The 72,089-nt window shown below is 41.9% G+C and overlaps 1 protein-coding gene across 1 annotated transcript; it reads left to right on the plus strand.

The window, feature by feature from the left end:
- The first annotated feature begins 482 nt into the window (after positions 1 to 482).
- On the plus strand, positions 483 to 31,752 carry mrpl39 (mitochondrial ribosomal protein L39). The gene is made up of 10 exons (XM_072585743.1): positions 483 to 727; positions 11,478 to 11,684; positions 13,774 to 13,913; positions 16,981 to 17,080; positions 18,396 to 18,463; positions 24,482 to 24,594; positions 25,210 to 25,275; positions 28,022 to 28,175; positions 30,597 to 30,644; positions 30,785 to 31,752. The coding sequence occupies exons 1-10, from the start codon at positions 685 to 687 to the stop codon at positions 30,833 to 30,835; spliced, it is 990 nt and encodes a 329-aa protein (XP_072441844.1). The 5' UTR covers positions 483 to 684; the 3' UTR covers positions 30,836 to 31,752.
- Positions 31,753 to 72,089: the final 40,337 nt, after the last annotated feature.

Consider the following 72,089-nt stretch of genomic DNA (forward strand, 5'->3'; position numbering starts at 1 on the left):
TCAGTGTAGACTTGATGGGCTAAATGGCCTTTTTCTGCACAGTAGGGTTTCCATGATTCTACAAGGTTAAAAATCACACACCAGGTCTTTATCTGACAGCACAAACTTTTGCAGCGCTGCTCCTTCTTCACTAGCTACCTGACAAAGGAGCAGTGCACTGAAAGCTTGTACTTTCAAAAAAACCTGTTGGACTACAACCTGGTGTTGTTTGATTTTTAACGTTGTCCATCACCAGCGTCTCCACATCATGATTCTATGAGGGTCACTGGACTCGAAACCTTAGCTCTACTTTCTCTCCACACACCTGCTGAGCTTTCCCAGCAGCTTCTGTTTTAATGCTCCCTTCCCATTTCAGTTGCACTGGAACCTGGGCAATGGCAATCCCTCAAGGGGTCAATTAGCCCCGCCCACTCAGCGCAGAACTTGCACAATGGGCGGGCACTCCTACGTCATACGCAAGGCTGCGTGTCCATGACGTTCGAACGTCGTGCCGACGGTACGTCCTTGTGGCGGGGGCAGTAACGGGTGCAGCGGCGGGTTGAGATATCGAGTGACAGCGGCGACTGGCCTGGGAATTGAGCGCTCTTGTGTACTTCGATACGATCGATAATTGGTCACCTTGTTCATTTTACTGGGACTGGCCGGTCGCGGATAATTGTCGTTGCTTTCGCCAACTTGGTCACCATGTCCGTTGGCCGCGTCCGACGGGTTTTGGCTCCGTGTGCTCGTAAGTATCTGACATTTGGTTCCGGCTCCTGTTCTACTGTCCTACTTCTGAAAATATTTGTAATTTTATTGTGTTGCATGGGTAAATTCCAACTAGTAACTTGCATTAAGAGGTTTAATATACTGTGCAACACAATCTACAATGTGACGGGCTTTTATATTGCAACCGAAAATATTTTTTAAAAAACTTGCCATTTTCCTTCTGAGTTAAGAATCACACAACACTTGGTTGATGCTGGGAAAGTACAGGTCAGGCAGCATCCCAGGAGCAGGAGATTGGACATTTCGGCCATATGCCCTTCATCAGGAATGAGTTTGTGGGTCGGGGGACTGAGACAAGTGGGAGGGAGGTGATGGGGCGGGGGAGGTGGAGGGGGGAAGGTAGCTGGGAATGTGATAGGTTGATGAAGGTGGTTGAGAAGGTCATAGGTGGGAGGAGCAGATGGTTGGAAAGGTGATGGACAGGTCAGGAGGGCAGTGCCGAGTTGGAGGCTTGGGACAGCAGGTTTATTTGGAAGTAATAACTTTCAAAATGCTGCTCCTTCATCAGGTAACTAGTGGCGCAGTTTCATAAGACACAGAATTTATAGCAAAAGATCACAGTGTCATGCAATTAAAATGATATATCAAACAAACCTATATTGCTGTCAAGGCTTTCACCTTTAAGAATGGGTTGCAGGTTTTGCTTAATTAATATGTACAAATCAACTTCTTGAAAGTCACATTCTTGAGATAACTTAAGGTATTATAAAAAAGCGACATCTCAGCTCAGACAATGTATTAAAAGTATGAGGTTACAATCTGCCTGTATCTCAGTCTTGAGTCAGACCGGTTCTGTTTCTAAAGTAGGAATTTATAAAATGTTACATCGATTGACTACCTGCAGGTTGTATGTTTTTTGAGCAAAAATAGAATGTATTACAAATACAATTCTGCAAATGCAAATTCATCCCATAGAATTATGTATGTGTGTATGTGCATGAGGAATAGAGAGTGTATGTGTGTTTGCATTGTATGTGCTAGGTAGAGTGTGTGCATGAGTGTGATGGAGTATAAGCCTGTGCGTGGGTGAAAGTGTGGGGGGTGTATGATGCTGTGATATTTTGCAATAAAATATGTCTTTTGATTCTGCCCCACTAGCCCCACCTGATAGAGGAGCAGCCGTCTTAAAAACTAGTACTTCCAAATAAACCAATTGGATGAAAACTTGGAGTTGTGATTTTTAGCTTTGTCCGCCTTAGTCCAACACCAGCACCTCCATATCATTGTCCTACTAGACCATAGGGCTGCTCCCTCTCTTTCCCCCAGGTTGAGAAGGAGAGTCCTTCATGGTCACCTTAGCAACTGCAGGAATCGAACCCATGCTGTTGGGAACACTCTGAATTGTAATCCAGCTAATGAGCAACAGCACCTGTGGCGTTGGGGGTTTGTGGGGGTGGGTATGGTTATCTTGTGGCAGAGGGGTGGGCAGTGAGTCAGGAGGTGAGTTACTTGCTGCTGGATTCTGACACCCTGACTTGCTTTCAGAGCCACAGCATTTAAACGGTTAGCCCAATTCAGTTTTTGGTCAATGGTAGTTCTGCTTCACTGACTACTTTTTATTTTTATGTTTTGGTTTGCATGTACATGGGAATTTTGAAAAGGAGTAGAGTTGAAGCTATATGTCAAAACTGTCAAGGTTACTGAGCTAATTGACCCCTAATGAAAATACATAAGACAAAAAAGTCTAAAATTAAGTGCTGCAGATGCTGGAAATCTGAAGTAAAAGAGATTTAGCAGGTCTGGCACCATCGGTGAAGAGAAATACAGTTATTGTTTCAAGTTTGGTAAATTTGGTAAACTTTATAAATTTGTAGGAGAAAAGACTGATTAATTGATAAGTCTTTGAAGATGATGTGTTGCTATGGAGGAAACAATAGGGAACTTTGTTTCCAAGTTACAAGGTATTTCAATAAAGGTTTGAAGCTTAATAATATTTCTTTCTTCGGGGAATGGATTACTCACCTGTTACAAGCTTGACTGATCTTATGGAAAATAAAGAATAAGAAAGCATGGGAAGGGTTACAGCATGAAGACCACTGGCAACCTGTGGTCTGTGGAAGGCAGAATGGGATAACCATAGTGGGACATTCTTACACCAATTAGCAGAGTAAGGTTAAGGCTGAAAGGTCACTATGGCGAGATGAAATAACACAAGTAATAAAGCAAGTTTCTCTGTTAAGTGTTTATTATGACAGGATTGGGACCATAAATATTTGGGACGTGACATTAAAACATCTAATTAATAGTTAGTAGAGTTAGCTTGGGACAGGAGACTATTGTAATAGATGGAATAGCTAAATATCTATCGTGACAGGTTAGTCTGCAATGGAAGATCATTGTAGAAAAGTTAGCAATAAATATCTAACCGTGACATTAGAATAACATTAAGTAGAATGTACAACTAAAGAGATAATGGGAACTAACATCACTGGTTTATTGTGTAGCTAGAGTGAGGGACTTTGATTAATGTAGTTGGATATGCTGATAAGGTAACAGAAACATGAAAAAAAATTAAAATCCACAGACCCTGAGGTTTGTGGGCATTTCAGAATCTGCTTTCTCAGTGTCACAGTTTTTTGCTTGCAAATAAAAGACCTACTTATTGAGAAACTCTATGTATCCTAGTGATTCTCTATATTTTCTCCACCACAATCTTTAAACTGGGTTTTAGTGTCATAATGAATATGCTCAGAACTGTTCACCGATTACTTCTGGAAAGCAGAATCACATTGTTGACTTCTTGCTTTGCCTTTTACAAGCGTGGGCTGTTTGAGTGCAGTGTGTACTGTCAATTCTGGCAGCCAATTATTGCGATTTATGGCCTGCTACTAGCATACATTATCACCAGTGTTGAAGTTCATATACAATTTTTCTCCATTGTTCCCCATTTGAAAGATGCTACTGCCCACCCAAAAAGATTTTCCATTTATCTCTCAATTGAACAATATCATCTATGAATCAGTTTCCATTTCAAACTTCACCAGTCTCTGAATATAATTTGCTGAACTGAAATGTTATCATAGTAAACTTTCTTTGTACTTACCCATGGCCTGAGAAGTGTCCTAAGGTGTAGTGCCCAGAATTGTACCCAATACTCTAGTGAGTACAAGAGCTTTGTAAAATTTTTAGCACAATTTCTTTGTATTTATATTCATTGTTTGTATTTATATAAATTGTCTTAATTGCCTATCAACCTGCTCTGTCACTACTAAAGTTTCATTAATGTGTATAATCAGGTCCTTCTGCCCTTCCACCTCCCTCAAAATTGTGTCACTTAGATGATATCTGTTTTGTAACCTCATCCACAGCTACACATTTCTGAGATTTCTGAGTTCCTTTAATTCTCGTGTCCTGTGCGTTCTTGATTTTAATGGCTCCATCATTGACAGCTACCTCACTCCAAATTTCTTTAATTCCCTCACTCAGTCTCACTACTTCTCCTTTTAAGATGCGACATAACTTTTATCAAGGAGATAGATTTTTTTTTTCTTGTCACCTATCCAAATGTCTGCTTGTTTCACTTAGTGTTTATAATGTTTCTGTGAAATAACATGGGATAGTTTGCTCTGCCAGTACGTCTCATTGCAGTGTTGCTTCTCCATGTTTAACCCTGAAAGTGCATCACTTCAATTTTATCTCAATTAAGTTGATCTGCCCATGTTTGCCCATTTTACCAGTGTCTCTCACTTGATATCTAGTACTATTCCCCTCACTGTTTACAATACACTCAAATTTTGTACTATTGGTAAATTTTGAATTGTGCTCCCTGTATCCATGGCTGTATCCATTTTATAGTACAAGAGAAGCTGTGGCCATAATACAGGACTCTGGAGCACTCTGTTTTTTGCATTTGTAAGAAAACTGTCTATCCTTGTCAAATCTCTGTCTCATATCCCTTTGTCAGTTAGATAGTCAAGTATATATCCTCCCTTCAAAACCATGTGCTTCAGTTTCCCAAATATGCCTTATCTGTGATACATAATGTGGAGACTTTAGTTCAGTGACATTACCACTATACTATTAATCTAGAGACCCAGGCTAATGCATGAACTGCAGAAGTTCAAGAAGGTCCTTCCCCACCACCTATTCATGGGCAATTAGAAATGAGCCATAAATGCTAGCCTAGCCAGCGATGTGTACATTCTATGAATAAATACAGAAAACATCATTGAATGCTTTTCAAAGTCCATATGTAAAACATCTAGCTTCATTAACTCTCTGAATTCGCTGAACAATCGGGTTCATCAAACATATTTGCCTTTCACAAATCTAGCTGCCTCTTATTAACTGATATGCCTCCGAGTGAGATTAATTTTGTACTTGACATTGGTCTTTGGTGGTTTACCTATTGCTCAGGTTAAACTGACTGGCTGAAGTATCCTGATTAGTAGTTGAGATTGTGGTGCTGGAAAAGCATAGCAGGTCAGGCAGCATCCGAGGGGCAGGAGAATCAACATTTCAGGCAAAAGCCCTTCATCACACTCTCCATTCTCATCTCCAGCATCTGTAGTCCCCACTTTCTCCTGTCCTGATTAATACCCCTCTCCTTTTATTTAAAAAGCAGTATAACCTTTGTAACCCTCCAATTCTCTGACACCATTCTTGTAACAATTGTGTACTGAAAGATTGTGCTAAGAGGATCTATGACCTTCACCCCATCTTCCCTTAGCAACCTTGGATGTACAGAAGATTCCCGACTTGTGAACATCTGACTTAATGTATGCTCATACTTTTGAACACAATGCCGAACATTGTTTAACAATTTAAAGCTCGACATAAATATTTTCTTTACTTACAGATGGCTACTTTCTGTTGTCCCACATTATGCACCGACTTGCAAACAAATCGACTTGAAGTGGACTCCAGAACAGAACCCATTCACAACCTGGGGACTGCTTGTACCCTGTTTAGACAGGGTGATTTACTAAGTTTAAATTTTGCAAGTTAGGATTAAAAACAGGGAAAATGGTATTACCTAATCTCTGCTTCCCTCCTTTCTGCAATTATATGCTTTTTCTTTAAGTTTGACACTTTCTTTAACTCTTCTCTTTGGAATTTTTCATGCTTGTTAAACTATATCAATTCAACGTGTTCTGAAATATTTCCTTAAATATGTTGGATGGAGTATAAAGGAAGAAGTAATTGGAGCTTGTCAGAAAAGTCAGGAGATAATCATTGATAATGATGATCATTATATAATAATCTATCTATAGAATAGAAAAATCAGATGTGTAAGTGTATTTTAAGAGTTCATAGAATATTTTCGGGTAGTTTTTTAGAACAAAGAGTAGGCTATAATCTCACTGGACCCTTGCTGATTTATCTCTTATGCTCATCTGACAGTTCACTTTATTTACTTGTTTTAATGCTCTTAAGAGTGTTGTTATTTAAGTTTAAAATACTAATCTTGGACCCTCTTGCCTCCTCCCTCAAACTGAAAGCAAAATTCAATCATATTATGATCACTGTGACCTATGGGCATTTCACAATGAGGTCATTAATTAATCCTATTTCATTACAAAACCAGGTCGCGTATTGCCTGTTGTCTGGATTGCTCCAGAATATGCTGCTGTAAGAAACTTCTATGAACTTCTCTTCCAGGCTCTTTTCCTGTCTGTATGCAGTTTAAAATGCCCCATTTTATTGTCGTACCTTTCTGGTATTATTTCATATTTCTTTCTTCAAACTCCAGCCTTTTCTGTGGTTGTTATTGGAGGATCTATACAGCACTCCCACAAGGAACTTTTTGCCTTTATCATCTCTCATCTCAATCAAACCACTTTTGTATTTTGATTTTCTAAACCCAATACCTCCCTTCCACATTTCCTAACTACTTATTCTTCCGAAATGCCCAATAATCTTCCATATTCATGTTACAATCTATGTTGTCCTGAGCCATCTCTGCAATGGTTATCAGATCATATTTATTTCTATTTGCATTACTGGGATTGCTATAGTGTTAAGGGTTTAGATGGAGAGGAATTTAAGTGTGTACAAGAAAATTTTCTGATTCAGTATGTGGATGTACCCACTACAGAAGGTGCAAAATTTGACCTACTCTTGGGAAATAAGGCAGGGCAGGTGACTGAGGTGTCAGTGGAGGAGCACTTTGGGGCCAGTGACCATAATTCTATTAGTTTTAAAATAGTGATGGAAAAGGATAGACCAGATCTAAAAGTTGAAGTTCTAAATTGGAGAAAGGCCAATTTTGATGGTATTCAGCAAGAACTTTCAAAAGCTGATTGGGGGTAGATGTTTGCAGGTAAAGGAATGTCTGGAAAACGGGAAGCCTTCAGAAATGAGATAACGTGAGTCCAGAGAAAGTATATTCCTGTCAGGGTGAAAGGAAAGGCTGGTAGGTATAGGGAATTTTGCATGACTAAAAAAATTAAGGGTTTGGTTAAGAAAAAGAAGGAAGTATATGTCAGGTATAGATAAGATAGATCGAGTGAATTCTTAGAGTATAAAGGAAGTAGGAGTATACTTAAGAGGGAAATCAGGAGGGCAAAAGGGGGCATGAGATAGCTTTGGCAAAATAGAGTTAATGAGAATCCAAAGACGTTAAGGACATAACGGTTACTAGGGAGAGAATAGATCAGCAAGGCAGTCTTTGTGTGGAGCCGCAGGAAATGGGGGAGATATTAAATGAGTATTTTGCATCAGGGTGTACTGTGGAAAAGGATATGGAAGATATGGAATGTAGGGAAATAGATGGTGACATCTTGAAAAATGTCCATAATACATAGGAGAAAGTGCTGGATGTCTTGAAATGCATAAAAGTGGATAAATCCCCAGAACCTGATCAGGTGTACCCTCAAACTCTGTGGGAAGCTAGAGAAGTGATTGCTGGGCCTCTTGCTGAGATATTTTATATCATTGATAGTCACAGGTGAGGTGCTGGCAGACTGGAGGTTGGCTAATGTGGTGCCACTGTTTAAGAAGGGTGGTAAGGATGAGCCAGGGAACTATAGACCAGTGAGCCTGACATTGGTGGTGGACAAGTTGTTGGAGGGGATCCTGAGGGACAGAATGTACATATATTTGGAAAGGCAAGGACTGATTAGGGATAATCAACATGATTTTGTGCGTGGAAAATCATGTCTCACAAACTTGATTGAGTTTTTTGAAGAAGTAACAAAGAGGATTGATGAGGGCAGAGTGGTAGATGTGATCTAGATGGACTTCAGTAAGGCATTCGACAAGGCTCCCCATGGGAGACTGGTTAGCAAGGTTAAATCCCATGGAATACAGGGAGAAGTAACCATTTGGATACAAAAAACTGGTTCAAAGGTAGAAGACAGAGGGTGGTGGTGGTGGTGGAAGGTTGTTTTTCAAACTGGAGGCCTGTGACCAGTGGATGCCACAAGGATCAGTGTGGGTCCACTACGTTTTGTCATTTACATAAATGATTTGGATGAGAGCATAAGAGGTATGGTTAGTAGGTTTGCAGATGACACCAACATTGGAGGTGTAGTGGACAGCGAAAAAGGTTACCTCAGATTACAAAGGGATCTTGATCAATAGGCTGAGAAGTGGCAGATGAGTTTAATTCAGATACATACGAGGTACTACACTTTGGGAAAGCAAATCTTAGCAGGATTCATACACTGAACGGTAAGGTCCGAGGGACTGTTGCTGAACAAAGAGACCTTGGAGTGCAGGTTTATAGCTCCTTGAAAGTGGAGTCGCAGGTAGATAGGATAGTGAAGAAGGCATTTGGTATGCTTTCCTTTATTGGTCAGAGTATCGAATACAGGAGTTGGAAGGTCATGTTGCGACTGAACAGGACATTGGTTAAGCCACTTTTGGAATATTGTGTGCAATTCTGGTCTCCTTCTTATCGGATGGATGTTGTGAAATGTGAAAGGGTTCAGAAAAGATTTAAAAGGATGTTGCCATAGTTGGAGGAATTGAGCTATAGGGAGAGGTTGAACAGGCTGGGGCTGTTTTCTCTGGAGCATCGGAGGCTGAGGGGTGACCTTTATAGAGGGTTTTAAAATCATGGGGGGCATGGATAGGGTAAATAGACAAAGTCTTTTCCCTGGGGTGGGGGAGTCCAGAACTAGAGGGCATAGGTTTAGGGTGAGAGGGGAAAGAATTAAAAGAGACCTAAGGGGCAACTTTTTCACACACAGAGGGTGATAAGGGTATGGAATGAGCTGCCAGAGGCAGTGGTGGTGGCTAGTATGATTGCAACATTTAAAAGGCATTTGGATGGGTATATGAATAGGAAGGGTTTGGAGGGATATGGGCCAGGTGGGAGTAGATTGGGTTGGGTTATCTGGTCAGCATGGGCGAGGTGGACCGAAGGGTCTGTTTCCGTGCTGTACATCTGTATGACTCTATGTCTCTTCATGTCCTCTCTTATGAAGACAGGTACACCTCAAGTTCTTTAATTTGTGTCCGCTGGGGACCCATTTCTCAAAGGAAGTATACAAATAGGGAGAAATTATCTCCCCTCAATATCTGTTGCTCCAAAGAGGACTATCCTAACTTATTTAAGGAGGGAAGCAATTTAGAGAAGGTTTGCTTGACTGACACCTGGGATAGGGATGTTCTCATATGAGGATAACTCCGGCTTATCCTGTATCACTGAGAATTAGAAGAATAAGAACTGATCTTGTTGAGACATATAAGACCCTCAGGACTTGACAGGATGCATGCTGAAAGGATGTTTCTCCTTCAGGCATAAAGTAAAACTTGGGAGTTTAAAAATCAGGTGGACATGAGGAGACATTTTTTCTCTTGAAAAGTCTCGAGTCTGAAACTCTGCTTCTCTGTAAAGTTGGAGTCGTTGCACATGTTTCAAGTAGAAATAAATGAGTCTTTGAACAGCGAGAGAGCCAGATGTTATAGGAAGTAGGTGGGAATGTGGAGCTGAGGCTGTAATCTGATTGGCCATGACATCCTGGAATGATTGAGCTGATTGGAATGGTTCTTCACCTTTTGTTTCCCTTGTCATTGCATCTTCTTGGTATGTTGTTGCTGCAGGGCATTAAGGTCTGATAGGTTTACATTAGCAACTTCCAAATTAACTGTCAATGAGTAGGTTTTTATTGGAAATATAGAAGTAGGTTTAGAGTGAGAGTTGATTGTTTAAACTTACACTCCTCTACACTGCTTCAATGTGTTCAAATAAAGCCCACTTTTTAGCCACAGTGATCAACAAAGGAATTCAGATGCTTGAACTCTAATGAAGCAATAACAAATACCAAATGGAGAATAATGTTAAAAGGACTGAATTAAAGGCAGTCAATAGGACTGCACATAGAATTGACCAAAAGGTTGATTATTTGAATGCAAACATTGAGTTAAATTGTTATTAGAGAGAGAGTAAGAATAAATGGATCATTCTCTAGATGGTAGGCTGCTACAACTGGGGTAATTTAAGCCTCAGTGCTAGGTCTACAATTATTTGCCATCTATATGAATGATTTGGACACACCGTGTTAATGGGCTAGACGTGGCTAATGGAATAAAATGTAAGTATGTGTGAAGTTATTTGGTAGAGCAAAAACAGATTGAATTTTATTTTAAATGATGAGAGGTTGGGAAGGATGGATGTCCAGTAGGATCTGGTTGTCCTTTGCCATGGGTCACTAAAAACGAGTGTGCAGGGAGCAGCAAGCAATTAGAAAGGTGAGTGAAAACTGGCGTTCATTTCAAAGGGATTCAAACACAGGAGTAAAAATGATCTTATTGCTTTTGTGCGGAACCTTGGATTTCCATGTAAAGGTTTGGCCTTCCTTATGTAACAAAGGATATACTTGCCATTTGAAGGGAGTGCAATGGAGGTTCTCCGAACTAATTCTTGAGATGGCAACATTGTTTTCTGAGGAAATTGTGTTTATATTCTCTTCATTGTTTTGAAGAAGGACAGGTGTTTTTTAAACTTAGAAAGTTCTTACAGGGCAAGACCGATTCCTGGCTAGGGGACAAAATCTCCAAATAAAGCCATTTAAGACTGAAATGAGGAGGGATTTCTTAAGAGTGGTGAATCTTTGGAATTCTAGATCACAGAAGGCTGTAGAAGTTCAATCATTGACCAGGTTCAAGTCAGAAATCAGATTTCTAGAGATGAATGACATCAAGGGATATGGAGATCATGTGGAGAAATTGTTTTGAAGAGATGATCTGACATGATCTAGAATGGTGAGGCAGGTTTGATGGGGTGATCAGTCTGCACCTGTGCCTGCATTCTTATGTTCTGCCCAAATTTTACCCAATGCTGTTGTTATAAAAGTCATAGTCATAGAGATGTACAGCATGGAAACAGATGCTTCGGTACAACTCGTCTATGCCAACCAGATATCCCAACCCAATCTAGTCTACGTTCTCATTTATCTCATTGGAACAATGTGGAGAAACTTTGTGGGCTGACCCATGACAATAATAGGGTGCCACACGATCCTGAAGCGTTTAAATAGCTAGCTAATGAGAATCTGGCAGGACATGTTCAAACCAAAGGGCACAGTTTTAAGATAATTGCCTGAAGAACCAGGAGGGAGTTGGCTGAAATCCACTGCCTGGAAGGGAAGTGGCAGCAGGTCCATAGTAAGATTCAAAAGGCAATTGGCAAGAGGAAGAACTTGTGGGGAGAAGAATGAAAGTGTGGAACTCCATTGGGTAGTTCTTTTTATAGACCATAGTGGATTGAATGCTGTCTTTCTGTGCTGTAAGCATTTATGTTTGTGTTGTCCCTCGTACAGGATTCCTTTCGACAGCTGCAGATTCGTGCCTGGCGAGCACAGAGCTGCTTCAGAAGCGCAGCCAGCTATTTGACAAGGAGAAAGACAGACAGCGAGCCCTGATCCCAAGGATTGAGAAAATTGAAGTTAAACATGTGGGGACACCTGATCCTGGAACAGTCTTCATCATGAACAAGGGCCTTTCCACTCCTTACAACTGTGCCATGCGTAAGTAAAAGTTTGGTTAGTTAGAAAACAGTTTAGGTTTTGAGAGTTTCAATCACTGGGTTGTTCCAGGTAGCAGATAGGGAGAAGCAAAGCCATGATGGTATTTAAGTGAGAGAACAAAAACTTTTTGCTTAAAGGCATGGAGATGGAGTGATAGATCAAAGCAACGTTCATTGTAGGTCAGCTATGAGCCCTGTGATGGGTGAGCTAGACATGTTGTGGTCAGCAATAGAACAGAGTTTTAGCTGTGCTGAAGATTATGATAGCCTGAAGTTGAGAGGCTGCTCAGGAAAACATTGGGATTGTTATGGCTGAAGATGCATTTGGTATGACTGCAATAGGGGGAGATTTTCTCTTCATTCGTATTGACTGTGATGTTGCTCGGGCTTGTTGGTGCAAAATTGAAGGCTGCATGGAGAAGGGAGGGAAACCTACATCGGCTCCTGGTCCAACAAAAACTCAAAATGAACATTTTCCTTCTTGTTTTTTCATGATACTGACCCCAAAATCGAAGAAGCTTTATTAAATTAAAACAAATGCATCAACCCACTTCGTAGCCACTTCATTTGAAGACCCAAGGATGACGCTCATGAGGAGCTGGTCACTTGTCAGTATATAGTGCTACAGTTGCTCAGTGTCACTTCGCTGGTGATTGATTTTCCTGAGTTCCTCCCTCTCTACCAGGTTCTGATTTATTTATGCTTGTGAGATATTATTTATATTCTCTGTAATCAAGACAGATGCAAAAAAAAACTGGCTTAATTCAGTTCCCATTTCCTTTCTTTCTATTATTAATTCTCCAGACTTACTTTCTATCGGACCAGTACTTTCTCCTCTTAAATTATTTATTGAAACCCGTACTATGTATTTTTCTACTTGTAGCTGGCTTTTTCTAGCTTTCAGAGAAAATCATACTCTGATTTTTTTTCCCCTCTTTATTTATTTTTTGGTCATTCTTGCTTTTTTTATATTCTACTCAATCTTCTGAGATGCTTCCTGTCTTTATCCAATTTTGTTTAGTTTGATAACTATCTTCTAACATGTCTAGTTAACCAATGGTGGTGGGTCTGTCCGTTAGAGTTTTCTTAGTCATTGGAATGTACATATTCCATGTATTAATGGAATGTACTATTCCTTAAATACTTGCCACTGCATCCCTGGCAGTATCTGCAGAGAGAAATCAGTGTCAGTGTTTTGGCACCGGTTCTGAGGAAAGATCATGGGACCTGAAACATTAACTCTGATTTCAGCTGCTGCCAGACCTGCTGAGCTTTTCTAGCAATTTCTGTTTTTGTAAAACAATATTTCTTTATTTATACGCCCATGCTAATGTTCAAGGGCTCTGAAAACCCATCTCACAAACGAATTTGTTCCTTTATCATTTTCTCATTTCTACCCAAACTATTTCCACATTTCGATTTTCTGAACTTGGGTTATTCCTGCCAATTGCATGAATACCTTCATTAACTAAGAGTTGGAGATGCAGGTGTTGGACTGGGGTGTACAAAGTTAAAAATCACATGACACCAGGTTATAGTCCAACAGGTTTAATTGGAAGCACTAGCTTTCAGAGCGCTGCTCACAACCACCTGATGAAGGAGCAGCGCTCTGAAAGCTAGTGCTTCCAATTAAACCTGTTGGACTATAACCTGGTGTTGTGATTTTTAACTTCACTAACTAACCGAGCTACCCATCCATGTTTACCTACTTTCCTATCATTCCAGTTTTCCTCTACCATTCATGTTTAGGGTCCAAGCTATGTCATCCGGCAGCTGTATCTCAAATGGCGACAAATCTTTCTCATTAATTTGTTTTTGCACTTGTCAGTTCTTTTTTTTTTAATGCTACATGCATTCAGATACAGAGCCTTCAATTTTATCCTTTTTGCTTTTTATTTGTAAATATATCTTCATTGGCACAGCATTGACATTTTACTCTGGTTAGGCTCCTGTGTAGTGACTTGGGAATTTTCACCATGCCGAGGAAGCTGTATAAATCCAAGCAATTGTTGGTGTTTGTGAAATGAATCTGACATTTAGAACTGTGAGTTGCTTCATTCTGTAATCTCTCTTCTTGTCTGTCTGCACAGATATGAGTGAATGGTGTGTAAAGCGTTCTATACTTGCACTAGTGGATGGGGAAGTCTGGGATATGTATAAACCCCTCACCAAATCCTGTGACATTCAATTCCTGACTTTCAAGGATGAGAACCCAGAAGAAGTTAATAAGGTAAAGTTTCCATAATGTGGTTCCATTGGTGTGGACAGTGATTTGATTGAGTTATTATTGTCACATGCACCTAGTTTGTTTTGCATGCATTAAAGGCCAAGATGACAACCGGTGAGTGAGGGCCATAGAAAAGAAACACAATTCTCTACAGACTCATTTTAATCACACTCTTCAACCCAGGAAACAGCCAATTTTGAAATGCTTACTGGTATCTCACGTCAAATTAGCTAGCTTAGCAGGCAGGAATTGAAACTAAGATCATTCTGGTTTGATTCCCTATTTATGATTGCATTTCTAAATGTTGAAGACATTAGGGAATGTTTAATTTTGGTGAATCAGTTGCTGGGAGAAGATGTTGCCACAAAACCAATTTAGGAGAAAGTGAGGACTGCAGATGCTGGAGTATCAGAGCTGAAAACTGTGTTGCTGGAAAAGCGCAGCAGGTCAGGCAGCATCAAAGGAGCAGGAGAATCAACGTTTCGGGCATACTCCCTTCTTCATTCCCGAAACGCGATTCTCCTGCTCCTTTGGTGCTGCCTGACCTGCTGCGCTTTTCCAGCAACACATTTTTCAGCCCACAAAACCAATTTATTCAACTGTAATTGCACGATATGCTTTGACAGGTGATGATTCTGAAGATGATACTTGTTTGGCACTCTCAACCCCACCTCTTTCCATAACGGAACTGTTCTAACATGTTTTTTTCTGATTAAAAGAGGGAAGCAGAAACTGTGGCTGATATATTTCTCACACATTGCTGTTAATTCATCATGACAGACAGACCTCACTGCAACCACCACCAGAAACAAGATTGGAACTACTAGCACAGCTCAAGATGTAGTTTACCCAAGTTGGGAAAGACATCTACAGTTTGTTTTTCACAGTTCAAGTGAACACATCATGAAAAATTCATACATTTGCTAAACTTTGGAATATATGTTATATCCTTGAACTTGACTTTTTCACTACGTTTTCCCCTTGTATTGTCACTTTTATATTGCAGTTAATCACACACCCAGTGCCCGTTCTTAAGTTTGACAGCTCTTTTACAATCGAACATGTAGAAAAGCAGTTTCTGTTTGTTTCTTGCCCATTTCCTTTCCTTCCTGTGCTGCACTGTTACATTTATGTGAACACAATAGAATGGTAATTACGGATGGGAACTTTCCTCTTGAGCTCTGAATGTGGCATCACCTTCCTGCAAGCTCACTCTGTTGGCTTTTTATGCGGTCCTCTGTTTTCAAGATGCTGAAATTGTGGAATTGTCCTCACACTTTCTGTCTTCTAAAACTTACCTGATTCTCCCTGTGGCTTCATTCTCTTTTTAACCTTTGTCATATTCTGCATTGTTCCAGCTGCATCTATCTCTACACTAACAACTTGCTCCCATTTTGTTTTAGTTTCCTCTTGGTCAGTTGCCACAGTTTTCGTTTTTCTATTTCTGCATGGAGCAATCAAGAATTATGAGCTTACAAACAAAGTGGAAGAGGGAAATCTGTAATGGACAGGAAGGCAAAGGCTGTTCCCATTTACAGTTTGTTTTAGAGAACTTGAGTTGTGAGAATGAAAAATAGTCCAGCTGTTTAGCTGCTGCCTTGTTTACTCTGTAATGCCAAAGATTCCGATATCCTGGAGTTTTCTGTTGCTGTTATTTTCAAGTTGCTTTTCATCAGCCGGTGTCTGAGGTTGAGGAATAGAGAGAGACTTTTAGTTCTTGTTCACAAATCCATTTTTCCAAGCCTCCCCACTGCTCAGAAACAGCTGTAGATAATGATTCATTTGTATATTCCTGAGTCTGTTCTTTGTTTTCACAAGCTAAATGCTGCATTGACAGTCTTTCATCTCGACTTCCAGAAAGATACCAGTCAACCGAGAGATTTGAGTTTTACTGCTCTTTTTATAACAATGTTGATTTCACCTCAGACAATCCTTCCATGCTGATAGGTTCATGAACTTGGTGTGACCTTGTCAGATGATTGCAGCAATCATTTTGGAAGGATGTGAGGAAGAGGGTGGGGGTGCGGGAAAGGCTTATGTTGTGAATAAATTCTTGACTTGTTGATTTTGATTCCATACTTGTCCTGTTCAGATCACTTTATGCTCCATGAACGCCTGTGATATTAAAGTTAAATGATGTAAGTTGAATCTTGATTGTCCACTTTCACAATGACTGCAACTGCCTGAAGAGTGTTGTAGTTGAGAGTGGAGGTGACAAAGGAACATATGAGGGTTTCATCACTTGGTTGACTGCAATGGGAATTGAGGTAGCTGCTGTTATGGTTGATGATGACCCACTCCACCATAAGAAGTATACCATGGTTGGCAACTCAGCTGGAGTTGGGTTTGGAATGACCAGTGAGGTTGCTGGAGATGGGGCTGAGGGTGATCATTTATGGCAAAGGCATGAAGTTAGTGCAGGGAGTGTTGGAGATGGTGAGGAAATTTGCTAGTATTGGTCATTCTAACATTTAACTGGAGGGAACTGCAAGCTTTCTCTGTGTAGGTTTGAGCTTTTCGTCAAAATATCCCAATTTAAAAAGAAACTCTGATCATAACCATTTATAAAAACTCAAAGAAAACCCCTTCGCTCTTCGCCAGTTCAATGAAGCAGAGATGATTCCCAGTGCCCTTTCTAAAAACTTGAGGGAAATATATTATTAACTTTTTACCCCACTCCCTTGTTTGGGGCAACCTTTCGATTACAGAGAGACAGGTTTTAAAAGAAAATTTGTATTGTATTTGTATCACTGCAATATCACACTTATGGTATTTATATTGTGGCATATACAAAAGCAGCTCTGTGTTTACAACTCCCAGAAGGAACTATAAGTTGAACATCTTGTAATATTTTGTTGCTGTTTTGCTGGGAACTGAGACCAAGTAGCAAAAAGAAGTTGTCACCAACTGGATTAGTATAAAAGTGGAGCTGAAGTGTTCTACAAGAATCTGAAGACTCTAGTTTACTTTGGGGGTAGAATGAAGGTGTTATCTAAGCCTCCCTCCCACTAATCTGAGTTCTGTGGTGCTTGCGGTGTGATTTGGTTTGTCTGCATCCTTTTTTAAACAGGCTTATTGGCGATCATGTGCAATGATCATGGGGTACGTCCTTCAAACAGCGTTTAAGGAAGAGTACATTGTTGAACTGATTACAACACCAGAAATACCAGGTATTCAATGTTGTTTTTATGGAACCTGACTTGAATATTGTTTTATTTCCTGGGTCTCAGCCTGATTTTAATACAGCTGTCAATTTACCCATCCTCTTGGCTGCCAGGGAGGATTGAGCATGTGGGATTTGCTGCCACCCGGGTTACTTCAAGAGAGTAGTGTAGACACGTTTCAGTTTGAGAAACAGGTGATGGGGAAAGAGTAGGAGGATGTGAAAAGGGTGGAGGGGACAGCTCGTGTTGGAAATAAACTCCAAACTAGTTGAGTTGAATGGCCCGTATCTCTGCTATACATCCTTTATGGCACATTGGAGTGGTGATGTGCTGTCTGATATGACACCAGGTGTGGGCATGCAGGCAGCAGTGAGGAATCTGTTTTGAAGCAATTCAGCAATGGGAGGGTATAGCCTTCTGGAGTGTCCTTTGTACACTGGGACACCATCCCCAGCTATGGTGATGTCTTCGCTTCTGCACTCTCTTCCTCCACCACCATCACCTCTGCAGCCCAGACTTTCACCATCCTTCAAGGTCTTTAAAATCTGTCCCTTGCCCCCATTACAGCCCTTTTGGGGCCTATGTGATCAAACAAACAAGAAGCTGGTATAGGCCATTCAGCTCCGCAAGCCTGCTTCACCATTTGGTAAGACCATGGCTGATCTGATTGCAACCATCAAATATCCTTTTCCTGCCTGCTGTAAAAGCCCTGCCTGAATTTGTCTGGCTGAGGGATCCAGCCATGTTCTTCCCAGGGCTGTGCTCGCAGTCCCAACAGGGCCCACTATTGATTCCTGGTGCTGCTAGAGCTGCTGGCCAATCCATTCAGCCACCATTCCCTCAGGACTGTGATACAGTGTCTGCCTTGCTCTTTGTGATCAAGCTCTGGAGTGCAGCTTAAACACAGAGACTTGCGATTTGGAGGTGAGTATGTAGTGAAGGGGCCAACAGTTGACACATGTGCAACGCAATGGAAAAGTCAATAACCATTCTGTGTTGGTGATTCATTCGGGACAGAAAGAGCAGTCATTATTGTTCTTCTTGGAAAATGTCAAGAAGCATCGACTGCTTTTGGGGTAACATGACTTTAGATGTGTCATTTTAGTCTGTCCTCCTTCCTGTTGGGGACTCTCCTAACCTTTACACAGAACATTTCTTGAGTATTCACTGATTTCATAATGATTGAGTCACCAACATGAATGTAATATCTCTTAAGCTGCTAAGGGGTCAAGGAGCTGATAATGATACTTGGCTTTTCCTCAATAATAATGTGCTTTCGAATTTGCGATTATTGCTGTGTAAAATGTATTTTCTGTCGCAGTGATTTCTGGAGCTTTCTGTTATGATGTCAAATTGGATGGACGATTAGATGACTGGATACCCTCGGCGGTAAGTGTGCTGAGAATGATTCATCCCTCTTTCTTGAAGTTTCCAAGCAGCTATTCTCTGATTTAATTTTGTACAGTGTCCCTTCCCCACCCCACTTTCCATTTGACCTCTGCACCACAGGATGTAATGAATTTCTAATGTTTGTATCCAAACCAAGGGGAACATTATCCCTGGGTGTTGTCACCTTAAGTTTGAATTTAGATGGCTGCCAATTTTCCTTTGCTATTCTTCATAGTATACCAGATTGAGTGTGTAATCTTCCTGATTTTGTAACTCATTTGCACATGCTATTATTCTGCAGCAAAGGTTGAGTGTGTCTAAGCCTTTCCTTTTTAAGGCTGAAAATAAGATAAACGAAGGGTCAGTTAGTGGTTAATTTCTGTTTTATATAAGAACAAGGCTAAGATCAGCTAGAAGCATATAACCATTGGTGAGGAAAGATTGTGGATTGCTGGGTTGTGCTGAACTTTGAATTATTTCTGTAACGTCATCCAACTCCATAATCCTTTGAGATATTTATCCTCTTCCCAGTCTTATCTCTTGCATATCCCAACTTTATATTCCCCACTATTGATGGCTGTGTCTTCGGCTTCGTAAGATCTTTTGATTTGAATTCCCTTCATAAATCTCTCTACCCGTCCCTCTTTCTTCTAAGGTACCTCCTTGACCAGGCTGTTACCTGACCATCATCTTCTGTTGCTTGTAGTCGCAATTTTATTGTTAATATTCCTATGACATGACTATGCTTTACAAGGTTAAAGCTGCTATACGAATGCAAGTAGTTGTTCTTGTTCAAAGCAATGTAACCATTGCTGTGAAATGGTGGGTCTTTGTGAAAACACAGTAATGAAATATATATGCCATTTAAAGCCAGTCACCTGCCAACTGAATGTACCAACTGAGTGAGTCTAGTAGGGAACAGATTTAAGTATCTAATCCAGAGTTGAGTTGGAAAAGTACAATATATTGATCATCTAGGAATAAAATAATCATCACAGCTACAAACAGGCAGCTGAGCACAATCTGACATTTGAGCTGTGATGTTTCTGACCTATTCCCTGCACACGTAGGGATAGTTCATTCTGAGGTGCACTGTGGGTGCAAATCTTATTTCCCCTGGAGTAAAAGAATTTGATCTGCTCTTAATTTAGTCGACTAAAGATTTCTGTGTCCCCAAGACGTGAATGTCACTTTCCAAATACCTATGCTGGTAAGACAAGGAAAATGTAGGCCATTTTTCAAATCCTGGGAGCCTTCTCTCTTCCTGATTTCAGTCACAATTAAATTCTTCATCTCCTCCAGTGTGCCAGGTCATTCCTTCAGCTGACTGTGGAAAAGACAGTTTCAGGATCTGCACTTGTGACCTGTGTCTTGCAGGGCAGCAGTGTTTAGAGCATACTTCTGTATGCTCTAGACACTTGGATAACCTGCGAGAAATACCACTCGCAGTGTCTCAGAAGATCCATCAAATCTGGTAACAAGGAAGGTGGTCCTCTCTCAAGCCAATGTGCATGGTGTTGAGGTGCAACTTGCTCAGAGCCGGCCATGTTATCTGTATGCCTGACACCAGACTCTGAAAGTAATTGTTCTATTTGGAACTTGGTTATGGCAGGAAACCTCCAGAAGAACAACAGAAATAGAACATAGAACATAGAAGAATACAGCGCAGTACAGGCCCTTCAGCCCTCGATGTTGCGCCGATCAAAGCCCACCTAACCTACACTAACCCACTATCCTCCATATACCTATCCAATGCCCGCTTAAATACCCATAAAGAGGGAGAGTCCACTACTGCTACTGGCAGGGCATTCCATGAACTTGTTTTGGGGATGTCCTTAAAGAGCCATGAAGTGGTCAAACATTCCCTCCAGCCCATAGGACTCATACGTTTGTGACTGACCAAGACCTAGAAGGTTAATTTGACAAGGTACTGAACTAATTGAGAAACAACATTGCCTCAAATTTTCCATTGTATGATATCAATAGAGTGAGTGTACAAAGCTGACTGGTTCTCAGAGTACTTACTGCCTTGCCTGTGGCAGAGGGATGCAGTTTGAACTTTAGGCCTATTATCCACCTATTGAACTAGAAGTGAAGCAGGCCATCCTCAATCCTGAGGGATAGCCTATAAAGGAAAAGAAGGCACAATTCCTATTTTACAACATCACAAATAGGTGAACAGAGCGTTGAGGTTGCTGACTCTTACCAGGAATGGTTTTTGCAAGCAGTGTAAAAGGATGCAGTGTTTTCCCAGATGTTGTGTAATGTTCTGTCCACAAGATGTCACCCTTATTGCAGCCTTGCTCACAAGCTGCTGAGAATCTCCAGACACTGCTGTGAGAATGATCAGGAGCTGCTTCATTGCAGTACTTGAAATTCATTGCCTGGAGGTAGAGAAGAGAATCTGCTCACAGTGAGCTGTAAACCTAATGTTAATGCCTTTATTTCAAACGGTCATCTTGGCTAAAGCCAGAGAGGAGACCTTTGAAACATATGGAAAACTCTGCCCACGTCTAGAGAAACTTGTAAAGATTGAAGATCTAAGGCAACTGCTTTATCCCAAGGATTTTACAAGTAGCTTTATCCTGGAGTATTTATCCCTCTGTTTCGTCTAAGTTTTGATTCTTGGATGGAGTATAAAATCATAGGATCCCTACTGTGCAAAAAGAAGTCACTCAGCCCATGGAGTCTGCAGTGACCCTTTGAAAAGCATCTCACCCTGACTGAGAGTTTCGTACCACTGCAGTATAGTTTCTGCCTCCTTTTACATAGAACAATACAGCACAGAACAGGCCCTTCGGCCCTCGGTGTTGCGCCGACTTGTGAACTATTCTCAGCTCGTCCCCTACACTATCCCATCATCATCCATGTGCTTATCTAAGGATTGTTTAAATCTCCCTAATGTGGCTGAGTTGACTACATTAGCAGGTAGGCATTCCACGCCCTCACCACTCTCTGTGTAAAGAACCTGCCTCTGATATCTGTCTTAACTATAAATCGAGGGGTGATAGATTTATGCCCCTTCGTACAAGCTGAAGTTATCATCCTAGGAAAAACACTTTCACTGTCTCCCCTATCTAATCTTTTGATCATCTTATATGTCTCTATCAAGTCCTCTCTTAGCCGCCGCCTTTCCAATGAGAACAGACCCAAGTCTCTTAGCCTTTCCTCACAATACCTTCCCTCCAGACCAGGCAACATCCTGGTAAATCTCCTCTGCACCTTTTCCAATGCTTCCACATCCTTCCTGAAATATGGTGACCAGAACTATACACAATACTCCAAGTGTGGCCACACTAGCTTTTTGTATTGTTGCAGTATGATATTGTGGCTCTGGAACTCAATCCCTCTATGAATGAAACCTTACACACCGTATGCCTTCTTAATAACACTATCCACCTGGGTGGCAACTTTCAGGGATTTATGTACATGGACTCCAAGAACCCTCTGCACATCCACACTACCAAGAATCTTTCCATTCACCCAGTACTCTACCTTCCTGTTAGTCTTCCCAAAGTGCATCACCTTACATTTAGCTGCATTGAACTCCATTTTCCACCTCTCAGCCCAATTCTGCAGTTTATCCAAGTCTCCCTGCAACCTGTAACATTCTTCCACACTGTCCACTACTCCACCGACTTTAGTATCATCTACAAATTTACTAATCCATACACCTATGCCTGCGTCGAAGTCATTTATAAACATGACAAACAGCAGTGGTCCCAAAACAGATTCTTGTGGCACATACTAGTAACCGGACTCCAGGCTGAATATTTTCCATCAACCACCACTTGCTGTTGTCTTTCAGAAAGCCAGTTTCTAATCCAAATTTCTAAATCGCCCTCCATTCCATGCCTCTGCATTTTCTCCATCAGCCTTCCAGTCCTTCAGGTAGAAGGCCATCTAGTCCTCTCGCACAGCAGGCACCGTGACCTGGAGAGATCCCAGTTAAATCCATCCCTCTGCCACCTGCCTGCAATGACTGCACTTGCTGCACCCTCCCCTAAAAGACCCAGGGGCATTGAGGTCAACTCTATGGACCGAACTGCCAGCCCAAGAGTGACCAGACATAAAAAAAGAGGGCAAGATGCAGATCTTTTTTTTTCATTGTATGATGACTATGGGATCTTTTATATCCATCTGAAGCGCCAGACAGAACTTTCAATTGACATCTCATCACAATAATGCTTCCTTCTAGAGAACAGCACTTGCTCAATTTTTACCCTCCAACAATGCAGCACATCCTCAGTACTGACCCTCTGACAATGTGGCCATCTGTCTCTGTACTAACCCTCTGGCACTGCAGTGTTCTCTGAGCAACATTTGTATAACCGATGTGGTGGGTATTTTGTGGAAGAACTAGTGGAGAAATGTAAAATGTCTTCACAAAGCAGGTTATTGTGACACATGAAAGTTTGGTGGAAACACTCAATAGAAATGTTCAGAAAGCATATGAGGATTGATTTTTGCAGAGAATTAATTTGAAGGGAACTAACTTGCATAATTACAGACCGAAAGAAAGTGGTTTCAGTTAGCTCACTCATTTTACGGGCGGCACGGTGGTTAGCACTGCTGCCTCACAGCGCCAGAGATCCAGGTTCAATTCCCGCCTCAGGCAACTGTGTGGAGTTTGCACATTCTCCCTGTGTCTGCGTGGGTTTCTTCCGGGTGCTCCGGTTTCCTCCCACAGTCCAAACATGTGCAGGTCAGGTGAATTGGCCATGCTAAATTGCCCATAGTGTTAGGTGAAGGGGTCACTGTAGGGGAATGGGTCTGGGTGGGTTGCTCTTCGGAGGGATGGTGTGGACTTGTTGGGCCGAAGGGCGTGTTACCACATTGTATGTTATCTAAATCCATCAAAAAGCTGGCACAGGCACTATGGACCGAATGCACCGCCTTTGTAAAATTAGAGCAAGTGAAGGTCTGGAGATGGAGTGTTAACACACTTGGCATTTGAAATCTGGATTTTTCTTCCTCCAAAAGGCTGTGGATGTCGGGACTGGAATTGGAGTTTTCAAGACTGACAGATTCTGGTTTGGTCAGAGTATTAAGGAACAAGGAGTTGGGAGTATGCATCAACCCATGATCAGGCCTGATGGGCTGAGTGGCCCATTCCAATTCTGATGTTCCTTTTTTTTTAATTTCAGTTAGAGTAGGTAGTGAGAGTATAAAGGAGATGAGACCCAAAGGTTACAGTTACTTTTGTTTCAAAGATCATCGCCCAGTCAATTACTTTTAAATCTAGCAGACATTCATGCAAAGTACTGATCCACCTGCTCTCGTATTACCAAGTGGCCATTTACATTATGAGTGGTGCCAGAAGTGACCACCTTCTCTGTTTTGATGACAGGGAATAGTAAACAATTTTGTGTAGGGGCCTCTAGTCTAAAAAGGTTACTCGCTCTGAATTTCCCCCAAACTTGACACTTTTTTTTTTCCTTGAGACTATAGTCCACTATAGAGTTTCCTTTCAAAGAGATGTTTTGTTAAATATTGTAATATAAATTTTTCTAAATTTTTTTTGCATATTCATTCCATTTCCAAAGACACTGACTCCCCCGTTAATGCTGAGTTCTATAATGGAGTGTGTAAAAGTCTAAAAATAGAAGTTTCTCAGATTCTTTAACAGTGAAAAGTGTGACACCATACCTAATCAAACGGTTTGCCAGAGAACAGCTAAATACAGTACAGATCAGCAACGGGTACTGAGGCCGCCTTGTGAAGTTGGCTCGGTGCTTATGGGGAACTTGCCATTTTCTATTTTTTATGTGTGCCACTACATGTTTACCCTTTTATATGATAGAGGGTTTGTCCAAAGAAAGGATAGGTAAATTCAGACACAGTGGTCTGTGTGACAGACTTCCCTGGTTCTTTGATTGTTTTGTAACAGATGTGCACTGTCTTTGAATGCAGATCCAGCAGCCATCTCCACGGGTGGTTTGGGGAAGGATTTATTTACATACATTAGCCTTGTTCCCATCGTCTCCTCATCTTGTGTTTCTGTCTTCTCTATTCCAGGAGAACTTGCGTTCCCTCACCAAACAGGCTCATGTGCTTATTCATAAAGACTTACCCTTTGAATTATTGGAAGTGGCACCCAAGGTTGCAATGGAAATATTTCGGGAGAGCAAGTAAGCACGTGGGATACTTGAGTAGCTGCTTCTGCTTAGCTGTGACTCATTCAGGCAGCTGCAATTTATCTTACAAGACAATCGACACACTGCAGTCCTTGTATTTCTGGAGTTGCTGTTTAGCACAGGCTCCTTTTCCTTCTCTGCTTTCCTTTGTGGCACCCTGTTTTATTTCCTACTCTGAATCTGGCTGTTACAGTTCCACAGGTTCCACCAACCTTCGAGTACCTTGCCACAGCGACCATTCTTTTTGTGTGAACCATGGACAGGGAATGCCGGTGCAATATTCAACCATTGCGTTCAGCATCATAGATTTCCCCCTGACACAGACTCATCACACTTTCCATCAGAAGGCACAGATCAGGATTGGAAACCATGGCTGACTTTCTATCTTCACTTCTTTGTCATATGGGTTCATAGTAGCACAGCCCCTATCACTGTGGATGCGGAAAGCTAAAGTTATTTGGGAATTGAACCAGGGCGTATAGACAATGTATGACCTCATGGATATGTTTGTGTAATCTGACAATCCACATGATTACTATAGGTGTGACTGCGTGTATTACAATTGGCAATAGTGATTAGAGTGCATAACATGCCTTATTTTCTTGACAGATACAAGTTGGCTGCAATTGAGGAGCAGGCTTCTCTCAATCCCAACAAACTCGTAAAGTTGTACAGGTAAGAACTGCTTTAGTTATTCTGTGACACTGATTAGTTCAGTGCAATGATAAATCTGTTTCATTGTAAATGTGGAATAGATAGTAAATGGGGACAGCAATGTATTATCCTCACAATCTCATTAAAGAACAAAGAAAATTACTGCAGTTACAGGCCCTTTGGCCCTCCAAGCCTGTGCCAATCCAGGTCCTCTATCTAAACCTGTCGCTTATTTTCTAAGGATCTATATCCCACTCTGCCCATTCATGTATCTGTCTAGATACATCTTAAATGAGGCTATTGTGCCCACCTATACCACCTTCATTAGCAACGTGTTCCAGGCACCCACCATCCTCTGCATAAAGAACTTTCCACACATATCGCCACTAAACTTTTCCCTTCTTACCTTAAACTGGTGACCCTGAGTATTTGAGTCCCCCACTCTGGAAAAAGCTCCTTGCTATCTACCCTGACTTACCTCTGATGGTTTTGTAGAACACAATCAGATCTCCCTCAACCTCTGTCTTTGTAATGAAAATAACCCTAATCTCCTCAACCTCTCTTCATAGCTCGCACCCTCTATACCAGGCAACATCCCCGCGAACCTCCTCTGCACCCTCTCCAAAGCATCCACATCCTTTTGGTTTTGTGGCGACCAGAACTGTATATGGTATTCCAAATGTGGCCAAACCAAAGTCCTATACAACTGTAACATAACCTGCCAACTCTTGTACTCTTGCCGTATGCCTCCTTACCCACACTATTGACCTGTGTTGCCACCTTCAGGGTACAATGGACCTGAACGTCCAGATCTCTTTGTACATCAGTTTTCCCTGAGCTCTTCCATTTACCATATAGTTTGCTCTTAAATTGGATCTTCCAAAATGCAACACCTCACATTTGTCCAGATTGAACCCCATTTGCCAAAAAAACCCAAAATTGTGTGCTTTAATGAAGAGCACAGCAACACAGGGGGGAAAAAAGTACAATGAATTGTGTGGCCTCATGATCCTGCTGTTATTTAGTAAGATCATAGCTAATCTATCTGACTTGATCCTCATTTTCCTGCATTCTCTTAGCATTCAAAATTCTAATAACCTCACCCTGATCTCAATAACTGAGCATCTGGAGTCTTCTGGGCAGAGAACACCAAAGATTCATAATCTCTGTGTGTCAAAGTTTGCTATTTTTGGTCTTGAAATGCTGACCCTTGTCCTGTGATAATGATCTCTTGTCCTAGACTAAGCAGGGGAAATGACCTCCTGTGTATGGATGTGATTAAATCAGTTCTCTGCCCAACTCCCCAATCAGTCTATATTCTGCTGCATTGTGTAGGTGAACAGGAACAATTGTTTTGCAGAGGATCCTGCTGAATCTTGAAGAGTAATCTGTTGAGGGATCTTCCCTTCTGAACTTGGATGTTGGGTCTTTTATATCTGTGATCAGTTAGGATGAAGCACTGGTGGTGGGAGCAACTTGAACTGATTTAATTGCATGCATACACAGAGGTCATTTCCCCTGGTTGGAGAGTCTAGGACAAGATCATTATCACAGGACAAGGGTAAGCATTTCAGGACCAAAAATAGCAAACTTTGACACACAGAGATTATGAATCTTTGGTGTTCTCTGCCCAGAAGACTCCAGATGCTCAGTTATTGAGATCAGGGTGAGGTTATTAGAATTTTGAATGCTAAGAGAATGCAGGAATATGAGGATCAAGTCAGATAGATCTTACTAAATTACAGCAGAATCATGGGGCCACACAATTCATTATGCTTTTTCCCCCTATGTTGCCGTGCTCTTAATTAAAGCACACAATTTTGTTTTTTTTTCCTGAGGAAGAAAATATGCAAAAGCTTCTGGTAGTTACATTGGCTGCAGCAACCCAAATCCTATTTCATCAGCATCTAATGTGAGTTGAAAGAGTTTTCTGACACTGATTACTGACAGACCTATTATTCTTATGATACAAGTGTTGCTACCAATTGTTATTCATTCCTTGTTATCCTGACATTATGGTGAAATATCACTTCAGCTGTTGTAGTCGTGTGGTAAATGAGGAAGTTGCCTGTGAAGATGCAATGCTGAATTGTTGCAGTGCATCCAATAGATGGTACACACTGCAGTCATATCCCAAAAAAGAGGAGAGTGGAGATTTAAGTTAGAGGATGGGCTGTCTGTCAGTCTCCTTTCTCTGCAGTGTTGTTTAGCTTCTTGAGTATTGGTGCATGTGTAATCAATTTAAGCAAGTGGACTTGAGTTGTGATTCCCTTTCTTTTGAACTCCATTATCAAGTATTATAGTTGTTTAGCATTTAATTTTGGGCTACAGCAAATCCTGAATTGCTGCTGTTATTTGTAAAGTCTGAACTGTTGAATTGGATGTTGCAGTGCAGTGTGACCATTAGGATTTCAGTAAACTGTATCGCGAGGTGTGATCTTTTTCCTCTTATTTTCACATAACCTTGGACTGAAAAACTATTAGCAGAATAATTTAAGACACTCATAACCTGTGTGAAGATTTGAACTAATTAGTCTAGAGTGTAAGATTGTAAATTTCTGATGTAACATATTGAACATATAACCCAACAATAAATAGCTTTAATTTTAAAGCTCTTTTCTGTCTGATATATTGGCTATGCATGAAATAAGCTTGATAATACCATTGCAGTGCATGTTGACTGGCATAAGTCTTGCTAACTGTTTGAGTGTGAACAAACAATTCACAGTACAAGTGTAAGTTTCTCAATCTCTGCCTGTCTCTACAGGATCGGTGATTTTGTAGATGTCAGCAATGGGCCACACATTTCCAGGACCAGTGTCTGTTTGCAGTATGAGATTACTGCTGCCCATAACCTGAGAACATCCCAGTCCGGATTGGTGCGGAGATTCCAGGGGATCTCTCTGCCCATTCATCTGAAGGTACACTGACACAAACATGGTTAAGATGTTTGAATAACGCTTAATAATAGCTTAATTTATCTGGGACACCCAAACTTTATTTAACATCTGTACAATTTGTCCTGGTTGCAGTGGTTTTGTTTGACAGTCTGTGTTAGTATTATCTAATGTAAATTAGTAGGTGCCAGTCTTGCTGACTTGTTTGCTGCTGATCTACTTTCCCAAGACAACGGGGGATGCATCCAAAGGCCAGGGAAGCAGGTAAAATCAAAATAATAGCTGAACTGCAGAATGGTGGAGTGGCAGTGACTGTGAATGCTGATCACTGTGTCAGGTGCTTTCTTCATTGGAGAATGAATGGGGACAGTTTAGTTTCCTGGACTATAGCTTAGAAGTGACAATAGCAAAGGGCAAGGAGCACGCCACTTCTCTGCAACAGCAAGTGAAAAGTTATGTTGACAGTAAACTTGATTTCAGATTGCATTGATTCATCATAAATGAATAACCCCCTGGTTATTATGTTCCAATGGTATTTACTGATAAAGATGAAAGTGTTAGCTCTTTGCTGATTTAATCTTTCATTGTAGATATTGCACTCTGCCTATCTGATCAATAAAAAACAGAACTGATTACAAACTAAATGAAAGCTTCATAAATACACAAGCATGAATGGGCTAATGACCTTTTCATCAAGTTACATAATGTAACAACCTAACTATTCAATGCTAACTTTCAAAGGAGAATTGGATCAATACTTGAAAGAAAGCAAAAGGGCTATAAGGAAAGAGGAATGGAGTGGAACTAATTAGATAGCTTTTCCAAAGAGCTGTTAAAGGTAAGATGGGTAGAATGACCTCTCGTGCTGTGAGAGTCTATAAGCCATGCAGCTTCCTTACTGAGGCTTTTATTTTCTCATTTGTTCCTGGGCTGTGGGCATCGCCAACTAGGCCAACATTCCTTGCCTATCCCTAACAAGCCTGAAGAAGGTGAGCTGCTGCCTTCAATTGTAGCAGTCCTTGGAGTGTAATGACACTCATTGTGTTGTCAGAAGGAAGTGCCAGGCTTTTGATGCAGTAACAGTGAAGGGATGGCATATTGTCGCAAATCCAGATGATCTCCACCTTGGAAGGGAACTTTTAGGGGGTGTTCCATTACTTACTCAGCATTCTGCAGATTTGATTGGCGTGCCCTCCTCTTGATGAAGTTGTGCTGACTCAGCCTTAATTTACCATGCACTTCCAAGTACTTCGCAATCTCCTCCTTTATTAATGACTGTACAATTTTGCCAGTGACCAAGGTCAGGCCAACTGGCCTATAATTTCTTATCTAATGAGTCCCTCCCTCCTTCAGTAGGAGTTCTACATTAGCTATTTTCCAATCTTCTTGGGGTCCTCTCCAGTCCCCCTCCCTGACCCCAATACCTCTACAATCTCCTCAGCTGTCTCTTTCAGAACTCTAGGGTGTACAGTACTCGGTCCAGGTGACTTATCTACCTTCAGACTCTTCAGCTTCTCCAGCACCTTCTCCTTAGTGATGGCCATGTCACTCACTCCTACCTCTGACTGTTGTGAAGTTCTGGTATGCTGCTGGTGTTCTCCCACTGAAAAGACTGATGCAAACTACCTATTCTGTTCTTGGACTATTTATTTGTTTCCCATTACTACTTCTGCAGCCTCATTTTCTAATAGTCTAATGTCCACTCTTCCCTCTCTCTTATCTTTTATATATGTCAAAAAAACTCTTTTACAATCTTCTTTATTTTACTAGTTAGCTTTCCTTTTTCTTTCTCTCTCTCTCTCTCTCTCTCTCTCTCTCTCTCTCTCTCTCTCTCTCTCTCTCTCTCTCTCTCTCTCTCTCTCTCTCTCTCTCTCTCTCTCTCTCTCTCTCACACACTCTCTCTCTTCCTCCCTTTCTTCCTCCCTTCCTCCCTCCCCCCACCCCCCAAACACATCCTCTGCTTCCCATTACTCTTCAGCACATTCTATGTTTTTTCTTTTGCTTTTATGCTGTCCCTGACTTCCCTTGTCAGTCATAGTTGACTCATCCTCCTCTTAGTATTATTATTCTTCCTTGGGATGAATTTTTGTTGTGCCTCTTGAATTGCCTCCAGAAACTCCAGCCATTCCTGTTCCACCATCTTTCTTGCTAGGCTCCCCTTCCAAACAACTCTGGCCAGCTCCTCCCTCATGTCTTTGTAGTTACCTTTTACTCAATTGTAATACCGTTACATCTGATTCCAGCTGGTCCCTCCCATACTGCAGGGTGGATTCTATCATATTATGGTTGCTGACTCCTAGGGATTCCTTCTCATTGTGACACAGTATGAAGAGTTAAAATTGGAGGATGCCTACTTAACAATGATTAAATCAGTTCCCATTTATTTTTACTACTCCAGTTTCTTGCAACATAATAATCCAGTCTTTATTCCTAATCTCCTTGTAGGTCCTTTTCTCCGTGTGGGATAGATTAAGGCAGAGATCCCAGAAGCTGGTGAGTCGGAGAGGTTTTGTTTAATTTTGTTGTATTTTCAAGTTTGCGTAATTGATTTTGGTGAAGCTGGTTTGTTTTGTGTCCAACAGCGATGCTACTTAATATGTTACTCATTTCCCCACTTCTTTTGTGTTTTGCAGATTACAAAAGACCAGGGTCACACAGAGACAATGGAAGCAAGAGCATCGTGAACAGATTGTGCAGACATCAACCAACTTGCTTTTAAAAAATCTGTAACATAAGTAAATTGATTAATTATGCACACAGTAAAATATAAAATATTATCCTTAATGATCCTGTTGTGTTAAAGAGGGATGTGTACTGAGAATTTTGATCTGGAATGTGCTTCACAAAAGGTGGGGAAAGCAGCCTGAGTACTTGGGGAAGAAGCTGGCGTACCGATAATGTCACTGGACAGGTCATCCAGAGCCCAGCGGCGGGTGGTGAAAAATAAAATCTGGATAAAAATTAGCCCAATTCAACTCTCTGACCACTGTATAAACCCATCCAGTTTACCGATGTCCTTCAGGGAAGGAAATCTGCCATCCACATCTGCTCTGGACTGCATGTGACTCCAGATCCACAGCAATGTGGGCACTTCCACATCTCGTGAACAAAGAAAAGGAATGTCAGTTTCAAAATGAGAGTAGATATATAAATGGAGAAATTTGTACAGAAGGAATATGTACGATGGGACAAATGGCCAGTAGAATATCATTCCATGTCAGGATTGGGACAGTGTGTCAGGGCTAGAGGTTCTCTCTAGTTTCTTGAAATCACAGATCCTGAGTTCCAGTTGCACACAGCTGGTTGTTGTTGAGTATACAGCCTTGTAAAACCAGGTGCCTTGCATGAGAAGTCTTCTGACATGCACTCCGTGTGCTCCAGGAGCGCCAACGCAGATAATCTGGATGTGGATGTTAACTGATAGCTCAACTTAGGAGGGAATCATAACCAGGCTGAACTCCATCCTTACTTAAGGCATGTGGGCAAGCTCAAGAAGACCTGTGTTAATCTGAATAGATAAAGGACTTGTTCTTTTCCCCACAGGTGTCCATCTATTTGAGATTTTTTTGGTACTGAAGAAAATAAAATTTCTTTGAAAGTATTTTGACTAAAATGATGTTTTTTAAAAAACTGGCTTCCTATGCATTAATCGTGCAGATGGTCTGGGGTTCTTTATCCTATGGGACACAACTTAGTGGTTGTGTGTGTATATAGGGTCAGTGACTTGTCCCCAAGTAAGCTAAGTGTTGAACTGTCAGTTTGGCTCAGTGGCTTTAAGCTCCATTTCATCCCATGATCTAGAATGACTCCCCAATGTAGCATGCAAAAGAAGCCACTGCATTTTCAGAAAAAGTGAGACATTAAACTGACATCTTATCCACCTGTTCTGTTCAATCAAACAATGTAAGCTATAGTAGGTCACTTAGTCCCTCCAGCGAGATTATGTCTGGGCTGTTAAATAACACGATATGTCTGCCTTCTGTCCCATTTTCTGATTATTTTTGGTTAACAAAATCATAAACTTACAGTTAACAATTAATCTCCCATCAATTAACATTTGCAGAAGAGTGTTCTGAGCATCTTGCCATCATTTGTCTGTGGAAGGGTTTCTTAATTTCACTTGTGAAAAGTCAGAGCTAAATTTAAGATGGTGCCTCTTAATTCTAGATTCCCCAGCCAGCAGAAATAATTTCTCAGCCTCCTCTATCTGTTTAGACAATAGACAATAGGTGCAGGAGTAGGCCATTCTGCCCTTCGAGTCTGCACCACCATTCAATATGATCATGGCTGATTATCCTTAATCAGTATCCTGTTCCTGCCTTATCTCCATAATCCTTGATTCCACTATCCTTGAGAGCTCTATCCAACTCTCTCTTAAATGAATCCAGAGACTGGACCTCCACTACCTTCTGGGGCAGAGCATTCCACACAGCCACCACTGAAGAAATTTCTCCTCATCTCTGTCCTAAATGGTCTACCCTGTATTTTTAAGCTGTGTCCTCTGGTTTGGCACTCACCCATCAGCAGAAACATGTTTCCTGTCCCAGAATGTCCAATCCTTTAATAATCTTATATATCTCCATCAGATCCCCCTCAGTCTTCTAAACTCAAGGGTATACAAGCCCAGTCGCTCCAGTCTTTCAAGTAAGATAATCCCGCCATTCCAGGAATTGACCTCGTGAACCTACGCTGCACTCCCTCAATGTCTTTCCTCAAATTTGGAGACCAGAACTGCACACAGTACTCCAGGTGTGGCCTCACCAGGGCCCTGTACAGCTGCAGAAGAACCTCTTTGCTTCTATACTCCATCCCTCTTGTTATGAAGGCCAGCATGCTATTAGCCTTCTTCACTACCTGCTGTACCTGCATGCTTACCTTCATTGACTGCTGTACAAGAACACCCAGATCTCTCTGTACTGCCCCTTTACCTAAATTGATTCCATTTAGGTAGTAATCTGCCTTCCTGTTCTTGCCACCAAAGTGGATAACCAGACATTTATCCACATTAAACTGCATCTGCCATGCATCTGACCACTCACCTAATTTGTCCAGGTCACCCTGTAATCTCCTAACATCCTCATCACATTTCACCCTGCCACCCAGCTTAGTATCATCAGCAAATTTGCTAATGTTATTACTAATACCATCTTCTATATCATTAACATATATTGTAAAAAGCTGCGGTCCCAGTACTGATCCCTGCGGTACCCCACTGGTCACTGCCTGCCATTCCGAAATGGAGCCGTTTATCACTATTCTTTGTTTCCTATCAGCCAACCAACTTTCAATCCAAGTTAGTACTTTGCCCCCCAATACCATGTGCCCTAATTTTGCTCACTAACCTCCTATGTGGGACTTTATCAAAAGCTTTCTGAAAGTCCAGATACACTACATCTACTGGATCTCCCTCGTCCATCTTCAGAGTTACATCCTCAAAAAGTTCCAGAAGAGTAGTCAAGCATGATTTCCCCTTCATAAATCCATGCTGACTCTGACCTATCCTGTTACTGCTATCCAGATGTGTCGTAATTTCATCCTTTATAATAGACTCCAGCATCTTTCCCACCACTGAGGTCAGACTAACTGGTATATAATTTCCTGCTTTCTCTCTCCCACCTTTCTTAAAAAGTGTTACAACATTAGCCACTCTCCAATCTGCAGGAACTGATCCCGAATCTATCGAACTCTGGAAAATGCATCCACGATTTCTCGAGCCACCTCCTTCAGTACCCTGGGATGTAGACCATCAGGCCCCAGGGACGTATCAACCTTCAGACCTAACAGTCTCTCCAACACCAATTCCTGGCAAATATAAATTCCCTTCAGTTCAGGTCCTTCAGCCACTGTTACCTCAGGGAGATTGCTTGTTTCTTCCCCAGTGAACACATCTAAAGTACCAATTCAATTCTTCTGCCATTTCTTTGTTCCCCGTAATATATTCCCCTGTTTCTGTCTTCAACGGCCCAATTTTAGTCTTAACCTTTTTTTTTCCCCTTTTCCTACCTAAAAAAAACTTTTACTATCCTCCTTTATATTATTGGCCAGTTTACCTTCGTACCTCATTTTTTCTCTGCGTATTTCCTTCTTAATAATCCTCTGTTGTTCTTTAAAAGCTTCCCAGTCCAACATTTTCCCACTTATCTTTGCTATGTTATACTTTTTCTCTTTTAACTTTATATGTTTCTTCCCTCAATATTGTTTCCATCAATATCTTGGAAACCTCAATCAAGTCACCCTTCTATCATCCAAATTTCTGGGTTTACAGCTCGAATTTGTGTTCTCTCTCCTCTCAGTTTAACTCTTTGAAGATATTCTGATAATAAAGATAAATCTATATTACATTCAGTCCTTAAAAATGCCACAGCATGATATGAACAAAAGCTCTTACCTTGAATCTTATTCCTTCATCCTTTAGCACCAACATCTTTACTGTTGTCCGTCTCATTTGTCACAGTGAAATTACTAATGCAGGCATATTAAGGGCGTCATGGTGGCTCAGTGGTTAGCACTACTGCCTCACAGCGCCAGGGACCCGAGTTTGATTTCCACCTCTGGTGACTGTGTGGAGTTTGCACATTCTCTGTGTGGGTTTCCGCCGGGTACTCCAATTTCCTCCCACAGCCAAAAGTGTACAGGTTACGTGAATTGGCCATGCTAAATTGCCAAGTTGGGGTAAATATAGGGTCTGGGTTTGTTACTCTTCAGAGGGTTGGTGTGGACCTGTTGGGCCAAAGGGCCTGTTTCCATACTGTAAGGAATCTAATCTAAAAATTGTGTTTATATTCCACATGAGCCTAATTCTGTTTTGCTTCCTTAGCTATCTCTGTCTTTGTCTTAGTCTCCTGTACCTATTTAGCTTCTTCCTTCAATTCATTGCCATATCTTCCTTAACTGTCCTTTGTGGTGCAGACCATTCTAACTATTTTCTGGGTAGAGAAGTTCCCCTGAAATCATTACAGATTTGTTAATGACCATTTTATTTTTGAACTTCCTAATTTGTACTGCACTGCAAGTGGGAACATTTCTCTACCTTTCTCCTATCAAACCCCTTCAGAATTTTAAGGACGTGTTAGGTCACCCCAAACTTGTGCTTTTCTGAGACAACAGTTCCAGCCTGTTGTTGGTGTTTGAGTTAGCTGGTGTGTGAGTTAGCTGATGTGCTGGTGTCCATGTCAGTCGTCATCACACTTTCAAATGATGTATCTCTTGTCGGGTGTAGCCTTGTGGTGATGTGATAAGGTGCTATATAAATGCCGAGTCCTTTTTGTTTGAATTCCCAAGTGAGGGATTCCAAGCTATTAACCTTTGCCTTGAATGTTGTACAGTACATTGCCAGATGCCTTGAGGCTAAGCAGAAGTTTTTTTTTCAGCTGAATAAAGCAAGTGCAGAAATAGAAGCAAGCTAAGACTCAGAATGACCCTCTCATATTTGCAGTAATGGCACAATATGTTCTGAGACTAAATGATTTTTTAGGCATACTTGATATTGATTATAGCTTGTTCAAAGCTGAAGCCTTTAAGTGTACACTAGAGAATAAATAATATCCACTAATAATGATGAGGGTCAGAATATTTTGCTGCAGCTATTATTGCACCAGAATGGGAGGACAGAGGAACTCCTGCTTTCCCCTGAAAATGTTAATTCCTGTGGACTCATGGGCCCTTTGCATTTTGGCTGTTCTCTAGCATCTCACCCGGACACCACTGGTCAGACTTAAACAAAAAGTGCAAATGGTTTCCTGAAGATGTATGGCTTAAGAGCTTTATCTGGCTGGCCTCACTTAACCTTTGCATTGCTTCCATTCAAGTTCATTTTCATGCAGAGGGTGGTACGTGTACGGAATGAGCTGCCAGAGGATGTGCTGGAGGCTGGTACAATTGCAACATTTAAGAGGCATTTGGATGGGTAGATGAATAGGAAGGGTTTGGAGGGATATGGGCCGGGTGCTGGCAGGTGGGACTAGATTGGGTTGGACCAAAGGGTCTGTTTCCATGCTGTACATCTCTATGATTGTATGACACTAACTTGTGAGCTTTGTCTTTAACCCTCACTGCCTATCCAAAATTTCTGATTGTTTTAGTGTCTTCTGTGTTTGCCCTGTTGGAGTTCAATTCCAACTTATATACTAATGCCACAAGCTAAAAGAAAATAATAATTCAGTGCATTAACCCTTGAACATTTGAAGTTAACTTACCTGACTGCTTTGAAGATATATTCTCTGCTATGCTTATTTCATGCCCTACTTCAGTTTTCCTTCTCACTGTCCTTTTACTTTTACATGTACCCTGTTCACCTTTTCCTTCATTACAGCTGTGATTACTCTTCAAAAGGTACCTTGTTAGCTGTAAAATGCATTGAGACTTAGATTGTGTGCAGTGCAGTGCTTACATATATGTATGTTCGTGTAGTTGCAATACATTTTTTTGTGCATGTTACCTGCTCGATGCGCATTTAAACCTGCAATAACTATTTTTTTCTTCTGATACTATGTATTGTTGCCTGTGAAATATAGTTAGAGTCAAAAAAAAACGCAGATGCTGGAATCCAAAGTAGACAGGCAGGAGGCTGGAAGAACACAGCAAGCCAAGCAGCATCAGGAGGTGGAGAAGTCAACATTTCGGGTATAACCCTTCTTGAGGGGATGTCCTATTGGTGTCTCCACCACCTGATGCTGCCTGGTTTGCTGAGTTCTTCCAGCCTCTTGTTTGTCTGCTGTGGAATATAGTATACAGGCACTTTGACCAGTTTATCACTCTTAAAACACATTTACTCAGGTACTCTTAATAGATGAGACAAACAAAGGACTGCAGTTTGAACTTGGTTTTGTTAAAGAAACAACTTGTACACAAATTAAGTTCATTTTTCCCCAACTAGTCAGACTGCCCCCTCTGGTGAATTTGAGCTGCTGGATTTAATTCACTGAGCACCATTGACAGCTGCACTCAGGGTTGTCTTAGAATGAAAATGTGTCTCACATGGAGTCTCTGGTGGCTGAGTTTTCACTGACTGAATGACTGTTCATATCCCTTCTTATCACTCACTTTGAGCCCTTCTGGAATGTTCTCTGACTTCAGCCAATGGAAGCACTGGTCATAGAACCCAATAAGATTAGGCCCAACAATCCAAAGTATGTCCATCTTCTTTCAAGCTGTGGTGATTCCATGGTGCTGAGTGTGGTCAAAACTGGGGAATACATAAACAAAATGTCCTTCCCTTTATTCTGGCTGAGTACCACAATGACTTTTGAGTCATAATGACTGTCCCATTTGGGCGGCACGGTGGCACAGTGGTTAGCACTGCTGCCTCACAGCGCTAGAGACTCGGGTTCATTTCCCGCCTCAGGCGACTGCGTGGAGTTTGCACATTCTCCCCGTGTCTGCGTGGGTTTCCTCCCACAGTTCAAAAAATGTGTAGGTTAGGTGAATTGGCCATGCTAAATTGCCCATAGTGTTAGGTGCAAGGGATGGGTCTGGATGGGTGTGCTCTGGTGGGTCCATAAGACATAGGAGTGGAAGTAAGGCCATTTGGCCCATCGAGTCCACTCCACCATTCAATCATGGCTGATGGGCATTTCAACTCCACTTACCCGCATTCTCCCCGTAGCCCTTAATTCCTTGTGACATCAAGAATTTATCAGTCTCTGCCTTGAAGACATTTAGCATGCCAGCCTCCACTGCACTCTGTGGCAATGAATTCCACAGGCCCACCACTGGGCCGAAGGGCCTGTTTCCACACTGTAAGTAATCAAATCTAAGGCCATCCATCTCGGCTGATCCCAGCTTGCCTTTGACCAGTATCAACCTTGGCCTCTTTGCATTCCACCAAACCTGCTTATAGAAACAAGAACAGATATTGCTGGAGAAGTCAGAAGGTCTGGCAGCATCTGAGACTTTATAAAGCTCTGGTTAGGTCCCATTTAGAATACTGAGTCTAGTTTTGGGCCCCACACCTCAGGAAGGACACACTGGCACTGGAGCCTGTTCAGCAGAGATTCACACAGATGATCCCTGGAATGGTAGGCCTAACATACAATGAACGGCTGGGGATCCTGGTATTGTATTCATTAGAGTTTAGAAGGTTGAGGGGAGATCTAATAGAAACTTACAAGCTATTGTATGGCTTAGAAAGGGTGGATGCTGGGAATTTGTTTCGATCAGGCGGGCATACTAGGACCTGTGGGCACAGCCTTAAAATTAGAGGGGGTCAATTTAAAACAGAAATGAGGAGACATTTCTTCAGCCACAGAGTGGTAGGCCTGTGGCATTCATTGCCACAGAACGCAGTGGAGGCTGGAATGTTAAATGTCTTCATGGCAGAGGTTGATAGATTCTTAATCTCGCAAAGAATCAAGGGATGTGGGGCGAGTGCAGGTAAGTGGCACTGAAATGCTCATCAGCCATGATTGAATGGTGGAGTGGACTCGATGGGCTGAATGGTCTTTCACTCCTATGTCTTATGGTCTTATCTGTAAAAAGAAAGTTGGGTTAATGTTTTGGATCTAGTGACCCTTCTTCAGAATGGGAGAAACTGCTTGCTTTCAGAAGCTGTTTGGCCAATTTTGTAATGAATCTAGTTGCGTTTGCTTTGGCCACAATATCAGTTCTATGCTGTATGTACGTGATAATTGTTACCATGATCAACTTTCATCCAGCAGTACTGGTACTCTCAGGTAATTTCTCTTCCCTTCCCCTTATGAAATGTAAAACCTTCTAAAACTGAGTGTAGCAGTTCTCTTTTTCAGAATAATGCCATCACTTTATGCTGTTTGGACTCTAACCTGCTCTACCTCTTGTTACTTAGCACCAGGTCTACTAACTGCATTGCTTGCCTCATGCAGTTGATTAATTACTTTACCCTTAAAAGATTTACTACAGAAGTTTACAGTGCAGACGGATCCATTTGATTTTAAGATAAGATTCCCTACAGTGTGGAAACAGGCCCTTTGGCCCAACAAGTCCACACCGATCCTCCGAAGAGCAACCCAGTCAGACCCATTTCCCTCTGACTAATGCACCAGCATTTTATTTTGCAGAATCAGATTGCTCTAGCAGTCATAACAACTGCCTGCTCTTATGTGCTTTTTTGATGCAAGATTTTTGGTCTCATTCACTGACCTAATGGTCTTTGTGTAATAGACAAGTTAGTACTGTTACACCAGATGTAATCAAAGGTTGACATTCCAATAAAAGACCATGCCTAGGTCTTCTGTGTCACTATACAAATGTTTAACCAGTACTGAGCTGTCCATGTCGCAGCGTCACATTTAGCTTCTGGCCTCTGTTGTTAGTTGACTATCTAGTAAGAGTGCTGCAGATAGTCTTCATCCTATTTGGAAGTGGAAAGGAGTTAAGGATATACCTGGTGTTTCTCTTTTGGATCTCAACTACCACGCCAATGTCCCACCTGGTAAGTACGTTGAGTGAGGTGAAGATTGGTCTTTACAAATTGGCCTGTTATCTCAACTCTGACATCGAGAATGGCTGACAGAGAGGGAATGATGAGACCTGACAAACTGCACTGCAGTGCAGCCGAAGTGAGATGGAAGTGAGGTGAGGAAGGTTAATGTCAGCGCTGAAACAAACAAAAAGGAAGGCTTACGGGCTTTTCCAGATTGAACAGTCATAAAACTTGACCTTGGCAGGAAAGCAAAACAAATCCTCAACCCACGTATAGTATTCGATTTGGACAGGATGTATATAAGTATGCTACAGCCTGCTTTTGTAGCCCTATCCCAGAATGACTTTACTCCATTGAGTCTCTGCATCATGTTTCATGTCAATCAGTAAGTACATATGCAATGCAAGTTGTATCATTGTGGACGTCACCGATAGCACCTTCTACTTCCTGTTGATTTTGTCACAACTGCTACGTCCATTGTCTTGGCTTTTCGGATAAGTAGCTGTTGATGTCTCTGAATTGGTTGCTGTGTCACCTTTGACTGAATATGTGTTGAGGTTAGCTAATGTAATCTTGCCTTTCTAAAGGAGTTTTCTTCCTTGGAAAGTTTTGAATATTAAAGCATTGCTCATCAGGTTCTGAATCACCTCCATTACTTCTCTCAATTCCCATCCTTCACTTGTGGAAGGGTCACCACGCTAACCCATCACAGATAATATAATAAGCTCGGCCCAAGACTTTCTTCCAACTCCAAACTCCTAATAACAAGTCAAAGATGCTGACGCAAGTACCAACTGGAGTGCTCTCTAAGTGCACATAATCAAGGAATTTGCACAGACTTGTTGGTCATCCGTAGGGTCATAATTGCTCCCATAATTGAGATATGTCAGGTTTGGATCAGAATGGGACTTGTCAAGTTCCTTCACTCTGTAGAGGCAGTGCCTCGGCCCATTGAGTCATCGGGCAAGAAGATTACTTGTTAAGAAACCTTGATAGCTATTCTGCATTTTGGAATAATTGAAGTAATTAGTGGTTCTCTTGGGCTCATTTCTGAAACTTCAACACAAGATGGGGAACATTGAAAACCAAACTTAACAATTCTATGCATTCAGTAACAATGGCTGCTGTCAAAATTTTAATTCGTGCTGTTAGAACACAGATCTACATTGGACCTGGGCCAAAGTCCTAGACTAGTGTTGGTGGCAGGCTAGCCGACTGTGAAGGATTCAGAACCTTGACTACCTACTCAGGATTGCTACGCAAATTCAAAATGTCAAAGTTTCAACTACTCCCCCACACTATCCGTTGACTTTTGCTTGATGCGTGAAATAATATGCATAATAATCTGCATGGCACTAAAAGGGCAATTTGTTCATTTATGAGAAAATGTCAGCACTGAAGCTTCCATTTGGAATCTTCTGAATGTTCATTTCCATCCATGCATGTGCACAATCATTGAAAGGTTAATGGCTAAATTTACTTCGTTTTTATTCTTGTTGAGGGTCTTGCTGGAAGGTTTTAGCGAACAGAATATCTCTCTAAATGCTGGATGAGTTTAAAATCTTACCAATCTTTTCTTGTGTGTCCAAAACAAGTTCATTGCATCTATTTTGATATGACAAAGGAACTGGAGTAATGATAGAGAAAATGTCCATGCACTGGTGCAGGAAGCAAGTCAATATATAAAGACTGAGAGAGTATTGGATGCATTGGTGGTTAACTTACAAGATTCTGGCATCATTCCAATGGATAGACAAGTAGCTACTGTAATCACAGTATTTAAAGAAAAAAAAGGAGGTAGAGAGAAAACATAATTATAGACCAGTTCACCTGTTATCAGCTGGAGGGAAAATTCTAGAGACCATAAAAGATTTCACACCAAAGTGAGTGGAAAACAATGGCAGGATTGGGCACAGTCAGTGTAGATTTACAAAAGGGGAATCATACTTGTCAAATTGACTGGAATATTTTGAGAATGTAATGAGCAGAGTTGATAAGGGGGAGCCTGTGGATGTAGTTAACTTGGACTTGAAGAATAAATAGGTCATTTTCTGACCAGCACATTGACTAGTGGGATACCACAGGGATCAGTAGTTGGACTTCAGCTGTTCACAGTATATATTAATGATTTGGATGGGGGAACTGAATGTTATAACTCCAGATTTGCAGACATCACAAAGCTGGGTGGGTGAGTAAGCTGTGAGGAGGATACAGAGATGCTTCAATGTGATTTGGTCAAAGTGAGTGAGTGGGAAAATACATAGCAGATGAAATATAATGAGGATATATGTGAAGTTATCCACTTGGTAGAGAAAACAGGAAGGCAGATTATTATCTGAATAGTAATAGATTAGAAAGGTGGAGGTGCAGTAAGACCTGGGTATCCTTGTGCAGTAGTTGCAGCAGGCAGTGATGAAGGCAAACTGCATTTTGGCCTTTAATAGTCAGAGGATTCAAATGTAGGAGCAGAGTTGTCTTGTTGCAAATATACAGGGCCTAGGTGAGGCCACAGCTGGAATATTGTTTGCAGTATGCTCTCCTTACCTGAGGAAAGATGATCTGGTTCTGGAGAGGGGCTAATGAAGGTTTACCAGATTGATTCCTGGGAAGGCAGAACTTACACAGGAAGTGAGACTGGATGCGTAAGAACTATGTTCACTTGACTTTAGAAGAATGCAACGAGGATCTCCATAAAAACCTATAAGCTTCAAGTAGGACTAGACAAGATCAATACAGGAAGGATGTTCCTGATGACCAGGGAGTATAGATCCAGGGGTCACAATCTAAAAGGATATGGATAGGTCATTTAGGACTGAGATGAGGAGAATTTTTTTTCACCCAGATAGTGGTGAGTCTGTGAACGTATCCATGCACTTCATAGTGTTCGCTTCCTCTGTAAAATGTGGCACTTAGAATCTGACATACAATCCAGTTGGGATTGAAACAGTGTTTTATGAAGTGTCACCATGATTCCTTACTTTTGGATCAATATCACTGAAGCAGAAAATGGTGGCAGTATTCACCTGGTCAGGCAGCATTTGTGGAGGGAAAGTTCATGTTTCAAGTTGATCATTCACCAGAGTAGCTCCAATCGATCCAGGTATATCAGAGCTCTGTTGGAAGGTCAGAGATTTCCACAGAGAAATTTTTATCAGAGTTGTGAGGGCAGTAGATAGTCAAATTCATTGTAATTCAGATCATTCCCAATACGGTGACTGGCACATAAGCTATTGTGGGTCAGAAATGAGGGGCATTGAGAATAACATTCAGCATCGTTTAAACTGAGTTATTTGCATCTGTGTCTTATAAATTGTCATGTTGGCAGAGCTTGTAAAGTTAGTCAGCTGTGTAGCTAATTCTGTGAGAACATGATTTCTCATTAATACTATTACTGAGTATATTGCTGTCAGAGATGGGGACCTAAAGTTTGTTTGCTGAGAGTCTGTACACGTTTATTCAGTATGTTTATTTTGTAGCCTCCTGTTGAACTAGCTATGAGCATCAAATATGGTTCTCCACCACCATTCACCCATCCCCACACCCCGCACATTTCTCCCCTCTCTGTCCTTCCATCTTTCAGTGCAAAAAAGAGTTGCACTGAGAAGCCAGGCTGTCTAGACTCTGCTTTACTTTCTTTGAGGATAGAAGATGACGAGATGATCAGAGTGAAGTGCTTGACATGGTTAAAATAGCTAATAGTTTATTTTTGTCCTATTTGATTTGATTTAATATTGTCATGTGTACCAAAGTACAGTGACAAATGTTGTCTTACATGCTTTACAGCCAGATTGTACTATACAAGTGCATCAGGGTAAGAGAACAGAGTGCAGCATACAATGTTACTGCTGTTGAGAAAGTGCAGAGAGAGATCAACATTAACATTAAAGAGGTCTATACAAAGACTGATAACAACAGGGAAGAAGCTAATCTTGAACCTGTTTATAGGTGTATACAACCTTTTATATCTTCTGCCCACAGAAGAGGGTGGAAGAGAGTATAACTGGGGTGGGAGAGGTCTTTGATGATGTTGGTTGATTTCCCAAGGCAGCAGCAAGTGTAGATGAAGTCAATAGATGGGAGGCTGGTTTGCCTGCTGGACTGGGCTGGGCTGTGCTCATAATTCTTTGAAGTTTGTTTCCAATGAAATTTGGAATAAAAATGATAATTTTTATTTAATATAAAATGACTGTCCCAGTGAACAAGGGAAGATGACCCTTAAAATTAGCAGAGTTATAGAAGCAAAAGGAAAGTTGCAGAGTTGTCACTCCTTTCTCTAAAGTTAGGAAGGTTGTGGTCATTTTGATAGCAGTCTACAAGATTACAAAAGGTTGTGGCAAGGTGAATAAGATGTATTATTTCATATCAAAAGGTTCATTGAACAGTAACAAGTAGAAGGTCATGGACAAAATAGGCTGAGTAATTGAAAACAGAAGATAGTGGTCAATGGATATTTTTTGGGTTGGAGGAAGATTTGCAGTGAAATTTCCCAGGGCTCAGTACTGGGACCAGTGCTTTTCCTGACACTTATGTATAATATACATATGTAGGGGGCAATTTCAAGGTTTGCAGATGATATCAATCTTGGAAGCATTTTAAACTGAGGAGGTCAGTGTAAAAGTCCAAATGAAGGTATCTAAGCTGGTGGCATGAACAGCGAGGTGGCAGATGAAGTTCAATGAGGAGCGCTGTGAAGTGATGCATCTTGGTAGAACATGATTGGGAAATATAAAATGAGGGTGCAATATTTGGAGTTCAGAAGCAGAGGGACCAGGTTATGTATGCACATAGATCACAGAGGTGGCAAGACAGAGAGAGAGCAGTTTCCAAAGCATACAGTATCCTTGACTTTATTATGAGTGGCGTAGCGTTCAACTGAAGAAAATGCTGAAAAATCAAAATAAATTGAGAGAGCAGAGGTACAGGGTTGTGAAGAGGTGAATGATATTCAAAGTGCAATGGGAAGAGGCTGGGAATATACACAGAAGAACACAGCAAAAATTAGAACCAGACATAGCAAATAGAATAAAGGAGAACCCTAAAGCTTTCTATAGGGATGTGAGGAATAAAAGGATGATGAGGGTAGGAATAGGGCCAAAATGTGTTGCTGGAAAAGCGCAGCAGGTCAGGCAGCATCCAAGGAACAGGAGAATCGATGTTTCGGGCATAAGCCTGAAGAAGGGCTTATGCCCGAAACGTCGATTTTCCTGTTCCTTGGATGCTGCCTGACCTGCTGCGCTTTTCCAGCAACACATTTTCAGCTCTGATCTCCAGCATCTGCAGTCCTCACTTCTTTCTAGGAATAGGGCTAGTCAAAGACAGAAGTGGGAAGTTGAGTGCGGACCCTGTAGAGATCCGAGAGGTGCTAAATGAACATTTCTCATCGGTGTTTACTCAGGAAAAGGAGAATATTGTAGAGGAGAAAAATGAGGTATGAGATATTAGACTAGAAAAGATTGAGGTTAGTTATGAACAGTTGTTATCAATTCTAGAAGGAGTGAAACTAGACAAGTCCCCTGGGCCGGTTGGGATTTATCCGAGGATTCTCTGGGAAGCTAGGGAGAAGATAGCAGACATTTTGGCTTTGATAGTTGAGTCATCATTGTCTACGGGTTTAGTACCTGAGGACTGGAGGATTGCAAATGTGCCCTTGTTCAAGAAGGGCAGCAGAGATGACCCAGGTAATTATAGACCAGTGAGCCTTACTTCTGTTGTAGGAAAGGTTTTGGAAAGGATTGTAAGAGATAAGATTTATAATCATCTAGCAAGCAACAATTTGATTTCAGATAGTCAAACATGTTTTTGTCAAGGGCAGGTCATGTCTCACAAACCTCATTGAGTTTTTTGAGAAGGTGACCAAGCATGTAGATGAGGGTAGGGCAGTTGACATGGTATACTTGGACTTCAGTAAAGCCTTTGATAAGGTTCCACATGGTAGGCTGATGGAGAAAATGCAGAGGCACGGAATTGAGGGTGATTTAGCAGTTTGGATTAGAAACTGGCTTTCTGAAAGAAGGCAGCGAGTGGTGGTTGATGGAAAATATTCAGTCTGGAGTCCGATTACTAGTGGTGTGCCACAAGGATCTGTTTTGGAACCGCTGCTGTTTGTCATTTTTATAAATGACTTAGACGCAGGCATAGGTGGATGGATTAGTAAATTTGGAGACGACACTAAAATCGGTGGCGTGGTAGACAGTTTGGAAGAATGTTACAGGTTGCAGGGACACTTGGATAAACTGCAGAATTGGGCTGAGAGGTGGAAAATGGAGTTCAATGCAGCTAAATGTGAGGTGATGCACTTTGGGAAGAATAACAGGAAGGCAGAGTACTGGATCAATGGAAAGATTCTCGGTAGTGTGGATGTGCAGAGAGTTCTTGGAGTCCATATGCATAGGTCCCTGAAAGTTTCCATCCAGGTGGATAGTGCTGTCAAGAAGGCATACAGTGTGTTAGGTTTCATTGGTAGAGGTATTGAGTTCCGGAACTGCAATATCATGCTGCAACTATACAAAACGCTGGTGAGGCCACATTTGGAATATTGTGTTTAGTTCTGGTCGCCATATTTCAGGAAGGATGTGGAAACATTGGAAAAGGTCCAGAAGAGATTTACCAGGATGTTGTCTGGTCTGGAGGAAAGGTCTTATGAGTAAAGGCTGAGAGACTTGGGTCTTTTCTTATTGGAAAGAAGAAGGCTAAGGGGGGATTAGATAGAGACATATAAGATGATCAGAAGATTAGATAGGGTAAACAGAGAAAGTCTTTTTCCTAGGATGATGACGTCAGCTTGTATGAGAGGGTATAACTACAAATTGAGGGATGATAGATTTAAGACTGATGTCAGAGGCAGGTTCTTTACACAGAGAGTGGTGAGGGCGTGGAAGGTCCTAAGTTGGTCAACTCAGCCACATTAGGAAGATTTAAACAATCCTTAGATAAGCTCATGGATGATTTTGGGATAGTGTAGGGGGACAAGCTGAGACAAGTCCACAGGTCGGCACAACATCAAGGGCCGAAGGGACTGTTCTGCAATGTATTGTTCTATGTTCTATAGTAGTAATGGCAAAAAGTCATGGTTAAAAAAATATTACTAGCCTGCTTCCTGTGATGAGGGAGTTGACTTGTCAAGAACAATTAAACAGGTTAGGTTTTTATTTATTAAGAGTTTAGAAGAATGAGGGATGATCTCATTGCAGTATACAAGATTCTGAGGGGTCTTGACAGGATGGATGTTGAAAAGATGTTTACATTAATGGGGGAGTATTGAACTTGCATGCGTAGTTATTAATTAAGAGAACACATTTAAAACTGAGCTGTGAAAGAATTTCTTCTCCAAGATGTTTATGAGTGTCTTCAGTTCTCTGTCCCAGAGAATTGTGGAGGCAAGGTAATTGAAAGTATTTAAAGAAAAGGGAAGGAGATTTTTAGAAATATCAGTGGGTTGAGAGCTACGAGTAGCTGGCACAAAGAGGAGTGGAAGTCTGGAGCAGATCATTAATGGCAGGACACTGGTTTATTGCTGTTAGTCGAAATTTCAGCTTGGCTGTCTCTTGTCAGTGTGGACTTGTTTGGTTGAAGGGCCTGTTTCCACACTGTAGGGACTCTATGATGCTGTTGTCTAATCCAAGTTGTCTTCCTGAAACTTGGCCATTTTTTTTACCTGTGGAAATTTTGAGTTTGTATTTCTGGTCCTGTTTTAGGACTAAATTGAATGATGAAATTTAAAAATCAATAGTCCGCATTTTATATCATTCTGAGATTGGACACTAATAAACTATTAATATGGCTTCTGCAAACCATGTGATGTGGGGATTTTTAAGTCATGTGTCTTAAAATGAAAACTTGATAAAATATGGACATTTGCAGCCATCTGAAGAATTCACATTTCAGATTGGTCTCTCCGTTCACAATTGGACAGAAGACATATCAAAGCAGAATACGTAGAATTTTTAATCAAGATGTTCAGGTTTGGTATGATTCACCCCTGGAGCAGGTGAAACATGAACCCAAACCTTCTAGCTTCGAAATAGGAACATGACCACTGCACCACAAGGTCGTCTTCTCAATGTCTGTGAGGTGAATGTGAATGGATCCCGTCAACCTTCTACTGTTTCAAAATCTCAAGCTGTTAATCAGCAACATATCATGATTAATCATAGAATCCCTACAAAGAGAAAGAGGTCACTCGGACATTCAAGTCAGCAGTGACACCCTGAATAGCATCCCACCCAGACCCCTACCCTATCTCCATGTTTCCCACGGCTAATCCATCTAGTCTACACATCCCTGGGCAATTTAGCATAGCCACTCCACCTGACCTGCACGTCTTTGAATAGTGGGAGGAAACCGCAGCACCCAACGGAAACTCACATACACACAGGGAGAAAGGACTTCTTCATATAAAGAGTATTGCATAGTGGTTAGCACTGCTACCCCAAAGTGCCATGGACCTGGGTTCGAGTCCAGCCTTGGGCGCCTGTCTGTGTGTAGTTTGTAGATTCTCCCTGTGTCTGCATGGGTTCCGCTGGGTGCACTGGTTTCCTCCCACAGTCCAAAGATGTGCAGGCTAGGTGGTTAGCCATGAGAAATGTAGATTATGGGAATGGGGTGGGGGCAGTGTGTCTGGGTGAGATGCTCTTTGGAGGGTTGGTGCAGACTCCATGGGCTAAATGGACTCTATCTGCACTGTAGAAATTCTAGCAATGTCTCTTCAAAATACTGTTCAAGTTATAGAGTCATAGAGTCATAGGGATGTACAGCATAGAAACAGACCCTTTGATCCAACCCATCCATGCCGACCAGATGTCCCAACCCAATCTAGTCCCACCTGCCAGCACCCGGCCCATATCCCTTCAAAGCCTTCCTATTCAAATACCCATCCAAATGCCTTTTAAATATTGCAATTGTACCAGCCTCCACCACTTCCTCTGGCAGCTCATTCCATACATGTACCACCCTCTGTGTGAAAAGGTTGTCCCTTAGGTCTCTTTTATATCTTTCCCCTCTCACCCTAAACCTATGCCCTCTAATCAGGACTCCCCCATCCAGGGAAAAGACTTTGTCTATTTATCCTATCCATGCCCCTCATAATTTTTTAAACCTCTGTAAGATCATCCCTCAGCCTCCGACGCTCCAGGGAAAACCTCTCCCTGTAGCTCAGATCCTCCAACCCTGGCAACATTCTTGTACATCTTTTCTGAACCCTTTCAAGTTTCACAACATCTTTCCGATAGGAAGGAGACCAGAATTGCACACAATTTTCCAACAGTGGCTTAACCAATGTCCTGTACAGCCGCAACATGGCCTCCCAACGCCTGTACTCAATACTCTGACCAATAAAGGAAAGCATACTAAACTCCTTCTTCACTATCCTATCGACCTGTGACTTCACTTTCAAGGAGCTATGAACCTGCACTCCAAGGTCTCTTTGTTCAGCAACACTCCCTAGGACCTTACCATTAAGTGTATAAGTCCAGCTAAGATTTGCTTTCACAATATGCAGCACCTCGCGTTTATCTGAATCAAACTCCATCTGCCACTTCTCAGCCCATTGGCCCATCTGATCAAGATCCTGTTGTAATCTGAGGTAACCCTCTTTGTTGTCCATTACACCTCCAATTTTGGTGTCATCTGCAAACTTACCAACTGTACCTCTTATGCTCACATCCAAATCGTTTATGTAAATGACAAAAAGTAGTGGACCCAGCACCGATCCTTGTGGCACTCCACTGGTCACAGGCCTCCAATCTGAAAAACAACCCTCCACCACCAGCCTTTGTGTTCTACCTTTGAGCCATAGAGAATAGAAAAGGCCCTTTAAGCCCATCAAGTCTGCAATAATATAATTACCACTACAGGCATGCTCATCCCAATTTCTGGCACTTGACCCATATCCCTGAATATTCCTGAATAGCCTGCATCTAATTCCTGAATCCCTGAATAGCCATGATATTTGAAGTACTTACCCAAATACGTTTTGAAGTTTGTCAGGTTTTCAGCCTCCAGGCAGTCACTGATTGAAAACATTTTTTCCCCAAATCCCCTCTGGATTTCCTGCCCCTTATTCTAAAACTATGCCCCCCAGCCCTTAACCAAGGGGAACAGCTGCTCTCGATCCACACTGTCCATATCCCTCATAATAGTATATACCTCAATCATGTGCCCCCCGCAGTCTTCTCTGGTCTAAAGTTAAGCAATCCCCCACAGTCTCTCCTTCTAGTGCAATGTCTCCATCCAGACAACATCCTAGTGAAGCCCCTCTGTGCCCCCTCCACTGCTATCACATCCTTTCTGTACTGAGGTGACCAGAACTGCACACAATACTCCAGCAATGGCCTGACCAATGCCCTGTACAACTCCAACATTACCTCCACGCTCCTAAACTCTATGCCATGACTGATGAAAGCAAGTTTCCTATATTCATTCTTAACTATCCTATTGACATGCCCTGCTGACTTCAGGCATCTGAGAATAATTACCCCAAGAACTCACTGTTCCTCTCAGCTCCCCAGTGTCCTGCCATTCATTAAATACTCCATCATTTTGTTTCTTCTCCACTTGCACTCACCTTGCACTTATCAGGGTTAACTACCATCTGCCACTGGTCTGACCATCTGACCAACCCATCTATATCTTCCTGTAACCTACAACCATTTTCTTTGCATTTAACTACCAATACTAGTGTCACCTGCAAATTTACTTAAAATTTCCCTCACACTTTCATCTATGTCATTTATGTAAATAACAGGCAATTACTGGATACTGGCCTCCAGTCACTTAAACAACCTTCTACTCTTTGTCTCCTATTACTAAATCAGTTTCTGAACCAGGTTTTCCTCAATTCCATATGCCTTTACCTTCTCAGTCTCCCATGTGGGACCTTGTCAAAAGCTTTGTTAAAATCCATATAAACTACATCAACTGAATTTCCTTAATCTACACCCTTGATCACATTTTCAAAAAATTCCAACAAATTTGTTAGGCATGACCGCCCTCTGATGAAGCCATGTTAGTGTTCCTAATTAACTCATGCCTTTCCAAGTGAATATTAATTTGCTTCTTTAGAATTTTCTCCAATAGTTTCCCTACCATTGACGTGACTCATCAGTCTGTAATTCAAAGTTTGGGAGAAGATTTGTAGCTCGGGTGCTCGTTGTTGTGGTTCTGTTCGCCGAGCTGGGAATTTGTGTTGTAAACATTTCATCCCCTGTCTAGGTGACATCCTCAGTGCTTGGGAGCCTCTTGTGAAGCGCTTCACAGGAGGCTCCCAAGCACTGAGGATGTCACCTAGACAGGATACAAACGTTTGCAAGACAAATTCCCAGCTCGGCGAACAGAACCACAACAATCAGTCTGTAATTTCCTAGTTCATCTCTAATACCACTCTGAAAAAAAATGGAACCACATTAGCCATCCTCCAGTCTTCCCCTATGGCCAGAGAAGAACTAAACATTTATGACTAAGAGCCCCAATAATTTCCTGCCTGGCCTCCCATGGTAACCTGGGATGCAAGTCATCTGGGCCAGGGGATTGGTCTGTTTTTTTAGCCTCACAGAGCCTCTGAAACTCCCCCAAATCTTATGTCAAACTCTGCAAGTTCCTCACAGTCTCTTTTCCTGAATCTATGTTCTCCTTTCCAGAGTGAAAACTGAAGTATTCATTCAACATCCTTCAATAGGCTGTGGCTTCACACACAGGTTGGCCCTTTGGTCACTAATGGGCCTTACTCTTTCCCTGGTTAACCTTTTTACTTTAATGTGTTTATAAAAATCTTTGAATTCTCCTTAATCCTGTTCACAAGTCATTTCCCATGCCCCCTTTTTGCCCTTCTAATTACTTATGTTTCCTCTTGCACTTATTGTATTCCTGTAGGGCTCAGCTGGATTGTTCCTTTCGGATGTCCTAAGAGTCCTTCTCTTCTTCCTTATCCTGTCAAGAATTGTCCTAGACATCCAGGGTTCTCTTGGAAGTAAACTGAAGTTGGAAATCCATTGAAAATTTCAAGTTGGTTAAATCGTCATTGACAAGTCAACTGACTGAATCACAGGAAAGGGCAGAGTATTAGTGGAGTTAAGGTACAGAGCAGCCATAATCTCACTGAATGTTGGACCTTGCTCGAGGTCAGAAACATCTTTCACTCTGCTTTGATTAGATTCCCTACACTATGGAAACAGGCCCTTTGGCCCAACAAGTCCTCACCGACCCTCCGAAGAGTAACCCACCCACTCCCCAACTCAATATTTACCCTTGACTAATGCACCTAGCACTATGGGCAATTTAGCATGGCCAATACATCTAATCTGCACATCTTTGGACTGTGGGAGGAAATCAGAGCACCCAGAGGAAACCCACCCAGACATGGGGCGAATGTGCAAACTCCACACAGTCGCCTGAGGCAGGAATCGAACCTGGGTCCCTGGCGCTGTGCGGCAGCAGTGCTAACCACTGAGCCACCGTGGTACCCGGTTCTTAAATGTTGTTAAAGTGAGTCTTGTTCTGTCTCCTTAAGCAAATGTAAAAAAACCCAGCAACAAATTTTGGAGATGCATATTGGGTGGTCTAATACTTTTCTGGTCAAATATTACTTATTTTTCTCAGTCCACACCATCAAGGAGGAAATGAGTTTATTGTTCACATACCCTGCTGAGTTTGCTTACACAGCAACAGTGATCACGTTTCAAAGCAAAGCTCTTAGCTGTGATGTGCTTGGACATCAGGAGAATACGATAAGATAGCTGATCATGAATGCAAGTTACTTTCTTTCTTTGCTACTGACTGTAAATTTCTTGAAGTCAAGCATCAATTTTCTTTATTACGAACAATCCTAGTCAGGTTCTTGAACCTGTTTTTCTCTGGGGAGTTCAGACATAGTTTGGCCTCAAAAAGTTTAAAACAGATTCTAAATACCCTTTTCATCATTCGGCATTAACTGGATAAATGGAGAGCAAAACTCCTACTTTCATCCAAAGATGTGCCTCAGTCTCAATTTCAGAAGAATGTTGTCCATTTTGCACGTGTGACATTTCCCATACTATCCATTCCTATGGTGGCACTGCGATTGATGATTTGATGCAGTGTCGTGGGGCAATTTTATGTTGTGCTTCCTAACTTTCTAACACTATCCCAACTCATCTTGCATCGAGCTCTTGTAGCAGGCAGAAGGAAATCTTCATCAATCTTCAATCCATATTCACAGGGTGATAGGACAGTGTTCCATTAAACTACTCAGTTCCTTGACCCTATTAATGTGAATGAAATGTCACAGATTTTTAATTAATTTCCTCCACATTTCAATTAAATGATAAACTCTGCAAGCTGTGCTTAATTATGATGTCTTCATCCATAACGCGTTTAGTTTGAGATCTATATTAATACTTCAGGCGAAAAGCACACAGAGGACTCCTACTCCCTGGCTGTTGGATGGAGTTTGTGCATAGCAGCGAATGTAGATGACTGAAAGGGGCTAATTTATGCTGCAGAACTGCATGATCATTTTTCGGAGCAAGTTGGAATATCAGTGATGGCACAAGAGTACCTATATGCAAAATCCCCTTTGCAATCTGCTTTGTGACTTTGTTCAGTTTTTATCACAGAATGTGAGCAGATAACATATCCTGCACTGCTGCTGCTGTGATAAATCAGTTACCTTCAGTTTTGTGTCTCTGTTTTTGTGGTAATGAGAACAGAAGAACTAGGAACAGGAGTTGGCAATTCAGCCCCTTGAGCTTGCTGCGCTATTTAAAATAATCATGGCTGATCTCGTCTCTGTTTCAATTCTTGGCTTTCCTGTCTGCTCCCCATAACTCTTCAACAATCATTAATTAAAAATCTGTCTATCTGCTTCTTCAATTTATTCAGGATCTCAGCATCCACCGCACTCCATGGTAGTGAATTCCACAAATCCATGACACTCTGAGGGAAGTAATTTCTCCCCATTTCTGTTTTAAGTCTGCTACCCTCTCATCTTAAAACTATGACCTCTCTTTCTAGATTGCCCCACAAGGGGAAAGCAACTGCTCTGTGTCCACTTTGTCAATCCCCTTTTGCATCTTATAAGCACTTGGATCAGGACGAGGCAATTCAACCTCTCGAGTCTGTTCTGGCATTTAATACTATCATGGCTAATTCATCTCAGTCTCAACTAAACTTTCCTAATCGTTTTCCATAACTCTAATTAAATTTCGGTTTGTACATTCTCCTCGTGTCTGCATGAGTTTCCACCAGGTGACCAGAAAAGTATAAGACCATTCAATATGCATCTCCAAAATTTGTGGGTTTTTTTTTACATTTGCTTAAGGGGACAGAGCAAGACTCACTTTAGCAACATTTAAGAACCGGGTGCCATGGTGGCTCAGTGCCTCACAGCACCAGGAACCCAGGTTTGATTCCTGCCTTGGGTGACTGTCTGGGTGGAGTTTGCACATTCTCCCTGTATCTGCGTGGGTTTCCTCCGGGTGCTCTGTGTCCTCCCACAGTCCAAAGATGTGCAGGTTAGGTGGATTGCTAAATTGCCCTAGCGTGTTCATGGCCATGCAGGCTAGGATTAGCCATGGGAAAGGTGTAGCTACAGGGATAGGGTGGAGGATTAAGTCTGGATGGGATGCTCTTTGGAGGGTTAGTACAGACTCGATGGGCCAGTGACCTATTTCTGCCGTGAAATGATTCTATTTTTCACCTGTATCCAGTCTGATGACTGAATCACTTGCTTTACGTTAATAGTGACTGCAGGGCTATAGTGAGATGGAGACCAGTTTTGTCTTTAATGTCTTGGATGTGAATATTAACAGTGCAATTCAAAGGTACCATGTTCACACTTTGATGCTTTTGGTAAGAAGAATTCCTCCATATTTCTGGCTTTGCAATAAAGATGCTTATTGAATTAAAATGAATGGTTTAATGAGGAAAGTTTGTGGGACAGGCTAATTATTCTCTCCTAACATTCCTATGCTCAGGCTAATCTTTTCACATGGATTTCCCAAAGGGCAATTACATTTTCTTTCATGATTGTTAGAACATATGAAGTTTCAACTGACACAAAGGAATAAAATATTTGCATTTATACAGCACCTTTTGTGATCTGAGGATGTTTAAAGGATTTAACATACAGTGGAAATTCTTTTGAAGTGTAGTCAATACTATAAGGTAGGAAATGTAACAAACAATTGTAAAGCCCCACAAATAACACTGTGATAATGGTCACAGTTTTGGGACTGTTTTAGTGATGTTGGTTGAGGCATACAAACCAGCCAGGTACTGGGTTAGCTTTCCCACTCTTCAATCTACACCCCTGAATTTTCTTAGGCCCCTTAAGAAGACAAGGGCTTTGTTTAACCCTTCATAGACAGCATCTCTAATAGTGTAGTTTTGATGAAGTCCTTGTAGACTTGTAGAATTCTAGATGTTTACAGCACAAAAGGAGACCATTCGGCCCATAGTATCCATGCTGGTCAACAAAGATCTGGTTCTACTAATCCTGGTTTCCAGCTCTTGGCCCATAGCCAAAGCTTTGGCAACACAGGTGGCTATTTGAACATTGCTCAGATGTAGAGAGTTTCTGACTAAATTAACCTTTAAGGTAGTGAATTCCAGATTCTGACTGCCCTGTGAGTGAAAAGAATTCTCAATTCTCTTAATTTTCTACCTCTTACCTTAAATCTACTTATAGAAGTACCTTCCTGTCCACCCTATGAATGCCTCTTGTTATCTTAAATCTCTGAATCTTCGATGCTTTGATGAAAACAACCCCAGCCTACCAATCTTTCCTCATTGCTTAGACGCTCCAGCCCCAACAGCATTCTGGTAAAACTCCTCTGCACCTTCCCCATCCTTCCTATAATGTGGTGACTAAAACTGCAAGCAATATTCTAGTGTGGCCTAGCTAGAATTTTGAACAGTTCCATAACCTCTCTCCTCAGAGAAAGTTAAAAATTGCAGATGCTGGAGATCAGAGTTGAGAGTGTGCTGCTGGAAAAGCACAGCTGGTCTTGCAGCATCTGAGGAGCAGGAGAGTCGACGTTTCAGGCATTAGTCCTTCATCAGGAATGAGGCTTGTGGCTCGAAGGGGCTGAGATATAAATGGGGGGGGGGGGAAGGTAGCTGGGAATGCAATAGGTAGAGGAGGTGGGGGGAGAAGGTCGGAGAGGAGGGTGGAGCGGATAGATGGGAAGGAAAATGGACAGGTAGGACTGTTCAAGAAGGCAGTGCCGAGTTGGATGGTTGGGGCTGGGATAAGGTGGGAGGGAAGGGAATGAGGAAATGGGTGAAATCCACATTGAAAGAGTTTCAAATCGCACCAGGTCAGCACATGGTCTGACTGCCTGTGCCAGGTCCCAGTCCAAACTCCAGGACTGCTCTGACTCTAGGACTCGATTCCCCGCATGGTGCTCAGGGACTGCTAAAAACAGAGAAAAAAGGAAAAGAAAACAAAAGAACGGATGGAGCAGCGATGCTCCAGGTGGAGCATCCTACTCTGCCGCCACTTTGCCAGAAATAATTCCAGGTTGAGTTCCATTTGTCACTGTGCTGCCCACCTGAGCAGTCCATTGATATTCTCTTTCAGCTTATGGCTATCTTTCTGAACATTTACCAACCTCTGGGCATCCACAATCTTCAGTGTAAATCCAAATTATTAATGTGCACCACAAACAAGGGGCCTAGCTCCGAGCCCTGTGCAATCCAACTGCAAATAGAATTCCAGCTGCAGAAACATCCCTGTAGCATCACCCTCTGCTTCTTGCCTCTCAGCCAACTTGGGATCTAAAATGCCCCCTTGCCTTTGATCCCATAGACTCTGACTTTCTTCAACAATTTACCTTGAGGGACTCTATCAAAATCTCTGCTGAAGTCCATGCAGACTACACTAATACAATGAACTCATTCAACACTTCCTTCAAAACACTCGATCACAAAATGTGGTTGACTCTTAATTGCCATCTGGGTAAATATGGATGGGCAATAAATGCTGGGCTAGCTAGCAGTGCCCTCTTACCATGTATGAATGAAAACAATCTGTCAATTATGACCTTCCCTTAACAAATTCATTCTGATTACTCCTGACTAATGAGTCTCTCTAAATCATGGGGGGGGGGGGGGGGGGCATGGATAGAATAAATAGACAAAGTCTTTCCCTGGGGTGGGGGAGTCCAGAACTAGAGGGCCTAGGTTTCAGGTAAGAGGAAAAAAGAAATATTCTTAGAATTCTTTCCAATTACTTCCTCACTACAGAGCTTAGACCAACTGGCCTGTGGCTTCCTGTTCTCTCCATTCCTCCTTTTTTTAATAATGGGAAAATATTAGCAGTCCTTCAGTGCTGTGCACCTCACCTTTGGCGACAGAAGATCTGAAAATTACTGTGTAGGCCTCTACTATCTCCTGAAACACATCCCTCAACAGACTGGGGTATAACCCATCTGAGCCTGTGTTCCTATACACTTCTAAGGAACTAAACACACGAGTGCCTCTTCTCTGTTAATTTCTTTTAACATTCAACAGGCCTTCACCTTGATGTCTATACCTGCAACATCCTTGACTATGATGAAGCCTGATGTTCCTGAAGAAGGGCTTATGCCCGAAACGTCGATTCTTTTGCTCCTTGGATGCTGCCTGACCTGCTGCACTTTTCCAGCAACACATTTTCAGCTCTGATCTCCAGCACCTGCAGTCCTCACTTTCTCCATGAAGCCTGATGTGTTCATTGATGACGGTGCTCCACCACTGATAGAGAGCAGACTTAAAAATGTCCCCCATGACACATTGTTAGCTAAAATTATTGCTCATGGAATTGAAACTATTTCGCTAACTCAGTTAGGCAGAAGATAGAGAATACAGATAATGGTTATGTACTTACATTGGATGGGGATCATTGTCTCTCAAGAACCTTTGGGGCATTAGCTATGCATCATATTTACTAATGGCAAAAACTGAAATTGCTGGCAAAATTCAGTAGGCTTGACAGCATTTTTGCAGAGAAAGCAGAGTTAACATTTTGAGTCCTGTGACTCTTTATCTGAACTGAACTTGAGCTCTGATGAAGAGTGACCAGACTCTGCTTTCTCCTCACAGATGCTACAGACCTACTCCTTTTCGCCAGCCATTTCTGACTTTTGTTTCAGATCTCCAGCATCTGCATTTCTTTGCTTTATATTTATTAATGACTAAAGAGTTTCAAAAAGTTCGATTATGAGGAGAGATTACATAAACCAGAGTTGTATTTCCTGCAGCCACTAAAGATTAAGTCATAATTTGATTTTAGAATAGAATAGAATAGAATACAATAGAATAGCAATTTATTGTCACTTTTATTTAGGGAAGTATAGTGAGATGTCTATAAGTGGCCACAATCAGATCTATTAAAAAAAATTTAAAAGGAATTGAGAGGGTAAATAATGAAAAGCTATTGGTGACAGTTGGGACAAGGGAAGTTAGTTTTAAAGTCAGAGTCAGGTTGTTCAGGACAGACAACATAGAATTCTTCTTCAGCCAAGGGGAAAGAGAAATTTGCAACTTGCCATAAAAAGTTGCAGAATTAATCATTTTAAATACTTTTAAAACTCTTCAAATCTGTTAGCCATTGGTATTAAGGGATTATGGAGCTGAGCTAGGAGGATGGAGTTAAGATACGGATTAGCGATGGCCTTGCTGAATTGCAGAACTGCCTCACAGCTGCATTGCCTGCTGCTATGTTCCTCTACAACACGACCTGTACCTGCACCAGTCTGTTTAGTTTGACATTATGTTCGACATGGACTGGTTGGACCGAAGGGTCTGTTTCTGTGCATGATTCAATGAGGTTCAAACAAGGCTAGTGATTGGGGAAAAAAAAGAACAATTTACCTTCAGTATAATGGAGTTTCAAAAAGAGTTGTCTCATAGGTAACTTTAGCTTGAAAGAGGAGCTGAATAAATGTTTTTGAGGAAGGGACTAGGGCGGTGGGGGGTGTTAATGCTTTACTTTCCATGGAAGTAGGGTAATGAGTACTGTGCAAGTCAATCTAAAGAATCAACAGGTAATGTGGGATAGGAAGGTTTATTCAGGGTTATGGAAACAAGGTGGGAAGATGAGCAAAATACACAACATCCGTGATCTAACTGAGATAGGAATTGAAACAAGAAGCTGAAAGATGTTCTCCTGACAATCGGGATTGATTCTGGATGGATTGAGTTTGATAGGCTGAATTATATTTGTTTGCATCCTGGAGTCCTACATATTAGCATTACAGGCTGCCGGAGTGAGGGCCTGGTTAATAGATTTTAAATTCATTAGGATAGAATGTCACTTTGACAAGATTGTGGCATCAGCTGCTTACTTCTTTAATTGGGGTTTTTCAACCTTTGTCAATCTGCATGAGGTTCAGGAAGGGAAAAAATCTTCTGACCTCTGACTTTATAACCAGGTTACATCAGAATTAAGTCTCATTTTCTGCTAGAACGGGTTTTTAAACCCACCTCAACTTCCCCCTGTGACATTACAAGAGATGAAAGTCCAAGTCATCCACGTTACAAGTAGGCGTTCCATTTCAGCTTTTGAGCATAGGATCAGAGAGTCTTTTAATCTGAATTTAGACCTCCTTATCTTGCCTGCAAGTTTCCTGTGTGGTGGCTGAGTGTTGTTCCCAGAAACTCTGATGCATTGCTTTCCACTCAGTCCTCCCACTGGCTCTCCTCGCAATTTCCCCGTCGCCCACCGAGACCCACCTGCCGATAGTAGTCACATTACGGAGCTAATGCTAATATGTAGGAGTTAGTCAGAGTTCAAAACCCCTATCACAATTAGCATTAAATCCATAAAGACTTCAATGGTAAGATTTAAAGCTGAACAGACTTGCTCCTTGCGAATGCAGTGCTTGTAGAAAACAAAAGAGAAAGAAATGGGTTAGTTAATTTGACTGACCATAAGACTACAACCATAAGAAACAGGGAGTAGGCTATTTGATTCCTTGAGCCTGCTCTGCCATTTAATAGGATCATAGATGGAATGATATTCCTCATGCCTAGTTTCCTGCCCTTTCCATGACTGACCAAGGATCCATCTGTCTCAGCCTTATCTGTTGTACCAAACCCCTCGGTTTTATTCTAGCCTTGAACTCACCACCAGCATCTGAAGTGCTCATTTTGGACTGTGGGTCCCGTTTGTTTAAAGAGTAATTGTGGAACATTACACAAGGCTCCAGCTTTCTCCTTTCAGGTTGCTCAAAAGCTTTTGGATGCTGAATGATTACACAATGGGAGTTCAGCTCTGATACTTCCCAGCATTAACTTTTTAGATTCTCACTTGAGGCTGCTCTGAATTCACCTGGTGCTTATAATTACAGAAGGTCAGTGAAGGATTTGAATGGGAAATGCATCGAGGGAATGTACAATTCTACCCAGCCCTGATCTTCATACATGCACACTAACAGTCCAGTGACCAGGAGCTGGACCCAGTGCTGATTTTGACCTCCTGGCTCCCTCCCTTTAGTATTCCTTCCTTCCCTCTTTTCTTCCTCCAGCACAAAGACAAAGTGTGACTCTATCTATGACCAACAAGACCTGGGGCGCTTCTGTCACAGAATAACAGTTTCAGGCTGGAGGAAATATTTACTCCATAAAAATGACCAGAAGGAACAAGACCAAGACTGCAACAAACTTGCTTTCTATCACCCTGGTCATAGCCTGGTGCTACACTGAAAGAGCTGACAGCTAGTCACATCAATCAATCTAGCAATTAGTCTATGACACACTCCAGTGACAAAAAGAAAGAAAGTTCAGTGGTAGTGAGCTTTATAAACCTTGATCTAAACTCACCTGTTCCTCCTGAAGGTGCTGCACCTGTCATAAACATTGTCACAAGTTACTGGTACAGAGGAGCCTCAATTAGGCGAAGGACATGAGAGGGGAGTATTTTGTTTGGTTAATCAAATGCCGGGTAATCGAATCCTGGATAACATAGTTGAGCCGAGCATTGGGACCTTGCGATCTTGCCGGATAATCCGAAATTCGGATAACCGAAATGTGGATAATCGAGGTTCCACCGTCTAAGAACATTAAGAAACAGAAGCAGGGGTAGGGTATCTGACCGGTCAAGTCTGCTCTGCCCATCAATATAATCATAGCTGTTCTTTTTGCAGACTTGGCTACGCTCACTGTAAGCGTTAATTCCTTTACTGTTCAAACATTCATCTGCCTTAACAATATTCAACAAGCTAGACTCTGCTGCTTCACTGGACAGGGAATTTCTCACATTTACAACCATTTGGGTGAAGACGTTCCTCCTCAACTGTATCTTAAAGTACCGTATTATTTACCAGAAGAAATCTATCTGATCAGAAAATCTAAAATCTACTCCATTGAGTCCACATCCAAAGTACTGCTGTATAAATTTCCAAAATACACGTTCAAAATCAGGAATCATCTAGTTCCTTCTGAGGAGCTATTTAGGTTTCCAGTTCCACCCATTTCACTGAGAGTCACATACTTACAATTTGTTTGGCAAAACCAAGTTTGTCCTTTGGTTCTTGCAATTTGAAAGTATTATTCAAACAAGGGCTGTAGCCACAACATACTGCACCTGCTGAACGGCTTAAAGAAACACTCGAATTTCCTGGCAATGAGGAATACTGCAAGTGCCACTGTTGAAAGTCAGAACCTTTACATATAACCTTAGAGGGAACAATTACCTGTGGTCATGGAATGGATTTTACTGCTGGGTATGTACCATGGATTTCCCCATAAGCTGTGTGTCTGTGTGCGAGTGCTGAATCACAGTATCATTCAAGGAAAATAAATGAAGGCAGTCTCTATGTAAATGTTCCCCTCTCTTGCTGGCATGTGCTGCATGAGTTCTGTGCAAGGTAATCCAATCAGTATCACAACAGGTTGACAATGAGTGACCGTGATAGAGAGAGGGAAAGTAACAAAAGAGACAGAAAAAACTCTGAAGCATTGTTTACTCCATGTGAGGTGTCACTACATCTGCATATTTCTGCCATATATTTACAGGAGCAGTCGGCATGTGGAGGAAGCAGAAAAGGGAAATCATTGCAGCTCTGTTGCACATGTGGTCAGGTGTCTGTTTCTCAAAAGTTAAAAATGAGAAATAGATCAAAAATATTCTTAAGTCTGAATCATTGTGAGAGCAAAAACATCTACCTCGAAAGAAGGGGGCAGAGAGAAAGAGTTTTGACCAAAATTGCAAGATTTTAATGTAGAATTTAATGCTTTGAATTTTTCCTGAAAGCAGAAGTGGGGGAAGAAACTACCAGGGCTGAAATTTACACATTTCAAAATGACTTTGCAGTCTATCAAACAAAACTTGTTTGTGTGCATGTATTTTTTGTTTCCCTTATATTTTTGCAGCAGGTGCTAACTGTGTTTCCAATAAACCTATTGCAATAATTTGGTGTGCTCATTACATTATCAGTTTCAATCTGGCAGGTGGCATTGTATTTTGGGGATATAGTTCCACCAGCAGTGATGGGCACTACCTGGGTACTTAGAATCTCCAACCATCTGGGTACTTTCTCCATCTCCTCAGTTCAGCCATACTGGTTCATTGGTATTGCCTTACCTGCTGTCATCATTAGAGAATAACTAGCTAACTCAGTATGGACTTGTGGTTTGGGGCTGGCACTACAGCTGATTATATCTGTTTCACTTAAAATAACAAACTGAAAAATAACTAACTGTCTGCCTTATTTGTGCTGTCATCAAGAAAGACCAAACAGAATACCTCCTGCTACCTGGTCTAGATGCTGTATCGAACAATTTGTAGCACCTCAGGCAATGGTTACCTAACGTAGCATGCAGCTGCACTGTGGTGAACTGCAACATCTCTTGAATTGCATTTGCATAGCTCCTTTTCATGACCTCTGTTCACCCCACACACTTATAAGTACAGTCAGGACAAACTACAGCCAATTTGGACACAGAAAGCTCCCATATGTATCAGGACCAGGCAATCTCTTTTTAGTGGTGTAGGTTAAGGGATAAATATTGACCAGGACACTGTAAAGAACTTATTTGTTATTCTTTGAGATAACGCCAAGAGAGAATGGTAAGGCACTCTGTTTACTGTCTCACTGGAAGGCAGTGCCTCCAACAGGACAGTATTCCTTCTGGGAATTGACACAAGATTTTTGCTCAGAGGCAAGACTTCAATTCACAACATTCTTCCTCAGGGCAAAAAAGTGTTGCTCGCTCAGCCAAAGATAACACTGATGGCTCTGTACCACCACAAAAATTATTCACAAAGCCACCTCCAAAGTCGTTACTACAGTTTTATTTTTGTTGCTGACTTTTCTGATGGGGGAGAAATGTTTGTGAGAAATTTCTTTCTGTCCTATTCTTATACATCAGGAAGTACAGCCTGAATGTATTGCTAGTTGTAGATAGAGAAGCAAAACACGAGACAGGAAGTGACCATCTGAGGCCTAGGATACACCTGCTTTCACCTCACCAAAGCAATCAAATAACAATGTGTTCACACCAAGAAAAATAAACTGCTTTTTGCAAAAGGTATTGTGGAAACTATGATATAACTTCAAATGGTTCTGTGGATAGGAGAAAGAAAGTGTGGTTTCTCATTGTGGGAAGGGGGTAATTTTACAAATAGAAAGTATTCATATTTAGTACCAGAGCTTTTCTATTTCAAATTCATTTTTTTTTCAATGAAATGTATTTTCTCCAACCTCTCCTTCCTTTGAGAGATCAACGCAGAGTTACTGGTTTCCCTGTGGGATTGCTTCCCTCGGTTTATGGCAAAAAAACTGCAGATGCTGGAATTCAAGATAGACGAGGAGGAAACCAAAAGAGAAAATGCTGGAAAATCTCAGCAGGTCTGGCAGCATCTGTAAGGAGAGAAAAGAGCTGACGTTTCGAGTCTAACTGACCCTTTGTCAAAGCTCAGATTCCAGCATCCGCAGTAATTTGCTTTTATCCAGTCGACAAGGAGGGGGCTGGAAGAACACAGCAAGCCAGGCAACATCAGGAGGTGGAGAAGTCAGTGTTTTGGGTGTTACCTGAAGAAGGGTTACACCCGAAACATTGACTTCTCCACCTCCTGATGCTGCCTGGCTAGCTGTGTTCTTCCAGCCTCCTGCCTGGCTCCCCTGGGTTAATGGCCAGGAGAGCTTTCCCTGCCCCACCAGCTCCTCCAATCCCACTTTGCTCAACTTCTGCTTGAGTGGTCAGACACCTGCTCACACTTGTTATAGTGGGTTAGCTAGAGATTATCCTTTCTTGGACTCCAGTTAGTCCCTCTTCCAACTCTAGAATCACAAAGCAGCTTTCTGCCCTGTCTCTGTGTCACATTTCCATGCACTTGAAGGGTCGATGGGAGCTCTGCAATTCAATCCCTTCCTCAGCAATTGATGCCTGGCTCATGCACACTACCACCTTGTATGAGGCACGAGCAAGTCAGCGGAGGGGTATAGGCAACTCCACTACCTGTAGAGCAGGACAAGGGGTCAGGGTCACAAAGCTGTTTTCTAAAAGATGTTCCTTAGCTCAAAGAGACGCTGTCCTTAATTGTTTTTCAGAGGGGCAATAAACTGGGCCAGGCCCCAATCAGTCTGGTTTGGTCCAGAGATGAAAAGGATTTTGACGGGCCTTTTGTTTATATGTAAACAGATGAGACTTCAGGCCAACATGGTCATGTTTTAGAAGTGACCTATATAATGAAAGGGGCGTGGTCAGCTCTCTAGCTGGGCTGAGCAGTTTTAGTTCAGTCTTGAACTGGTTGGAAGTTCAACAGGGAGTTGTGTGGATACTCTCTCTCTATCTCCCCTTCAACTTCAACCTGCCAGCATGTGTTCCATTTAAAATGGTTTTTAAAGGGAGGTTTCTTATTGGGACTGTATTTGGAACAGCATAATTAAGTCTAGTTGGATATGTTGAGTTCTGGAGGGGTTCTTTATTCTGTTCTGTGTGTTTCATTGTGTAATTTTGTGAATAAATTCTTGTCTGTTTTAAAATCTGGTAGTCAACCTAACTAACTCATCCACTTATTTGCATTGCATACTTACCGAAACAAATTGCAAAGTTTTGGTCTGAGCTGCCTGCTTAGTGGTGTGGCCTAGTCCATAACAACAGGACCCATACAGCAGGGAAAGTGACAGCCTATTGGTATTATAGATGGACGGTTAATCCAGAGACCCTGTGAAATAACTGCACAGAGGCTGGTATCCTGTCACTAAATCACCTTGTATTTACTTGTGTACAGTATACTGGCTGCGGCCAGCCAGCTCATAGTCAGTCCCTGAAGTCAGCAGGTTCGGAATCCCTTGCTTAAACCTATCACCCAGGGCTCCCTCATTGGCCCAGGTTAACAAGCCCAATCAAGAATCTCCTGGTCAATGAGATCCACCTGGTTCAAATGACTACGTCCTGGTAATATTCTGGAGACACCGCTTTGGCAATAGATGGTGGAATAGAATTCAATAGAAAATCTATAATGACAATGAAACTATTGTTTATTGTCAGAAAACCCCAACTGGTTCACTAATGTCCTTTAGTTGCTCACCTACCTATCCCTTCCAAGATTGGAATTTTTGATTGGCACTTGATAAGAAGAAGTTACAGGACGGATATTAAGGCCTCAGGCAGAAACAACTGCATTGAGGACGTTGCATCTACAATTTAAGAGAAACAGAAAAAAGAAAGCAAAGCTGAATTAGACAGATTGTTAATTGACAAGGGAATTAATATTACGGGGCCCAGGCAAGAAAGTGAAAGCTACAATCAGTCATCTTTCCTATAGAATGGTGAATCAGGCTTGATGATTCAAATGGTCAACTTGTGCTCCTATTTCTCATTTTCATATGTTCAATGGCCATAGAAAAAAAATGTCTCATCTTGAGATAACTTAGTGTTCTTAGTGGGAGGGAACTCTCATTGGTCAACCTTTTCTTCAATCACCTTGAAATGGCAAACGTGAGGAGAGTGTATGTGTAGACAGTGGAGGATTGTGTGGGAAAGATGCTGAAGTGTTCGTCACTGCTCACACCACCAGTGAAACCAATGAAATCACTTTGCGATGTTTACAACCATCCTTAACCAATGCATAGGCACGACAGCAGAAAAAAACCAGTTTGAGTTGATACTGAACTGGGCCATAAAATAGTTTTGAAATTGCAAATCTAAATAAGAGAATAAAAATGTTTTTAGCTATCTGAATTACACTGGGCATAAATATTTTGGGACAGGCCTATATCATTTTGGTGCAGGTGACTACTGCCAATAGAGCCAAAGGGCCTGTATTGGTGGACAGAAACCACCTGCTTCATTTAAACTGTGCCCTTTTTTAAAAAGAGTTATCCATTTTAAAACTTCTGTGTGTTTTTGCCAGCGCTATTCTTATGGGAACATTATTTCACATCATGGTTTCATTTTTCAATACTCTTATACATTGGAATATGAACTATACCCAGAGTCTTTCTTTTGAATCCCTCAAGTTTCTGTAAGCATTCCTCATTTCTCAAACCTCATGGTTCAGGATACAAACCGGTTGCAGCATGCTGCTATGCTGAGGGACCTGGGTGTCCTTGTGCGTGAATCACAGAAGGTTCGTCTGCAGGTACAGCAAATAATTAGGAAGGCAAATGGAATTTTGTTCTTCATTGTTAAAAGGATTGGGTTTAAAAGCAGGGAGGTTATGTTACAGGTGTATAGGGTGTTGGTGAGGTCACACCTGGAGTACTGTGTGCAGATTTGGTCTCCTTACTTGAGAAAGGATGTACTGGCACTGGAGGGGGTGCAGAGGAGGTTCACGAGGTTGATTCCGGAGGTGAGGGGGTTGGCTTTTGAGAAGAGACTGAGTAAACTGGGGTTATATTCATTGGACTTTAGAAGAATAAATGGGGTCTTTTTAAACATCCAAAATTATGAAGGGAATACATAAGACAGGCCTAGAGAGGATGTTTCTACTGCCAGGTGAAACTAGGACAAGAGGACATAGCCTCACAATGAGGGGGAGCAGATTTAGGACTGAATTGAGAAGGAACTTCTTCACCCAGAGGGTTGTGAATCTGTGGAATTCCCTGCCCAGTGAAGTAGTTGATACCACTTCAGTAAACGTTTTTAAAGCTAAGGTAGATATTTTTTGAACAGTAAAGGAATTAAGGGTGAGAGAATGGGTAAGTGGAGCTGAGTCCATGAAAAGATTAGCCATGATCTTATTGAATGGTGGAGCAGGCTCGAAGGGCCAGACGGCCTACCCCTGCTCCTAACTCTTATGTAAAACAAGATCATGCTCCAAGTGTGAGGGAGGGCAGGGTGATGTCATCTCTCTAGGTTTATCACCCCCACGCTTGGCGTAGAATTACTGTCCAAGTGTTCAGTCCTGTGTGGTGACATGAGCTGCATCAAAGTGAGGTGTTACAGCAAACTGGTGACAAGTGGATGTGTTACATTCTCAGTTCCTGACCCCCTCAACCACAGCAAAACCGGATTTTGCAACTAAACCTTCAAAAGTAAGGCATCCATATGCAATAAGCAGGGAGCATGAGTATGCTGTCAGTCTCCCATTTGAGGCCACTTTGACCCCAGGTTTGATATTCTACCTCCCCTCCCCCTTACAGCCTTATCACCATTCCCCTCCATTCCAATGGCACCCAATCATCTATCAGCCTCTATGCTCAGCAATGAAGCACCCACAGCTTTTTGGGAAGGCAATTCTGAAGATTCACAAACCTCTGAGTGAAGAAAATTCTCCACATCTCAGTGGCTCAGTCCTAGTCTTGGCGATACAAAGTCCCTACCCGTCATCCTCCAGCTCCCTCCTGAACTCTCCCAAATATGGGAAACAGCCTCTCGGCATCTACTATCACAAGGCGTTATGCCGGCCAAGAACTGTACCAAAAACTCTTTGTTTTCACTGTTAAAACTTACTCTGGCCATCCTGCTGAAAAGTCATCATGTTTTTGAAAATTGCTGCATCAAGAAAACCGATTCTTCCAGCTGACAGATGCGAGAACTCTGAGAATCAAACACTCTGCCATCTCCACCATCGATCACTCTCTGCAAATGAGCTTCTCCTTTATTAACGCCCTGCCTTACACACCTTGAAAACCCAGATCCATTCTCCTCCCGGCCTGGTTAAGCCTGAAGTCACCTTGTCTGAAGGTGACACACAGCAATTAAAACATTTAAATCGCCATTTCACCAGAAAAGAGGGGTGGTAGAGCTGAGACATTTACAATTACAACAGGGTTTGGCATGGGAGACTAAACAAAAATGATTCCATGTGGGGACAAGACTAGGACGGAGAATATAACATAACCACCAATAATTTCAATTCAGGAGGAAATTCCCCACCCAGGCAATGGGTAAAATGTGGAACTAGCTACCAGATGGAGTTACTGAGGTGCACAGTATCAGTACACTTAAGAAGAAACTAGATAAACACATGAGAGAGAGAGAGAGATCTATGAATGGAAACATATGCTGTTAGGGTTTGTTAAAGATTGGCAGAAAGATTGTGGGAAAGATTAACAAACATAAATCACTTGGACCGATGCCTGTGTCATAAACATACTCCAAGACTTTGTTAAGGTGGAATAAGAATTTTGTTTTCCAAAACAGACCCTTACTTCTGCAAAATACATTTCGATTTCAGCGTTGCCCTGTACTCTAGCCCCTGTGCATTAGCTGCTCTTGAACAGTCGGACTCTGAGACCAGCATGTCCGGAAGTGTACAGGAACCACGCGGTTTCTTACTGCAGCAGTTAAACACTGATAGAAGCACTCGGAGCAGAAATCTTCAAAAAGAAGAGTCGCAGGGCTTGAGGTTCCGCGGTGTCAGCCTCACCCCATTACCTCCCCTCCCCAGCTCAGCCCCTACCATGGCTTGCTACTTCCTGCATTAAGCCCTGACTCTGACTTGAAAACAACTTTAAAACATTGCAAAGTCGAAGAGGGGAGCCTCTGCTGTCCTGAAGTGCTCGCAGGACGTGTAAAGCGGGTCGAACCGTCTTTTGACACCCACAGCTGTGGATGAGCAGGAATTAGCACCAACCCCAGACACAACACGAAGCTGCCCACCTCATTGGTGTTCTTACCTGGCCCCGACAGCGGCTCCCTCTCCCGACCAGCAGTTCACATCTCACCGAGGTCACGACCACTGGGTGAACTCGTCCGCTGCTAATCACACTCAAAGAGGAGGGGGGAGACCAACCGCCAAAGTTCGCCCCAGATGCCTGGCCTCTCTCTATATAGAGTGCAGCAGCGATGAGTCATTTGAGAAGACAGCGAGAATTCTCAGAAGCACCAGGGGAGTGGGTTTTAGCGAGAAACACATTGCACTTGTGAACCTTGTGCGTGAATTCCATCTCATTTTTCCTTTTCTTTCTATCTCTCTCTCTCTCTGGGCAGCATTAAAAAAAACTTCAAATACTGCCGAAAGTCTGTTTTTTAAGTGCAACTTCAGAAGTTCGAACTCTGATACATCCCCCCCCCACCCCCTCTCTCTGCATAAAGGGGAATGCACAACTCAAATTCTCAGAGAAAAAAAACCGAGGAGGGTCAGTGGGGAAATCTCATTGATTTTTTGTTAAGACAAGGACTGCAGAGCGAGGAAGGATAAATGAAGTTAAGACACAGTTGAGCCATGATATGATAGAACAGATTCAAAGGGCAGAATGGTCACCGAATCCCATGTTTTTACAAGCTACAAGAGCAAGTCTGCATTGAATTGAACAAATAGAGTCATGCAGCATGGAAACAGAGCCTTTGGTCGAACCAGTCCATGCCGACCGTGATCCCAAACTACTTTTGCAAAAATGGAAAACTTTAGGTTAATGATTTCTAAGCTCCACTCATTTTGATTTGAATGAAGATAAAGGATATGTTTACCTGTTACTTTTCCCTCAGGGCCAAAGGGCCTGTACTGCGCTGTATTCTTTCTATGTTCTATGTTCTATGGATCAGGGGAAACCCTGGTTTGATTCCCAATCTGTATTGCGGCTGCACACCTCAACCTGACCGGGTTGGTCAGCATGGACCAGTTTTAGCCAAAGGGCCTGTCTCCATGCTGTAGGACTGTGTGACTCTATGAGGTGTGGGCCTACAGTTAGCCGCAGTGGTACAGGGCTGGGTAAGGCAAGGTTGGTGCTGGGCGACTGGTTGAGTTCTGGCTGTGTTCCAGAATCTCCTGTATGAAAGCTGATGGGGTGTACAATACAGACAGGGGATTTGGCTCTGAGGTGCTGTGTGATCCAATAGCCCCCTAGTACTTATGGTCTCAGTTCCAGAAAGTTCTTTGCATTGGGCCTGGCCAACAAGCCTGAAATATCTTGGGCACAGAGATTAAATATTTGGAAAGTTCCACTGAATTGTTTAGCTGTCACATAACTGACAAGATTAAAGAACAGGACAGCACAGGAACAGACCCTTTGGCCTACCAAGACTGTGCTGACACATGTTGCCTTTCTCAACTAAAAACCTTTTGCATCTATCCAGTCCATATCCCTTTGTTCCCTGCCTAATCACGTATCCATCATGATGCTTCTGAAACATTGCTATTGTTTCCGCCTCCACCACTTTTTCTTGCAGCATATTCCAAGCATTTACCACCCTCTGTGTAAAACAAAATGCTTGTCACATCTCCTTTAAACTTACCTCCTTTTACCTTAAACCTCTGTCCTCTAGTAATTGACATTTCTATCCTGGGAAAAAGTTACTGATCACTCATTTTATCCATATCCCTCACAATTTTATCAGGTCACTCCTCAACCTCCTAAGTTCAAGTGAAAACAAACCACGTTTGGCCAATCGTCCTCATAGTTAATTGCCTCCAAACCAGGCAACACCCCGGTCAACCATTTCTGTATCTTCTCCAAAGCATCCACATTTTTCTGGTGGTATGATGACTGGAACTGTATGCAATATTCCAAATGTGGTCTAACTAATGTTCTATATGTGATGATTTGGAGGTGCTGGGATTGGACTGGGGTTCAAAGTTTGGGAGAAGATTTGTTGCTCGGGTGCTTGTTGTTGTGGTTCTGTTCGCCGAGCTGGGAATTTGTCTTGCAAACGTTTCGTCCCCTGTCTAGGTGACATCCTCAGTGCTTGGGAGCCTCCTGTGAAGCGCTTCTATGCTGTTTCCTCCGGCATTTATAGTGGCATGTCTCTGCCGCTTCCGGTTGTCAGTTCGAGCTGTCCGCTGTAGTGGCCGGTATATTGGGTCCAGGTCGATGTGTTTGTTGACACATCAACAAACACATCGACCTGGACCCAATATACCGGCCACTACAGCTACAGCTCGAACTGACAACCGGAAGCGGCAGAGACAGGCCACTATAAATGCCGGAGGAAACAGCACAGAAGCGCTTCACAGGAGGCTCCCAAGCACTGAGGATGTCACCTAGACAGGGGACTGGGGTGTACAATGTTAAAAATCACATAACACCAGGTTATAGTCCAATAGGCTTACTTGGAAGTGCTAGCTTTCAGAGTATTCTCCACAACCACCTGATGAAGGAGCAGCGCTCTGAAAGCTAGTGCTTCCAAATAAACCTGTTGCACTATAACCCGGTGTTGTGTGATTTTGACATTCTATATGTAAGTTGCCAACTTTTATATGGTGAAGGTAAACATGCTGTATGCCTTCCTGACCCCCTTATCCACTTGTGCTACTACTTTCAGGGAGCTGTGGACCTATATGCTTAGATCCTTTTGCATGTTGATGCTACGCAGGGTTCTGCCATTTATTGTGTACTGTGACATTTTAGCAAATTTATTCACAACATGTGAGCTAGGCTACCTTTTCTGCCCCATGCTTAATTGCCTTTTAGAAAGTGGTGGTGATCCACCTTGAACATGACAAAGTAGTTTATTCTTATTTCAAGAGGGCAGTTAGTCCATATAAATCAGGCTGGGTAAGAATGGCAGATTACCTTCCCTAAAGTTCAATAGCAAATCAGATAGATGTTACAACAACCCCCTAATTTTATGGTCAACATTCATGATAACAGAATTCAGAATTTTTAATTGAATTTTCAATGTTCCAATTGGATAGTGGGATTTGAATACATGTTTTCTGGTCATTAGTCTTGGTTACAGGTTATCAGTGTAGTAATATATCCACCGTACTATCATAGTGTACAATTCTGTAAACACAGGTGAAAAATTATTTTGCGAATAATTTAACCTTACATTTACTTGTTTCACCTTGCACCTCTATGAAAACAATAGACTCTTACTTTAACTTCTTGCCTTATGTGTTTCACTGCGATCTCCACAATTTGCTTTTTACTTTTCCTCTCCGTTTCAGAATGTTGAGTGCCTTGCCTGGAAGTTTGAACATAACGCCCAGGCTACCACTCCAATGTGGACTGGGGGCTGCTTCCTCCATTAACTTCTGTCTGGCCTCTCACTTGGGTGCAAAGGGGATGTTTTTATAGACTCATAAAATCTCATTCAGCCCACTGAGTCCGCACTGACCCTCCAAAGAGCATTCTACCCAAACCAAGCCCCTATCCTATCCCTCTAACCCTGCATTTCCTATCACTTAATCCACCCAGCCTGCATATCCCTGGACACTATGGGCAATTTAGCATGGCCAATCCAGCTGACCT

This window comes from Chiloscyllium punctatum, chromosome 15 (assembly GCF_047496795.1).
Source record: "Chiloscyllium punctatum isolate Juve2018m chromosome 15, sChiPun1.3, whole genome shotgun sequence".
Classification (NCBI taxonomy): domain Eukaryota; kingdom Metazoa; phylum Chordata; class Chondrichthyes; order Orectolobiformes; family Hemiscylliidae; genus Chiloscyllium; species Chiloscyllium punctatum.

Bases quoted from the DNA above. Each gene is read 5' to 3' on its own strand.
- mrpl39 (XM_072585743.1), top strand. From the start codon at position 685: ATGTCCGTTGGCCGCGTCCGACGGGTTTTGGCTCCGTGTGCTC. The intron at 11,685-13,773 runs GTAAGTAAAAGT...CTGTCTGCACAG, and splicing joins TCCTTACAACTGTGCCATGC to ATATGAGTGAATGGTGTGTA. The intron at 13,914-16,980 runs GTAAAGTTTCCA...TTTTTTAAACAG, and splicing joins ACCCAGAAGAAGTTAATAAG to GCTTATTGGCGATCATGTGC.